At 44.8% G+C, this 72089-nt stretch overlaps 1 protein-coding gene and 1 pseudogene across 2 annotated transcripts; both read right to left on the reverse strand.

The window, feature by feature from the left end:
- Positions 1-6102: 6102 nt before the first annotated feature.
- LOC147636973 (Pseudouridine synthase family protein) lies at positions 6103-51931 on the reverse strand. 2 transcript variants are annotated; one of them, XM_086800573.1, is made up of 5 exons: positions 51636-51931; positions 15041-15180; positions 13837-14199; positions 13544-13606; positions 6103-6645 (listed from the first exon to the last, which is right to left on the reverse strand). In XM_086800573.1, the coding sequence occupies exons 1-5, from the start codon at positions 51874-51876 to the stop codon at positions 6397-6399; spliced, it is 1056 nt and encodes a 351-aa protein (XP_086656699.1). In that variant the 5' UTR covers positions 51877-51931; the 3' UTR covers positions 6103-6396. The 2 variants fall into 2 exon arrangements, with proteins under 2 accessions (XP_086656699.1, XP_086656700.1); XM_086800574.1 differs by having other exon boundaries at positions 6104-6645; positions 51644-51800.
- Positions 47497-49555, reverse strand: LOC147636974 (uncharacterized; annotated as a pseudogene).
- Positions 51932-72089: the final 20158 nt, after the last annotated feature.

The raw sequence follows: 72089 nt of genomic DNA on the forward strand, positions 1-72089 counted from the left end.
ATGCATCGTCCAACTGTTACATAACTTTAACTTCATGGAGACATCACTTAGCTTCTGAACTATAAGAAAAGGTCCAAAACTACGGAAAGAAAGCTTGGGAGAACGCTTGCCCACTTGTTTCAATCTCTGTTTCATGATACGCAAATACACCCAATCTCCTACCTTGAAGTGAACATCTCGTCTAGATTTATTGGCATGTCTACTCTGTAAGCTTCCTCGGCTCTAGTCAAGCAGTCTTTGACTGACTCAATGATTTCGGAGAATGATTCCATCGTCATGTTAGCCTCTAGAGATGGAGACACCATTCTTGTCAAAAGAGAAGAGAAACGGTGACCAAAAGTTGCCTCATACGGAGTTTGTCCGACACGAGATGAATGAGTATCGTTTAAGATGGCTTGGACCCATAGAAGATAATGTTCCCATTCGGACTGATGGTCATGACAGTATGACTTGAGAACATTGAAGGGCCAACTAGTTATAGATTTTTGTATGGCCGTCTGTCTGTGGATGTAATGCACTAGACAACTGCAACTTGGTCCCAAAGTTCTCGAATAATGTCCTCCAAAAATGCAAGGTGAAATTGGAATGTGATGGTGCTAGGCAAACCACAAATGGGATACCAATGTTTGAGAAAAAGGCGGAGTACGTCCTTGGCAATGGCCGTATGCTGGCATGGGATGAGCATGCAGAACTTACTAAAGCAATCCACAATGGTAAAACACTAAGTGTTGCGAGATACGGTTGATGCTGGTATAGGCCCTAAAAAGTCCATAGAAATGTCGATAAAAGGTCCATCGCTCGGGAATAGGAAAAGGTTGACGTAAACCAGCGTTTTTCGTATGTGGAACCTTGACTTTTTAATAAATCTTACAAGTTTGAATATGGGAATAAACATCACGCCTCATATTTGGCCAATAAAAGGATCTTTCCAATTTCTCTAGGGTATTGTGGACACCTCTATGATCTCCAACTAAGAAGTCATGGGCATCATGGAGAAGAGCTCTGTGCTTTTCTCGAAGGACACATACGATTCTTGTAGAACAACCAATTGTTCTACATTGAATATTGGCCAGGCTCAAAATTGAGGGCCAAATTGTATCTTGTACCAAAATTTGCAGGATCGACATACTGATCTTTCATGCTATCCAAGTCTTTTCAAGAGATCTTGAGGATGGTAGACTCCTGCATGGTCTGGATGTTGGCCTTTCTACTAAGAGCATCTGCAAGGGTTATGCTTACCAGGGATGTACTCGATTATTCCTCCATTCTGTTGGAGATCTGACTCCATCTAGCTTGCCGATCACTCCACTGGGCACTTGGCAACGTCTGGAGCCACTTAACTGCTTGGTGGTCTAAAACCCGTCCCATAAAGAAAAGGCTTCCAATGTTTGAGCGCTATGACCACACTCAAAATCTCTTTGTCATAAACCGAATAATTCCTTTCGGCAACATCCAATTTCCGATTGTAGTAGGCCATGGGTCTATTGTCCTACTAAAGAACAGCTCCAATCGCTACATTGCTAGCACCGGTAATGACCTCAAAAGGTTCATCCCAAGATGCTAACTTCAAAATAGGTGCTTTTGAGGCTGCTTTCTAGAGTGCACAGAATGCATCAAGCGCCTTGCCTGTAACTGTCACTTCTTGCTGACGGGTTTTCACCCCCTTGAGCAAGTCGGTGAGAGGTGCTGCAAGGTTGGAAAACTAGTCAACATGTGTATCGTAGGCCTTGCAAAGACCCATGAATAAAAGGATCTCTTGCTCTCGGACGGTCGTAGGAATGTCCCAATCCATGATCTCTTGAACCTTAGTGGGGTCGAATCGAATCCTGGAGGAACTGATGATGTAGCCCAAGCATTGAACCTCTGTAACGTCGAAGATAGACTTTTTGGTGTTGATGTAGAGCCCATTATCTCGCAAAAGTTGTAAGACTTTCTCCACATCTTTCTCATGCTGCTCCGGAGTGGCTGAAAATATAAGTATGTCATCAAGAAATATGAAAACACACTTACCAATATGTACTGCGAATATCCTCGACATCATTTTATTGAAGGTTGCCGGTGCGTTGGTAAGCCCAAATGGCATGACTACGAGATCGTAGTGACCACGCTCTGTCCGAAAGCTGTTTTTGGAATGTCAACTTCAAAAATGCGGACCTAATGGTAACCACTTTTGAGATCCACCTTAGTGAAAAACTGTGCACCATTTAAATGCTCCAAAATGTACTCAATCCTGGGCATAGGAAACTTATTCTTGATTTGGTGAGTTTGTTTAATGTCGTGTAATCTACACAACGAAGTGTAGACTTGTCCTTCTTTTGGACGAAGAGGATGGGTGCAGCAAATGGTGACGAAGATGGCCGAACGAATCCAGCTTAGAGAGGCTGAGATAACTACTTTCTAGCTCAACCTCTAAAGTCTTGGAAAGACCTTAAGGAAACTTGCTAGAAGGTTATGTCCCAAGGACCAAGTCAATATGATGATCCTTAGGGACGAGAGGATGGGAGATTAGGTGGGAGATCGTCCCTAAGCATAATGTCATGATGTCGAGAAAGAAGATCGCCCAACTGAGGAACTGAAGATGAAGATGAGACAAGTGCTATCGCGACGAGATAGAAGATAAACATAAATCAATGCTTCTTCCGTTCCCTTGCGGATAGCTCGTCGGGCCTAGAGATGAGAAATCAAAGAAATGCCAATAATGCTCCTCTCCTCACACTCCAAAAGAGGCGAGATGATGAATTCTCGTTGAAATGAGGCCTTTTTGAACCTAAAAAGAAAATGGTTGTGCCTTTTGAGATATGTAGGTGCGGAGACCAGATCTAAACCCATCCACATCCAAATGATAGGGCACTAAGGTACAACTCATTTTGATAGTCAACTGGGAGAGATGGCGTCCTCAAAACTACCCATGTCAAAAGGACTACAAACCGGCGACACAACCATAAGCTCGAATCGGGCTTTTCTTTGCAAGCTTACCCTCACCCTCCTGCTTAGCATCAAATACCATGGATGGCATGGGATGCATAGAAGATAAGAGTTGAACTACGTTGGTGGTAGTAGGCAGTCCCAAACAAAGGGGCGGGAGATGCTGTGGCAACAATGGAAGAAGATTGCTTGAAGGCTTGCTCTGCTTGCCATTTCTGACAATCCTTCTTACCATGCCCTAATATATGGCAAAAGAAACAACGGTTCTCTGATACCAATGTAACATGCAACGGAATTATACGTAGATGAAAGGATCTTGTCACACAAAGTCTCACACCGCCTTCTGTATCTCGAGTTTCATGAGTCTTTAGCAATCCACTTTATCACTTCAAACTTTAAGAGATAGAGATCGGTACACAATATTGGGTCCCAATTACCCATTGAAGGAGCCCCTCTTTGCTAGCAATATTTCCTTTATTTCTTTCAAGAGAATGACTACAGCATTGACTTTGAGACCATAGTTGACCCAAACGCAAGACCTTCAAAAGACCAAGAGTAGAGCTGACTGCACACTGCTGTAGAAGCACCAATGATGACCAATCTCGATGCCAATACACTCTTCCAAGGGGCTATAGGAGGATTGCAATCTATGGTTGAGATAAGGGCTGAATTGGGAATTGTTTCTATGGTTGTGAGGGACTGTATATGCATGTGTTTTCCTTCACCCAAGAGGATGGAAAAGAAACGATGAGATGTTGTATATGCAAGTTGAGATGTGCTGCGTTTTCTGTAAGAGATGAGCAAAGACGGAGATGCGCTTCAGCCTAGAGATGATCGCTTGATAATCTGATTGCTCAATGGTTGATCGATGATGATGATGATTGCTGAATGAACAAGTGCAAAGAATTTATATGCATGAGAGGCTGGTCGGTTTGCTGTTGGCTTCCTACTACAACATGACTTGTTAAATATGCAATATATGCTGTTTATAATATATGCTAAGCAAAGGTTATATGCACATTAGATGAATGCTATGCAATGCAAACCATGACCTAATGCAAACCCTAAGGCTTCCAGACTGACTTCTACATGCATGAATGATTCTCTTCAAGTGGGTTAAGGGATTGGACTGTGACTGACCAACCTTCTATGGCTGATGAAGACCTACGTAGCTCGTTCCTAGGGCTCACAATGGGGCCACGGAATAAGACAAAATCATATCCTAAAGGATCCTAGTGATGTACAATGATGCACTGATGATGAGCCATCTTGTTACCATGCACTACACTGCAAAGTGCATGTGACACCTAGCCAGGCACCCCTCTAACCTAGGATTAACCCACCCTAGGTTAGGTGCCTACTGTGGACGTAACAAGAGAATCCTCGAGCTGCCCAACACTCTTCGCTTCATCACCTCAGCCGCGATTTCTTGGACCACGAGGTGGGCGTGGGCCCACTTTATGAGGAGGATAGCACATGCCTCGCCCCATAGCTCCCTCTCTCCTATCCCAACCTCCTCGGTCTCAGTCCTCCAATGGACCCTAGATTCCGGAGCTCCTCAGCAGCATTTCTTCTTGTTGGCATATATGGCAGGCTAGATGCAGAGAGGCCATTGATGCAACCGCTGCTCCACCCATGGAGACAATCCGCTCCATCCAGGCGGACATCATCCACACTTTGTGGGCATGATGGGAGCACCTCCTCATAGGCAATTCTAAGCAGATGCAGTAGTGTTGTGCAGCCTTCTAGCCCAGGCCCCTTCCTCACCAAGGGGAGTGATAGATCAACTTGGTGCTACAGCCCCCACTGTGGCTCCTCCATACCTTGCCTAACTGGAGCAGGAGGTACATCCTGTGAATCTGCCACCTGAGCGTTCTTCTTTTTCTTTTTTGGCCCCTTTCTTTTTCTGGGGAAATCTGTGGCAAAGGGGTATCCTGCAAATCCTGCACTAGTAAGGTCATCCTCTGTCCAAAGAGGGAACCATCAGAGCTTTGCAGCATAATGTGATCATCCTTGATATTAGGGTCAAGAGATAATGACCCTAGCACAAAAAAACTCCATCTGCTTTGACTGCCTGTGCAGCTGAAGAAGGCAACCCAGGATGAGGCAAAACCTCAATAACACTGTCAAATGCAGTGCCTGTACTAAAAAGAAGGCTGTGATACAGCTGCAAGCCCTGGGAATCGGAAGAAGAGAAAAATATTTTCTTTTTCCAGTGGATCGAAACCCAGAGTGAGGGGAGATGAGAAAATTGTTTGGACCTCAGTGCAAGTGGGCAGGCTTCTTGCAAGAATAAGGGAAGCGATCTCTAACCACCTGGAAGAAACCTCTACCCAAGAGTTGGATATCTGTTATGTTGTGTGCCAAAGACTCAATAGAAGAGAAGCAACCATCCAAGCTCTTGCTTGGGATCTCGAAGGGTTCCCAAGCAATGAGCACTGTTTGGCTTTGAATGTCAGTGTCTTTCTGGAGGGGCAGCTTGTCTTTGGAGAAGATAATCGTTTTCCTAGCTGGTGGAAGAGGTGGAGAAGGCAGAGGCTGCCACAATGTCAATCTAATGCAAAAGGCCAAGGAGAATTTTGCTCAATTCAATTCTAAGAGCTGCTCACTCTCTACAAATTTGCTCTTTTCCACATAATTCGCTTGCAGATCCTATCCTTCCAGCTGCCTATCCCCCTCTCCAATATAGCTGGAGGGCATCCGGTTACCTTCTGTCGAAAAACAATTGATATGCCCCATCTCTCTGCACGTCTTCTTGCCAGTTGCTGGGGTTAGAGCTTCTTCTCCCCAGCTGCTAGCATTAGAGGGCTGCTCGCATGATGGTCACCTGTAGCGTGCATGTGTATGTCACGACCACCTGAAGACCTAATCTTCAAGACCTACAAGGGAAGACAGGTTCCCCTGGCTGAGTGAACAACCTTGCCAAGGAAACAGCAGATGCATTACTCCCTTGCAGAGTAACATCTACTATATCTTAAGTGTGAAGGAGAAACTCATGGAAAATTTCCACAGCAACAGCCCTCCTGGAGATGATCTATTTTAAAAATTATGTAGTAGTGATTTGATTTTTTGAATAAAATAATCTATTTATTGAATATATATGAAACAGGTTATAATTACGGATAGTATATTTATTTGTTTGTTATATTTAAATTCAAAGGCATAATGATATCATTGATATGACAAAGCTAATGAATACATTGTCATATCCTGTTCAATATCATCACAAAGGTAAATAATCTTACAAAGACAATGAATACACTTGTCATATCCTGTTCAATATTATCACAATGGTAAATAATACTACATGGCAAAAATGCTTACATGTAAAACCTGATCTCTATGATTTATCCCTCATTTTGTGACACGTTCTAAACTAGTACAACCAGAAGCACTAAAAAACCTTAGTCTGGTAACACCAGGTCCTTGGCATGACCAAAAATGAATAGAATGTTTTAAAAACTTTTTCACTCAGTGCACCAACTGTGGCAAAAACACCTTACACCTGCTATGAGTCTGCATGATGCCAAAACTGCTATGAGGAGACCCTGGAGGAGACTCTAAATCTGCTTCATCGTAGACTACACACATGAGATAGAGTCCATGAGGGGGTGCAGTTGGTGCATAATTTGCAAGTAATTTACGACACCGAGAAGCTAGAATTCCATGTGCAGCTGATGAAGGCACCAGCTCTTTTCCAATTTCAAGGAGCAAGCCTACCTGCATATAAGCCAGGAGTTATAAAATGCATCTCTTGTCTATATTCATTGTTCAACCCAAATGACTTGAAAATGTTTCATATTTCTCCTCAAATTTGATTTCAAAGTGATGGTCTGAAAAGAGGCAGTCAAAACTGTAATCTTCAAGATTTTCACACTTTGATGCATCCAACTTGTGCCATGCTGTCATTACATCCACCTCAAAAGTAGATGTGAGCCATACGGAAGAGAACACCTGTTTAAATTGTACCCAAGTAGATGGTGCTATGCCCTGCAAAAGAAGAGTAGACTACCACTGCAATGCATTGCCTTTGAGAAAAGTCGCAGCTTTTCTCACCTTAGAGGACTCCGTGTAATTACCACCAAAAAAAGCAGCATCGAACTGCTGTAAAAAGGTAAGTGCTTTTAACTTATCTTTGGCCCCACTGAATGTATCAAATTTCACAGCAGCTCCCCCTTCCTTATAATCCTTCGCCTTACCCATATGCGTTAGATTATCGTAAGGAAAAGGCTTCACAAGATTGCTACCCCCAGCATTCTGTCAGAATACGCAGCGGAGATGATGACCAGATCTAGGAACACGAGTAAAAAACGCAGGCAGAAAAACAGCACAAGAGAGAGAGAGAGAGAGAAGTAGGCGTGTAACTCTGCTCTGATATACACAAGAAAATCCCGATATGATACAATGAGTGGTATGGGAGTGGGGGCCTATTTATATGGCCCCACATGTGCAGTCGGCCTGCTGAAAAAGGCTCCACGACTGCATCTACAGTCGGCCAGCAACATGTAGCCAGTCGGCCAGCTCTGAGGATCCACGACTGCATCAAGTACAGTCGGCCAGCTCCAATACACACATCTGATGTAGTCGGCCAGCAAATGGATCCTCCTGCCAACTCAGGGCTGCCTCCCAAGTCACAGAAAAATGGGAAAAATAGGAAAAAAATGCGGAGAGTGGGAGAAAATGATAAAACACCTCATAAGGGCGGGCACACCCACAACAAAGGCCCTGGTGTATAAAACTAGACAGGAGATGACTTCTAACACCCCCTCTCAGCTCCTGGCTGTGAAACCAACCACTGGGAGCTGGGGTGCCGCCTGAGCAAATCCTGAGAGAGCGACTTCGTGAAAAGGTCCACCGTACTGTCCTCCGTCGAACAGAACTCTAGCAAGATGTCATCAACGACGATCTGTTCACGAACAAAGTGCCTCTGGATGACCATGGGTTCCTCCAGTGGAAGCCCAAACCTGCAATGCAACCTCTGCAACCGCACCACCTCACGAGCAGCATCACAAACAGCCCCGTACTCTGCCTCTGTACTCGACAAGGCAAAAGATGACTGTCTCTTACTGCTCCAAAAACCTGCTCCTGGGCCTGAAGTAGATCCCCTCGTGTCCGGATCTCCTCCCCAAACCGAGTCACTCCAATCGTGGAGTCGGACTCCATCCAACAATCCCCCTCCTGTGTACAAGAGTCCCTGATCCTTCGCATGCCGCAGAAACCACAGGAAATGCAATCCTGCCTCCCAAAGAGTCATCCGCAACCATGAGCTCAACTGCCTCATCAGGAAGCTCCCGTCCAATCTGGTGTCCATCAACCAGATCAATGAACCATACAGCTTCCGAGTCACAGAGACATCACACTGCTCACAAGGATCAACACCTGTTACAGTGCACAAACAAGTCCTGGAAACCTGATGAAACCTGTCAACCACCCCCTCTGAATCCGGAACCACAAAGCGTGGAGAAACCGCCTCCTTCTGCAAGTAATCACCGGCCACCTGCCTGGCTTTCCGAAAGGTCCCCGTGGAAAGAACTTCCTCATCTACTGGAGGTTCTTTGTCCCGAACACGACGAGACATCAGAGCATAAGTGACCTGTTCAGTTTCCTCTGACTCACGAACACAAGAACCACCAACATCAGTACTGGAAAGTTCCTGCCACCCAACTGCTGCCATCTACTGGTAAGCTATCCACCATCTGGTCCCGGAAAGCCTGTACCTGCAGCGTATCCACACACAAGTGGCCATTACCAGACTGCCACTCATCACAAACCTGAGGACCTGGGAGAGAGAGTGCTGAAAGCTTGTAAACTCCATTCTCCACTCCGCCTTCCCAAACCACTTGGCCTGTTGCTTTGTCTCGAAGAGCAACAAAATGCTCATCAAACTCCACCCGTACGCCAGTCTTGCAAACCTGATGCACTGACAACAGATGAAAACCAAGTGCCGGAACATACAACACCTGGGAGGAATGCTTCCCCCCTCTGCCATCGGGAACTATCTCCATCCTGCCCTCACTGTGAACTGGGATAGTGGACGTATCCCCAGTAAGAATATGACCAGAAAGACTGCAGAGATCCTGTAAACCGGAACGGGAAGGAGTCATGTGCCTGGAAGCACCACTATCGAGAATCCACTCCCGAGTATCCGTTGCGGAGAGTCCTCCAATCTCCTCCCTGCCTGAAGAAAATAAAACATCGGTGTCCATCACCTCCAGGTGCACAAAAGCCGGAGTCCTCATGATTGCTACTGACGGAATCTTCACCCTTCTCGGTCTTCCGCTTGGGACACTGCCTCCAATAGTGGCCTTTCTCACCACAATCATTACAAGTCCTCTTTGCCTTCAGTTTCTCGCGGTCAGCATCGGACTTCTTCTCAAAAGACTTCTCCGATGAAGCCTTCCCTTTGCCCGAGTTACGGCCTTTCGACCGTTGGCCAGTTAAGGCCTCCGGACCTCCACCCTGAGGAGGGTTCGTGAATCGTTCCTCCTGGTCCAGGACCATGGGCACAAGCTCCTCCCATGTGATGGTGCTGAGCCTGCCACTGGTAATCAACGACGAGTAAAATGCTGAGTACAAAGAGGGCAAGTGTGACAGCAACGTTATGGCCAGGTCCTCTGACGATATCTCCTTCCCAGCCTGAAGAACTTCCTGCTGAAGAGCTTGCAGCTTGTTAATATGCTCCCGCATCGTCGACGACTTTGCAGGGCTCATAACCCGCATCTGTACTTCCAAGGAAATCCTCTTCATGGGCGATACCCTGTTGTAAAGTGAGGCCAAATGCTGCCATATACCTCTGGCCAGCGTCATATGCTTTACATGATTGATTACCTGTGGTGTGCAGTTGAGGAAAATAAACGAACGGACCTTGGCGTTGACACGATCCCACATCTGTGTCTGGGCCTCCCGGTCCTTTCGGGTTGACGGTAACTCCCCTTCCTCTACTTCCGGCCATGGAACACCAACAACGACGAAATCAGCGAGGTCATAAGACTCCAGAACAGATTCCATCATAACCTTCCATATGCCGTAGTTGCTCCCGTCCAACTGACGGTCCACCGGGAACGTGGGGAGTGTCGGGATCTTCACATGTCTCTCGGCCATCTCAAACAGATCTGCCATTGCGGGGATGTACTCTGAATAGGGTGGGTGGGTGGGAACAAAGAAGAACTAAAACCTGCAAGTGGCTGTCCAGCAAATCAGCCCGCCTTCCTCTTGCTTCTCCTCTTCCCGATCAGTCCACCAATCAGCCACAAAACAGTCCCCCTCTTGCTCACACAAATCCCAAGAACTATCTAGAGCCTATGTCAGAATACGAAGCGGAGATGATGATCAGATCTGGGAACACACGAGCAAAAAACGCAGGCAGAAAAACAGCACAAGAGAGAGAGAGAGAAGTAGGCGTGTAACTCTGCTCTGATATACACAAGAAAATCCCGATATGATACAATGAGTGGTATGGGGGTGGGGGCCTATTTATATGCCCCCACATGTGCAGTCGGCTTGCTGAAAAAGGCTCCACGACTGCATCTACAGTCGGCCAGCAGCATGTAGCCAGTCGGCCAGCTCTGAGGGTCCACGACTGCATCAAGTACAGTCGGCCAGCTCCAATACACACATCTGATGTAGTCGGCCAGCAAATGGATCCTCCTGCCAACTCAGGGCTGCCTCCCAAGCCACAGAAAAATGGAAAAAATAGGGAAAAAATGCAGAGAGTGGGGAAAAATGATAAAACACCTCATAAGGGCGGGCACACCCACAACAAAGGCCCTGGTGTATAAAACTAGACAGGAGATGACTTCTAACACATTCATGCCCATCATAGAGTCAACATTACCAATTCCCACACCTGGCATGCCATACATTCCAGCCATGTTTCCAAACATACCATTATGCATACCGGGCTGCATGCCCCCATACATATTTGCTTGCTTTCCAGGTTGAATGCCTCCAAACATGTTTCCTTGCATTCCGGACTGCATACCACCATACATATTCCCTTGCATCCTAGGCTGAAAATTTGCTCCAAAAGTCCCTTGCATACCCATGCCTCCCTTAGGATAACCCCCAGTCATGGATTGGAACACAGAGCCACCACCAAAATAACCTGGATGCATAGACTGCTGAGGAATAGATGGCTGTCCGAAAAAGGAACTCTGAGAGTTAGCACCAAAAGCATGTTGCATGTTCGGAAACTGTCCAAAAGATGGATCCTGTGGGAAGGCACCACTATGACCCTGAGGAAGGTTCTTAGAACGCACCTTCTTCTTCTTCTTGTCAGGCTCAGAACAGGATCTCATAAATTCAGCAAACTTCTCACTTTGTGTGAGCTGCATAAACACATCCATCACACCGGCCAAACGATTTTTAAACTGAGCATCATCTTCCTCTTTACTAGGCATATCTTTTGGCTCTGTTACATCCTCATATTGCTCATCATCTGCAGCCTGTTCACCTGCAAGAATATCCTCAGATTCATTTCTCTCAGGAGAGGTCTCTTGCTCTTCCTCTTCATTATAAAAATATTCGTCTTCTGTATTAGACATGTTGCTGAATTTTTCAGCGATGATTTTCCTCGAGTCAACCACGAGCTCACCCCCTTAAGAAAGTTGATGATGGGTCCCGGCAACGGAACCTTGAAACCGGCCTCTGGTAGAAACCAAAGTGCCGTAGACTAGCAGTCACCCTTCCACTTGTAGTCCAAATAAGAAACAAAAATTAACTGGAGCTAGAGTCCCCCAAAACTGAAATGACATCGACACATGTTGGCCCCAAAACTTGGCGCCCCTTTTGGTATTTCTTTATTCAAATTCAAAGAGATGTGAAACGGAGTACAACAAAACCAGCCAGGAGAATACACCTATATGTCCAATCTGGCAGCCCACAAGACCTCTTAGCACAGAGGATTCACACACAGATTTGTGTCCCACAAAAGCAACACTCTGTGCTTCCCTCTGATCAGCCAAGACAATTCAGCAGGGCAGCCTTGAGCACACATCTGGCATATTCCATATACATGGTTCCACAACTCAGTTCACATATACCTCCACTGTCCAACCTCTGTTTCCACCCTTTCAATCTGCCATACCTCTCCTCTTACAAGGGGCCAGAAAAAACAACTCTACAGCAGACATAAGCCAATGGAAAGAAAGAAGTTCAGAGCTTACCAATTCAGTGCGTGGTACTGCACTCGTGAGGCCAATCGTACCAATCTGTACTTGCAAGAAACTATCTGTACTTTCCTCCCTGCAACCACTTGACTGATGCACCAACTAAGCTCTGGTAAAGCACTGCCTGCAACTAGAAATGCACCGCCCACTACTGTTCAGAATTGAAACCAGCTGTACATGTCCATACAGGTCAGTAAAACCCTACTGTACCTGTCCCGTACAATCTCTGCAGCCGCCTGTACCGTACAGATCAGTACCTGCACAGCAACCGCCTGCTGTCTGTTCCTGTCAACGCAGCCTGAATCTGTACTTGTCCGTACACCTGTACCTGCAATCGTACAGCAGCCACGTGGACTGTACCTGCAGTTGACGACTGTTCCTGCCTGCAAAACAGAACTGCAGCCGCCTGTACTCTGGTCGTCAGCGCCGCCTGCAACCACAGCCGTCACCTGTTCTGTACAGCCAGCAGTCTTTAGGTCTGTACGGCCAATACTGTACGGGCACTTCTGCATGCAGCCAAAAACCAGCAGCAACCAATCGACCCTCTTCTTCTCAACGCATGAAGCTTGCACGACTCTCAAAAAGCAAGAGAGAGAGAGAGAGAGATGAGGGAGGCGTGTACCAAAAGTGAAGTTTCCTCCCTCCAAAAATATCCTAAGGCCCAAACTTTAATGTTTATTAAAGTTTCCTAGGGGCCACCCATGGTTAGAACATTAAAAATATTAATGTTCTTGGTCCCCCTTCACACCTAGAGATGTCCACACATCATTCCCTTTGTCCGGGCACCCCAAATATGAATCATTTAATATTTATTTTGCTCAGCAACCACCATGCCCACACTTGTGCTGTTCCATTTTCACAGGGTCATGACAACTACTGTGAGGGGAAAGGTGGCTTAGAATTAAGGTAAGAAAAAGCGAAAGATAGAGGGGAGGAGGTGGGGCATGGGAAGCAAATGTGGGAGTATGGCTAGAGAGAGCGGTTCAGGCAAAAGCCATGTTAGCTATCAATTGTTTGGCACTCTCATTCATAACGAATTATTAGGCATCTGGTAACGGTAGCTCCCACAAGGGCTACTTGGGAAAGACAAGGATGGTCTCATAAGAATGTCAGCACCATGCATACTACAACTTCCAACCTTGAGATCTTTGTTTTCTAGAAAAAGAGGTATGAGAGATACTTCCTTGAAAGGGAAATTTTATATAACAAAGCTATAAATTTCTCTCACAGCTGCTCAGTTTTTAGTCTCGCTCAGTTTCGGTCACTCAGTGTTTTGACTGCCTCGTCTGAAAAGGAGAGCATTATGGCTCACCCAATATGCAAATACGGTCCCCATTTGCATGTAGCCTATTAGGCAGAGTACGCATGAGAGAGAGAGAGAGAGAGAGAGAGAGAGAGTAAAATGTGACTTTTCAAAATACAAAACAAGAGCTAAAGAAAGAGAGACCAACCATATTTCGCACTTGTTTGTTAAAAAATCCGCTCCCTTCAACTTCAAATAGCAAAGATGATTCCTGAAAGAAAAACTACCACCACCTTTAAGTGCTCCAAAACAATGGTTTCATTGTCTCATTTCCATGATCACAATTGTGTTACAAACTTATTTAGAAATGCTAGGGAGTAACTAAGGCTCAATACTGAATGAACCGTTCCCACTAAAGGTTGCCAGTCTACACTTGACAGGCAGTGGTCCCCTTTGATGGGCTAAGAGATGGTTCGGCATAACATATCATGCATAACATACCTTTTCAATAACTTCGAATCTGTAGATCTTCCTCACAAATCCCCCTTTGATGACCTGTTTAGAAGCATTGGCAAATGCTGTGAAGTCGTGCTCCCCTACGAAACATCTTGCTGCCTCTCTCATGGCATTGATGTTTAGACTCTGACGGACATGAAGAGCGTAGCGCAACTGAAACGGGTCCCTGATTTGATTGCAGTATGCTTTGTACTGATATATCTTCTTCTTGGCTAAGTGACGTGCATGGAACTGTTTCTGCACAGCAGCAACTTCCCTTACCCGTATATCACTTGGAAGCACACCATTAAGAGAAAAATGGAAGCTTTGCAGCTCTTTCAGTCGAAAAGGTGTGTGGAAATGAGCCACCTGCTGGGAAGACCACAAACTGTCTTGTCAGAACAACTTACCCACGTACAAGATGTATCTCTTTCTTGTACAGTAAAACAATGGCAATCACATCGTCTAGACAATATGAAAAATGACATATTCTAGAGCATGTGATGAAATTATCTAATAAAGTATTCCTAAGGCCTTGTGGCACCGCCCAGTCCTATGTAGATTGCCTTGTCATGTGACTGTAATGTGAGCAGCCCAAGGTGTAGCCAGTAGGGTGCCTGAGGCCAAGCAAGGGTGGGCACCTACGTGGAGACCGAATTCCGATATGCTGGTTCGTCCCTTGAGGGACACAACCAACGTGAGCAGCCCAGCCTAGCCAACAGGGTGCCCAAAGCCACAACCAAGGTGGGCACCTCCACGGCACCCAAGTTCACACTGGCTGTATGGACACAAGCAGCATGCTGCTGGCCTTCCATACTGGTTGGCCCAGCATGCAGCCTTGTGGGTCTGTTGCAAATGATGGGATGACCTAACACTTTCAAGTGGCTGCACTTGGAGGTTAATCAAAGCTCCTTGGCAGCTGACAGTTAGAAAGCATTCTAACATCTTTGCCTATATTCTGAATAGCTTAAGTAGGTGTGAATGTCTCCTGCCATACTCCTATGACCAACTGCCATACTCCTATTCTGAATAGCTTAAGTAGGCGTGAACGTCTCCTGCCATACTCCCATGGCTTAGCGAACACAGCATATGACATTTCACATTTTTGCAAAAACTAAGAATATTACGTGAAATTAACACACAAGGCACAAAACATAAGACAAGGGGTTTCATATATCTTTTACATTACATAGAAGTTCAATGTGCTTGCCTGGCCCAAGGCATGAACACCAGTGTCCGTACGACTTGCTCCCACCAATAGTGTGGTTTCTTTCGACAGCTTTGTGACCTTTGTTAAAGCTTTCTGAAGCATTAATTGCACAGTTGCAGGTTTCTGTTGTAACTGCCACCCTGCATCTCATTCATAAACGCAGACATTGAACACTCTCTCTCTCTCTCTCTCTCTCTCTCTCTCTCTCTCTCTCTCTCTCTTACACAGCAGATACGGGCTCGACATCAGCACCATATCCAGGAGCGGCTAGCTCACTTACACCCGGAGATCATGCTCCGAGGTATTTTTGCCTCGCCATCGCCTATGTATCACATATTACACCCCCATTATGGTACTGGTTGGAGCTACACAGATCTGCATTGCATTCTTGTATACCCTACCCTACGCATATAGGTTGCATACTGAGCCTCTAGCAGTGGTGCTCCATGCATCACACCCCCCCACTAGCTCAGTACTTTCATACTTTATTTCATATTCATTTTGTCCTTTTTTTTTTCTGGACATCCAGAAGACATTGACAGTTGTACATTGATTTGTCTCATAGGTTGAGTTCGGCCTCTAGTAGACGTTAATACAGCTTTCTCTCTCTCTCTCTCTCTCTCTCTCTCTCTCTCTCTCTCTCTCTCTCTCTCTCTCTCTCTGTGTCTGTGGATGATATGCGAGCCTTATGCTCTTTGTACATGGATCAGCTTAAGCATTTTAGCTTTTTCATTTTCTTTCATTTTAGTACCCATGATGATGTAATTCATGGACATGATGTAACCCTTTTGGTCTCATAGGTCATTTTGGCCTTTTGTAAACGTTAATATAACTCTCTCTCTCTCTCTCTCTCTCTCAGTTTTTCTAGATAAGGTTTTTGTCACATCCACAACATGTGGACACATGCTTAATCCCCAATTTTGGCTATGATTAGGAACCTTTTCAAGTATTGTCCAACCAAGATTAATGCTAGGGATTTTACCCAAGGCAGTTAGGGCACGAGGACATTTTGGCATTTAATATGTACCTCTGCTGGCCAACTGCAGGTAGGGGTATCTGGGAGCCCTATAAATAGGCAAGCTCATTCCCTTTTGTAACCATCTGATCCCACGTTTGTGGGACAAGTCATAGGCTTAGGTATTACCTTTTGGAGGCCATGTTGGCTAGGATCTATGTACATATTGATAAATATATACAGAAAACACTATTACAGCAACATCTCTTTCTCTTTTTGTTATTCATTTCAAGCCCTATTTCACTGGCAAATGAGGCATGGGCTAATTGAAGAATTGTCTGGATAGTCTATAATGGAGGTCCTAACAATAAAATGGATGGTAGAAAAGGATCTACTAGGAGCAGAGTCTCCACATACACATGACAATGACAATCTCTCTCAACTTGTTCAGATCACTTTTTCTTCAATCACCTAACTCTTTCCACGTCACCAGCCATCTATTCTATGAAATCGATAATTCAAGTATGTAGAACCTGGTGTGCTTCTCCCTCATTAACTATGATGACTAGTGTGATCATCGTCCTCCATGTTCAGGTATATTCTATTATTGTTATTATTATCCATGAATTGTGGTGATCTTGGAGGCACAATATTGTGCCAAGGGGCATGAGTTACAGGCGACAGTGTATCAGGGTTTTGTAGGTTCTGAACAACTGCTAGGGTTTGGCATAGCTACACTTGGGAGATTAATTCTCGCAGCACAAGATAGCACTTGTAAAAGGATCACTTCCTAATCTGGTCATATAGTTGAGTGAACATCAGTTGGTGCTGGGCTAGTATGCATATGCAATGAGAGCAAGTGGTTGATGCCTCAAGGTTTTTCTAGAGGGATCCATGCGTGACCCATACATCACTACCAAGAGGGGAGGTTTGACTGTCCCCTGTGGAGCATGGTGTCCTTACACAAACTGGATTCCATGGATTCATACGAGTTACCAGGAGAGTGATTGCCTTACGTGATCCTTGCAAACCCTTGCAGTAACTTGCCTTGATTGTAGTGGATGTTTAGCAGTAGTTATTGTTGCAGACGCAGTAATAAGTGTAAGCGAATAGTCCGTCTCGATAAAGTGAATGCATGTGGGCTATAAATGCCTACAAAGGGGGTGACAATCTTGCATGCATTGATCAAATAATTGTTGCAGTAAACTACTGTTTCTTGGACAATTTAGATGCATTAAGAACTTGGATACCATGTGCAGTAGTTGAATGCATTATGATCATTGCAATTTGCCTAGGAAAGTGCTCAAAAAGTTGCCTTGACCACACACAGTAAGAAAAACATTGAGGTCTAGGACCCAAATCATGGCCTCCACCTTAGGAACACCTATCAAAAGGAAGAAAGTGGGAGAAGGAGATCCGTATGCCATACAGGATCTTTATAAATCCAGAGAAAGTTTCATAGACAAAGAAATATTGCAAGTAATGGGAAGCAGCATCCTCGAGTTTCATTTTTGGGACCCTCTAACATAGACCAAGTATGCGTGTTCCCACACTTAACAAATTATTGAGCTGCCACCATGGGGCATCGATCTGCAAAGATGGTGTGTGGCAATTGTCACATTTGACCAGAGGACAAGTGAGGAAACGTTCAGTAAGTTAGGCAAAGAGAAAGATAAGAAAACCATTAGTTTGACCCCATAATTAATCAGGCAAGCTCTCAACTTACCAATAGTCTGCAAGGAATGGGATTTCAAAAGGATAAGCAGACATGCTAAGAAAAAGGAGTGCTTTAAGTCAGATAAGCCCCATTGGGAGGAAGTGTTGTAGGTCTAGCTAATTATGCCAAAGCCCCATTGGGAGGAAGTTTTGTAGCTCTAGCTAATTATGCCTTACAGGTCATATTATGCTTACTTTTCATTCTACAAGCCACATAGGACCACCTAGGTAGATGTGGGTGTGCTGACCAAGTCCCATAAATCCCTCAAGACTCCTAATGCAGAACATGCCAAGGAGAATTTCATAGAATTAATCATGTTTGAAATGACAAGAGTATACAAGATGAAGAAAAAAAAGGAGCCATACCTCGGCATAGCCCCCCTTCTAACCCAAGTTATCAAGGGCTGGATGTAGCGGATTAGCTACCTCGTCCCATGCTCAGACCATAGGCTACCATCACTGAAGAGAAGAGCCCAAGCTGTTAGAAGTCATCTCCTGTCTATTTGTATACACCAGGGCCTTTGTTGTGGGTGTGCCCGCCCTTATGAGGTGTTTTATCATTTTTCCACACTCCCCGTATTTTTTCCCATTTTTCCTAGTGGTGGGAGGGTTGCCAGAGGATGCCAGGTGCACTCCAGTGCTGGCCGACTGGATGTTCATCAGTCGTGGGCTACAGGGCTGCTGGCCGACTGCATTTATGCAGTCGTGGGACTTTTTCTTCAGTCGTGGGCACTCTTTCTGCTGGCCGACTGCCCTCTTTGGGATGTATATATAGCCCCTCAGCCCCCACCACTTTCTCATTCAGTTTTTCCGGGATCTTGTGTAAAGAGAAGAGTTTACACACCTATCTCTCTGTGTTTCTTGTGCTGTTTATTTTCTGCAGTCTACTTGCTCTTGTCTACCCAAGTTTGGTTATCATTTCCGCTGCATATTCTGACATGGTATCAGAGCCATAGGCTCTAGACAGATCTTGGGCGTTTTCTGAGCAAGAGGGGGAGCAACAGGTTGCTGATTGGTGGACTGTTTCGGGCTGAACGAGAAGAGAAGGTGCAAGAGGAAGGTGGGCAAAGGTGCTGGACAGCCACTTGCAGATTTTCAGATTTTTTTTTCCCACCCACCCACCCTTTCAGGTTACTCTCCGCAATGGCAGATTTACTAGAGATGGCTGAGAAGCACGTGAAGATTCCGACTCTCCCCACGTTCCCAGTGGATCGTCAGTTGGACGGGTCCAATTACGGCATCTGGAAGGTCATGATGGAGTCGGTTCTGGAGTCATATGACCTTGCTGATTTTATTATCATAGGGGTGCCACGGCCGGAAGCTGAGGAAGGGGAGTTATTATCGAGACGAGGAAGGACCGAGAGGCACAGGCACACATGTGGGATCGTGTCAACGCCAAGGTCCGGTCGTTTATTTTCCTCAATTGCACACCACAAGTGATCAATCATGTGAAGCACATGACGCTGGCGAGAGGCATATGGGAGCACTTGGCTTCTTTGTATAACAGGGTGTCACCCATGAAAAGGATATCCTTGGAAGTGCAGATGCGGGTTATGAACCCTGCAAAGTCTTCGACGATGCGGGAACACATCAACAGGCTGCAGGCCCTTCAACAGGAAGTCCTTCAAGCTGGAAAAGAGATATCATCCGAAGATATGGCCATCACTTTACTTTCCCACTTGCCTAGTCAGTATTCTGCTTTCTATTCCTCGTTGATCACGAGTGGCAGGCTCAGCACCATTACTTGGGAGGAGCTTGTGCCAATGGTCTTGGACCAGGAGGAACGTTTCACGAACCCTCCTCACGGCGGAGGTTCGGAGGCCTTAACTGGCCAACGGTCGAAAGGCCGCAATACCAACAAGGGCAAAGGGAAGGCTTCACCGGAGAAGTCTTCTGAGAAGAAGCCTGATCCAGAACGAGAGAAGCTGAAGGCCGAAAGATCTTGTAATGATTGTGGCGAGAAAGGCCACTACTGGAGGAAGTGCCCTAAGTGGACAGGGAAGAGTGCTGATTCCTCAGCCTCAGCTGCGAAGACTCCGGCATTTGTGCACTTAGAGATGGTGGACTCCGATGCTTCATCATCTTCAAGCGAGGAGGCAGTTGGCTTCACCGCGAAGGATACCCGGGAATGGATTCTCGACAGTGGTGCTTCCAGGCACATGACTCCATCCCGTGACTTCTTTCTGGATCTTAAACGGCAATCAGGTCGTATCTTTATTGGCGATAACTCCACTATTCCGATACATAGTGAGGGCCGGATGGAGATTATTCCCGACGGCAAGGGGGGCAAGCATGCTTCCCGTGTTCTTTATGTCCCTGCTCTGGGTTTTCATCTTCTGTCAGTGGATGAGGTATGCAAGACTGGCTTTCGGTGGAATTTAAGGAGCATTCAGTTGCTCTAAGGGACCGTGAGACAGGCAAAGTTGTTTGGGAAGGCGGTGTGGAGAATGGCATCTACAAGCTCTCTGCACTCTCCTCATTGACAGGCTCTCAGGTCGGAGATTTGTGGCACTTTCGTTTTGGCCACTTAAATGTGGATGCTTTGCGGCGCGCCTTCCGGGACCAGATGGTGGTTGGCTTGCCAGATGTTGGTAATAGGCAAGGACGCTGCAGTTCTTGCATACGTGGTAAGCAGCACAAGGAATCCTTTCCGAAGCAGGCTTCCAGGCGGGCTTCGAAACCATTGGAGTTGATTCACACTGACTTGTGTGGACCACACAACAGATACCATCCTTGGGAGGATCTCTCTACTTCATGCTGCTTGTTGATGATTGTACCAGATTCACATGGGTCTACGTTCTTTCCCAGAAGGACCACGCTTTTGCTCGGTTCAAGGATTGGCACGTGATGGTGGAGAAAGAGTCTGGATTTCAGGTCAAGACTCTCAGGGCTGACAAAGGAGGTGAATTCTCCTCGACTGTATTTTTCCGGTTTTGTGCAGATCATGGCATCAAGAGGGAATTGGCCAATACCGGATCGCCTTCGGAGAATGGAGTTGTTGAACGTAAGAACAGGACTGTGGTGGAGATGGCGAGGACCATGCTGGAGCATCGTGATCTTCCTCGTCCACTTTGGGGTGAGGCTGTGGCAACAGCTGTCCATACCATTAACCGCTCTCCGACGACTTCTGTACCCCATATGACTCCATTTGAGGCATATTTTGGCAGGAAACCCAATGTCTCGCACTTCCGTGTCTTTGGGAGTGACGCGTATGTACATATTCCAAAGAAGCAGAGGGGGAAGCTTGACTCCAAGTCCCGCAAGCTGGTATTTCTGGGGTATAACTCTCTTTCCAAGGGATACAGGTTGTATGATCCAGAAAGGAATGAGATTGTTGTCAGCCGGGATGTGGTCTTTGACGAGCATGTTCCAGCATCCACTGTCGAGGAGCCGCCACTTCTTGGAGATCTAGAGGAGTCTGATGATGATTCCCAGTCTACTACTCTAGTTGATCCACCTCAGTCATCACAGGAGGTTGAGCCCGCAGCTGCAGTTGAGCCCCCGCGACCACAGGAGGCTCCACGATCTGTTCGAGTACCTAGGTGGTTGTTAGACACCCTTCGGGAGTCAGGTGTCACAGAGCTACCCTCCGAGTGGACCACAGAGGACGGCCCTCGAAGATCACATTGAGTCCGAGATAAAAGCAACACGGCGGAGCTTCTTCAGGTGAACTATGCTTTGATGTCTCGTATCATGCGGGATAAAGAGCCCACTTCTATAAAGGAAGCCCTTTCACAAGATACTTGGAGGAAAGCCATGCAGGTGGAACTTGATGCCATCGAGAAGAACAACACTTGGGAGTTGGTACCGAGGCCGTCGAAGCGGTCAGTCATTGGTGTCAAATGGGTCTTTAAGACCAAATATGCGTCTGATGGGTCGGTGGACAAACACAAAGCCAGGCTTGTGGCTAAAGGTTATGCTCAGCGGCCAGGCATCGACTACGAGGATACCTTTGCACCGACAGCGCGGATGTCCACGATTCGGACCGTTCTTGCCCTTGCTTCTTCTCAGAGGTGGCCCGTGTACCAGATGGATGTAAGATCTGCGTTCCTTAATGGTGACCTGCAGGAGGAGGTGTACGTTGAGCAGCCTCCAGGCTTTATTGTTCCAGGATCGGAAGGGATGGTTTACAAGTTACGTAAGGCCTTGTATGGTCTTAAGCAGGCTCCCAGGGCTTGGAATCAGAAGATTGATTCCTTCTTTATTCGGACTGGATTTCAGAGATTGGTTGCAAATCCGAACCTGTATCTCTTTCGGGAACGCGGCATGGTCACACTTATCATCCTTTATGTGGATGATCTCATTCTCACCGGCGGTCATGTGGAGCACATTGGAGTGACGAAGGCTGCCTTGTCAAAGGAGTTTGAGATGACCGACTTAGGCTTACTCCACTTCTTCTTGGGATTGGAGATCTGGCAGACCCAGAGGGGGTTTTTCGTCTCTCAGCAGCGGTATGTTCATGAGTTGCTTGAGACCTTTGGGATGGAGAACTGCAAACCTATTACTTCGCCGATGGACCCGAACACAAAGTTAACCGTTACAGATCCTTGTGAGCTAGTTGATGCCTCGCAGTACCGGAAGTTGGTTGGTTCATTGATCTGGTTGCTGAACACCAGATTGGACTTGAGCTTCTCCGTGGGACTGTTGAGCTCTTTTATGTAGACGCCATTGAAGTCTCATTGGGACGCAGGATTGCGGATCTTGCAGTATCTGCAAAGTACGAAGGATCTGGGACTCTTTTACACAGGAGGGAATGGAGTCAAGCTCCAAGGATGGAGTGACTCAGATTGGGGAGGAGATCCAGAGACGAGGAGATCTACTTCAGGATACAGTTTTACCCTCGGCTCAGGAGCAGTTTCTTGGAGCAGCAAGAGGCAGCCAACTATTGCCCTTTCTTCGACAGAGGCAGAGTATCGGGCTGCTTGTGGGGCTGCTTGTGGTGCTGCTTGTATGGCTGCGGAGGCTGCTAGGCGAGATTGGGTTTCCACAGAGGGAGCCCACAATCATCCAGTGTGATAACCAGAGTTGTATAGCTATTGCTCGGAACCCAGTTTTCCATGCCCGGACCAAGCATATAGAGATACAGTATCACTTTGTACGTGAGAAGATCTTGGCGGGTGACATCTTGCTACTTTATTGTTCGACGGAGGACAATGCGGCGGACCTCTTCACGAAGTCTCTACCTCAGGCTACGCTCAGGCGGCACTCCAGCTCCCTTGGGTTGGTTTCACAGCTAGGAGCTGAGAGGGGGTGTTAGAAGTCATCTCCTGTCTATTTGTATACACCAGGGCCTTTGTTGTGGGTGTGCCCGCCCTTATGAGGTGTTTCATCATTTTTCCACACTCCCCGTATTTTTTCCCTGTTTTTTCCCATTTTTCCTAGTGGTGGGAGGGCTGCCAGAGGATGCCAGGTGCACTCCAGTGCTGGCCGACTGGATGTTCATCAGTCGTGGGCTACAGGGCTGTTGGCCGACTGGATTTCATCAGTCGTGGGCATCTGTATGCTGGCCGACTGCATTTATGCAGTCGTGGGACTTTTTCTTCAGTCGTGGGCACTCTTTCTGCTGGCCGACTGCCCTCTTTGGGATGTATATATAGCCCCTCAGCCCCCACCACTTTCTCATTCAGTTTTTCCGAGATCTTGTGTATAGAGAAGAGTTTACACACCTATCTCTTTGTGTTTCTTGTGCTGTTTATTTTCTGCAGTCTACTTGCTCTTGTCTACCCAAGTTTGGTTATCATTTCCGCTGCATATTCTGACACAAGCCTCCATCATCCGTTTAGAAAACCCTCCTTCCATGAAGAAGCCTCAAGAAGATCCCAACAAGGGAGAGGAGTCCAAGAAGAGGGATGCAGAGGACAAAGAAGATCTCATCAAGCCTAAAAAGAAGAGAAGAATATATATACAAACATAAGACAAAGGTGGCAACTCCACCGCCATCTCTATGTTAGAATCAGATTTAGAAATAGAGTCAGATAAGAAGGGGGAGGAGCCAACTAATTAACCCCAACCTAAGCCTCATGAGAATGGAAAGGCAATGCAGGACCCAGTAGTGGAATCACTGTTATAGGCTACATCATCCTTCCCTATATTCACATGCATCTACAATTTGGGCATGTATTAGAGGCCTATTCAGATGATAGTGAATCTATCAAGCTAGGTGTATACCAGCTTACATTAGGCTAAGGACCTTCGGTCGAAACCTAGTTTAGCATTGTATAAGGACTTGCAATAGGGGCAAGTGATACTTCATCTAATTTTGAGTCAGTGGAAGGATCCCCAGTCCCAAGAAGTAGGAACTCTAACCAAGTCTCAACAGCCAGGCTAGCTACCAGTCTTTTTGACCACGTAGCTAGCTACCTCAGAGGTTCGTCCTCAACCGCTACCTCTGAACCAAATCTTACTAAATACCGACTACATGATGAAAGAGTTGAGGTAAACTCCAAAGAGACACCTGGGATAGTTTCATCGTTACAACAAGGGAGTGTTCACGTTGATATCCGTGTCCATACAACTCCTATTGATGCACCTACTACAACTATGACTATCGAACCACCCCCTGCACAAGTGCTTATGCTTGATGGTAGAACATTAGAAAAAGTTTAGGTGGTAGAGGCACTAATATAGGCTCCTAGAGCAAAGAAATAAGAGACTTTGCAAGTGGCACAACAACCAACTAGCAGCCCAAATAGCTCAGTATGCCCAAAACGAGTCCTAAACTAGGACTACACAAGTACTGCCCGACAGTCTCAACACAAGCAATAACATTGCGTCTACCTCAAAGAAAGAGCTAGGCTTGCAAATATTAGATCAACGTCTTCTCACAAATGATTGGGAGTATGAGGCATCAATAGAGACTCTCGTGGATTTTCATACATGCCAAGCTTATGGTGTTAGTTGGGAAGGAATCGTCGAATCAATATCTAGGGCCACAATAGAGGAGGAACGATTGCAGGGTATTTGTGATTGCATATATAGGAACATTAAGCATGAAAGGATCCAAAGACCTATGGAACAATTTGGGAGAGAGAAAAGCTTGCTGCCTTGCCTAGTAAAGTTGTAAGTTGTCACTGTACTGTTGAACTTGATCACTCTGCCCAATGTAAAGTTGTGAACAGCACAGGAAGGTTGCACCGTTGCAGGCTGGTACCAAGTACAGTGTAGTAGTAGTGTACACGTGTGGCTGCAGCAGCTGGGCTAGACCGGTGGCTGGCAGCAGTATGGGCGTGCGATATGGTGACAGGCGACAGGCAAGTAGAGTACCTTTTCGCTTTTTTTAATTAAAAAAATACACGTCATCGTTCCCACGTGGGGAAACGGCAGCCCACTGTTCTGACTAGGCGTTCCCCCGTCGATATCCGCATTCCCCTTGCGTTCCACGGCCGTTCCGCCTCCTGTCGTTCTCGAGCCGCGTTCCCTTCATGCTAGCCATAGGGAAACGCGTTCCACCGTTCCCCATGGGGGAAACAGAGTTCCCCTGCTACTATGCCCGAGATGCATGCCCTGACTTCTCAGTTTGCTTGCCAATGCTTTTGCTGCCCTTAAGTCCAGTTGAAACCACAGTTGAGTAACGCATTTGCCGTCATGGCATTCTCTATCATCTGTGACATATTTGTTACTCGGGTCTTAATGCAATAGTCATGCACTTCCTTGGGCAACCCACAACAATACTTCTCCACTTGCTCAGATAGTGACACTGCACGATAAGAAGTAACTGGGAGTAAAGCTTCCCAAAACTTCTTGTTATAATTCTCAAGATTTTCACATTTCAATGCATCCAACTTATGCCACACTGTCATTACATCCACCTCAAACGTAGATGTGAGCCACGCAGAAGAGCACACCTGTTTAAACTATACCCAAGTAGATGGTACTATGCCCTGTAAGAGAAGAGTGGAACACCACTGTAAACGGAAGGGCAACTGTACACGGAAAATCTTATCAATCATGAAAACTGAAAATACATATAATCATGCCAGACAAAAAGAGATGACAAATCTGCACAATACACCACACTAGGAGCCAGAAGATGGACTGACCCCCCCCCCCCCCCTTTCCCTTTATGGTTAGATTACCAAAAAGGAGTCTGCTTCCAAAAAAGGAGTCTACTTCCAAATACAACTTCACGGGTGCCCAAGGATTCTCCACTGGCTAGCACCTGTCTCTTCCAGTACAATATGAAAGCAAAACAAATACATATGAAGAATTTTGTTGAAAATCCTCAGCATTAAAGGCACTTCCGACATCAAGCACATGCAGGACAACTATGGACAGCCCATAGCACTCCCGCATCACCCCGGAACAACCTTGTGTCTTCACTTTCCTCCTATCTGGCTCACAGGGCAAGTCGACCAGCCATGGAAGGCTGTTTACAGCAGTCAACCAGCCCTCAGCAGCCACAGAAAGATGTGACCAGCAGCAGCACACAAACCTACAAGCTCCAAATCGGAAGGAAACTTGTCCAGATCGTCCCGACCAGCTTCTCCTCCCTGTTTTTTCCCCTGTCCAGCCTCTGTTCAGGCTGTAAAACCAGCCAGCTAGCAGTAGAAGACACACAGAAAAAGTCGGCCAGCAATGAACTTCAGTCGCAATGGATGGCTGTAGAAGCTTGCCAACAGGCTGAAAACCAGCCGACCAGCCCTCATGCACCACTAAAAAGCATGCGCCCCCCCCTCCAATCTGGAGTTTTTCTCAATAATAGAGGCTCCCCGCCAGAAATAGCTCACTCGTGTGCTTTTTAGGTCCAGAAGGAGGCGCCTACTTGAAGAAGGTCCAAATATTGTCCAGTGCCCAGTTTTTGGCCGCCACGTGTATTAAATAAGTCTTGCTCAATGTGTACTCACTTATAAGTTGTCCGGTCACTTATAAGTGAGTGTGAACCTGCACCAATAATTATTAGCATGTGAACTCATAAAGCTATAAATTGAGTTTTTGGGGATACTTACCACCTGCAAAACACATGTAGACCACCTATCAGTCCCAAACAGGTGTGCACATACACGTCCACAGGGTGCCCATGCATCCCTGGCCCCATGGACAACGCGGGCAGAAATCTCAAGCATTGTCCAGGCAAACAAACAAGTCATCCAAAGATAAAATCAAAGTCATGCACACACATGAGTGCATCTAGACTGGAAGAAACACCCATATGCTCAGTTGTATCCGATAAAATGTCCAGGGCTCATGATCCTTCCGGAACCTTCGCAGAACATAAATACAAATAATCTCCAAGATAGCTAGTCCCAGAGAATTTCATCATGTCAGGCTCCATGGACATACATGTACACCATGTCAGGCCCCACAAGCCACACATGTACTATCATGTCAGGCTACACAAGCCATATATATACTGTCATGTCAGGCTCCATATGCCATAGACACACCATGTCAGGCTACACCAACCATACATGTATGTCATGTCAAGCTCCACATGCCACACATGAACAGTAGAAAAATAGAAGCTCTAAGGAATTTTGTGACATTCCCCCCGGCTTCTAAGCAGTTGACCGCAACTGAAAAGCTTCCAAGTAGGCCTTCAGAAGTTCCGGATAATCCGCAAAATAATCCTCGGCCATCCATTTTGCATCCATAGCCGAATAGTTTTTAAACTTCACAAGATACTTGCGCACTAGCTTGCCACCTGCATGCTTGCGCTCTTTATGAAAAACTATCTGCTCAGGTTGCAATACCTCCTCAAGTTCATCCACTACTGGTGGATCTTCCAAAACTGGTTCCATAGGAGGTGGTCCCACATAAGGCCTCAACAAACTAACATGAAAGGCATTGTGAATTTTCCAATGATCGGGCAATACTAATCTATATGCCACTTCATTTATTTCTTGCAAAATTTGGAATGGCCCGTAGTACCTATTTGAAAGCTTAGAAAACCGGCCTTCCTTACCTGGCCGCTTCCGAAGATGTGCTTTCTCAAACTTTAGTAATACCCAGTCACCTTCCTTGAAAACCACACCTCACCTGTGTTTGTCAGGTGCCTTTTTCTGCTTAGCTTGAGATCTTTCTATGGCTGTCCGAACCTATGCAAACGCAGGATCCAAATCACGGACATACTCATCTGCTGCAAAGATTTCATCTTTTGTTCGTAAGATAGGTGGAAGCACCACCTTGCCATGGACTATCTCAAATGGAGCCTTATTAGTTGAAGAATGCACTCTATTATTGTATGCAAACTCAACCAATGGCAAATACTTTTCCCAATCTGACTTCTGCTCAGATACATAACACTTGCCTTTGTCTGAGCAGGTTGAGTAGTATTGTTGTGGGCTGCCCAAGGAAGTGCGTGACTATTGCATAAAGACTTGAGTAACAAATATGTCGCAGATGATAGAGAATGCTATGACAGCAAATGCGTTACTCACTAGAGTCTCATCTGGATTTAAAGGAAGTAAAAGCTCAAGCAAGAAATCTGAAAAGTCAGGGCATGCTTCCCATGATGCAAAAGGGTCTACAGAGAAGCGGTATAAGAGGTTACCAATGCCCAAGAGAACTCCTGAGGAGAGACAGGCTTTGATGGATGCTCGGAAGTGCTTTTTTGTACAGAGGAGGGACATATGTCTTTTAATTGTTCCAAGCGAAAGTCCCAAAAGGACTCTGACACAAAAGGGGAGTCCAAGTCTAAGAAACCAAAGCCTTCTACATGATTAGTTCCTGATCTTGTTGGGGAACAGCCAAGCGGTGAAGAGACTCAGTTGTGCAGGGCATGGGGCAAAGTGAGAGATCAGAATGCCTTGATTTTCTTTGACACAGGTGCTAGAGCCAACTTTATCTCACCGGATTTGGCTGGCCGATTGGGGATCCGCGCAGAGGAGATGGGGCCTTTGTATGAGGCTAATATGGCTTGTCCTGGGTATGCAGAACCCGTTACCCCTATTATTGGGAAGCTCAGGCTTCATGTGCGGTAATGTGGACAGTGAGGAGTTCTTTATCATGCCACTTGATGGGTGTGATGTTTTGTTGGGTATGCCATGGTGCCATAGAGTACATGCGGTGGTGGATACGTACAACAGGAAGATTACTTTGACTCATAGAGGGAAAGAGCATATTTTGGATGTAAAGCTTAAAGGGGAATCTGTTCCTATTATATCAGCTTCGGCCATTTCATCAGTAATGAAAAAGCATCTTTTCGCATACTTGGTTTTTGTAAAGGATGCACAAAAGATGATGAGTCTAAATCTAATTTGTCTATGTTAGATAAAGACAGGACTTATTTCTTACGTGAGTTCCAGGATTGTTTTTCCGAGTCATTGCCAGGAGAACTTCCTCCGGAAAGGCCAGAAGATCATGCTATTGATCTAATTCTGGGGAGTACCCCACCAAATAGACCGCCGTACCGTGTTAGTGCAGCCCAACAAGAAGAAATTATGAGCCAGGTACAGGAGTTGTTAATCCAGCCTAGCTCATCACCCTTTAGCTCACCTGTGCTCTTAGTGCAAAAGAAAGATGGTTCTTGGCGCTAAACAAGAACACCATCAAGAATCGATTCCCTATTCTGAGGATCGATGACATATTGGACCGCTTACAGGGCTCCACAGTCTTTAGTCGGATAGTCTTGAAAAGCGGGTATCATCAGATACGCATTAGACCCGAGGATGTGCATAAGACAACATTTCGAACCACTTTTGGGCTATATGAGTTCTTGGTTATGCCCTTTGGTTTGACAAATGCTCCTGCCACATTTAACAGGATGATGGACAGGATTTTCCGGCCTCATAGAGCGTTTGTGGGCACATTCTTTGATGATATGATTGTGCATTCACGCACAGAGGAGGAGCATAGGAAGCATTTGGCCATTGTGTTTGAAGAACTCCGGAAGCATAGGTTGGTCATTAATAGCAAGAAGAGTGAGTTCATCTTGGAAGAGATACACTTCTTGGGGCATATCGTGTCTAAACATGGAGTCCGTACGGATCCTTTGAAAGTGGAAGCAAATTCTCAATTGGCCAGATTTGAGGACCGTGCATAATGTACACAGCTTTTTGGGATTGTGTTCCTATTACAGGCGGTACATACAGTATTTTGCTGAGATTGCTTCGCCCCTTCATGCTTTAACTAAGAAGGGAACTCCGTTTCGATGGGCTGATCGGGAAATTGCATCCTTTAAAAAGCTTAAAGAAAAGCTTACTTCGGATCCCGTATTGGTATTATCGGATCTCAAAAAGGCTTTTGTTGTCCAATGCGATGCATGTGGGAACAGCATTGGGACAGTTCTCATGCAGGAAGGACATGTGATAGCCTATGAGAGTCGTATATTACAGAATGCCGAGAAGCATTTACAGGTTTATGAGAAAGAGATGTTGACTGTAATTCATGCTCTTTCTACATGGAAACACTATTTGCTTGGGGCTGATTTCACTGTACAGACAGATCATCAGATCTTGCGTTATTTCCTCACGCAAACTAAACTTTCTGAGAAGCATATGAGATGGGCCAACTTTATGTCTATGTTCCACTTTCAAATTGTACATGTGGAAGGCAAAAAGAATGTTGTGGCAGATGCTTTGTCACGCAGATGCTTTGTCCATACCTCAACAGGCAAGGCGCCTTTTGAGATTGTGGAAGGAGGGAAGAAGGTACCACCTATTTTGCACACAAAGGATAAGATTTTTGAGGCTGACCAGTATGTGGAGAACATGGATGAAGCTTATCGGAGAGTTAAGTTGGCACTCCAAAAAACTCAGCAAAAGCAAAAGAAAGCAGCAGTCCATCACAACCGTGCATTAGAGTTTGCATTGGGTGATTGGGTTCTTTTGCGATTTGAGAAAGCTAGGCTCAAAAAGATGAAGGGTAAAGAGCGCTTATTCCCTAAGTTGAGCATGCGCTATTATGGACCTTTTCAGGTATTGGAAAAGATTGGTGAGGTGGCCTATCGTTTGAAGCTACCAGATCACTAGAGGATTCACAATGCATTTCATGTGAGTCTACTTAGACCTTTCAGTGGGGATGTGCCTGAGGATGTATCACATGAGGCTCAGCCGGAAAGTTGAGGAACTTGATGATGTTCTTATTCCAGAGTGAAGGGAGAGAGTTAGGGTTTCATGTGGGAGACACACACAGAGAAGAAGGGAGAGAGAGAGAGACGTGTGGGGATAAGTCAACTCACAAAGTATGAGTGTGTGACTCCCCTATCACACATGTATATTTGCTCTAGTACACATAGTGCACTTAGTACATTAAAAGTACTAAGTGTACTATGTACTATAAAACTTATGGGCTTGTACACACTACAAGGGTGGGCATAATGCCTTTACCCCAACAACCTCCCACTTAAAGGCAATGTGCCCTTGAGTGAAGGAAAAAAAAAATCAGCATGTACATGATAATATACAAGGCCATATCAAGGCTGAAACTGGCCTCATCCAATGCCCATCAAGTGTCTGCAATGAGCAAACCGCTCTGGAGGCAAACTCTTTGTCAACAGATCAGCCGGGTTGTCATCCGTATGAATCTTGACAAGCTGAATCAGCTTGTTCTCTATCACCTCTCTGATGAAGTGATACTTCACATCCACATGCTTCGTCTTTGCATGAAAGACAGGGTTCTTTGCCAACTGGATGGCACTCTGACTGTCACAATGCAACAATGGAATATCCCCTGTATAACCCAAATCAACCACTAACCGAGATAGCCATAATGCCTCCTTGCAAGCCTCTGTGGCTGCAATATACTCGGCCTCTGTAGTAGATAAGGCAGTGCACTTCTGCATCCTGGATATCCATGACACAGCACCTCCTGTGAATGTAAACACATAACCGGTAGTAGACTTCCAGTTATCTGGATGACCCGCATAATCCGAATCCGTGTAACCATGCAATAATGCATCCTGTTTGCCAAAGCAGATGCCATATCCTGTGTGCCCTTCAAGTTCTCATGACACCTTTCACTGCTTCCCAATGCTTCTTGCCAGGGTTGGCCATGTATCTAGTAACCACTCCCACTGCAAATGCAATGTCCGACCTGGTAGCAACCATGGCATACATGAGACTGCCACAAGCTGAAGCATACGGAATCTTGGCCATATCAGCCCTGTCACTATCCGACTGTGGGCTGTCCATAGCACTGAGTTTCACATATGGAGGCAAAGGAGTACTAGTCTTCTTCCCCCCGTCCATATTGAACCTCTACAAAACTTTGCCAATGTATTCCTTCTGAGACAAATACAACACCAGCTGATTTCTGTCCCGAAGTATCCGCATACCCAAAATGTGATTTGCATCACCCAAATCCTTCATATCAAAGGTCTGATGCAGCCTCTTCTTCAAGGCATCCATCTCTTTACGAGATTTCCCGGCAATCAACATATCATCAACATACAAGATGAGGATCAATAGACTGCCATCCAAAGCTTTCTTGGTGTATAAGCAGTGATCTATGTCACTCCTCCTGAAATCTTGGGATTTCATGAATGTATCAAATTTATGATACCATTCCCTTGGTGCCTGTTTGAGCCCATAGACTCTTTTTCAGCTTGCATACAAGCTTCTCCTTTCCATTCACTACATAACCCTCTGGCTGTTGTATATATATCTCCTCATGGAGATCACCGTGAAGAAAAGCAGTCTTCACATCCATCTGAATCAAATCCAGATCATCATGAGCAACCAAAGCTAATACAGCTCTAAGTGTGGTCATTTTGACCACTGGAGAGAAGATCTCATCAAAGTCCACACCATATTCCTGCTTGAAGCCCTTAGCCACTAACCTGGCTTTGTATCTTGGCTTTGCATCAGGTGCAACTTTGAGCCTATAAACCCACTTGCATAGCAAAACCTTCTTGCCTGTAGGCAAATGCACCAACTTCCATGTTCCATTTTTGTGCAGAGAATCCATCTCTGACTTCATAGCACGCTCCCACCAAAGAGCCTTGTCTGCCCTCTGTAAAGCCTCCTTATAACATGAGGGCTCTCCACAGTCAATGAGCATCAAGTAGTCAACCCCTGGAACAAACCTGTCAGGGGTCTGGAGGGTCTTGTGGACCTCCGTACCCAATGACCATCATTTGCAGGTTGCTGTCCAGCCTGCATATCACCTATTGGTGGCTCCTGTTCCATGCCATAAGGTTGAAAGATCATGCCCGGTATCTCCAGGATGAAGTCCTATTCATGTCTTCACTTGATGCCCATTCACTCCATGCAGGAGATGGTCATGGTATGCACTCATGGATCATTGATTCAGGTGCCTCCATTCATGTCACAGAGACTTGTTTGTCAGGTATACTGCTGGCAATGAAGGAGTAGTTTATTTGGGTGACAATCATGCATGCCAGATTCTTGGCAGAGATGATGTGAGGCTTGTGTTTTCAGATGGCTCACAGCTTATGCTCCATGATGTCAGGCATGTGCCTGAGATCAAGAAGAACCTGTTTTCTACTGGACAGCTTGATGATGCTGGTTATGTTACCACATTTGGTGGTGGAAAGTGGAAGATTAGTAAGGGCTCACTGGTTGTTGCCAGAGGCTCTAAGGTGGACACTCTTTACTTCATGCATGCTAATGTTTGTCACCATGCTAATGTAAATGCAACCGAGCTGCAGGAAATCTCTATGTGGCATAGCCGGTTGGGACACATGAGTGTCAAAGGAATGGAGCAATTGTCTCGTTTTGGTTACTTGCCTTCTCTAAAGTTCTCAAGTTTTCAGTTTTGTGAGCATTGTATATATGGCAGGCAACTCCAGTGCCCCCACAAGAAAGCTCTTGGACAGAAAGATGCTCAGTTAGAGCTTGTGCATAGATTATACGCAGCAATGATGTCATTTTTGATGAAACATGCATGTATAAGGAGCCTGCAAGGCAACAGGAGCCTGGCAGAGTCATCTTTAATGATGATGGACATCATGGACAACAACCAAGGGCTGTAAATCAGCCATTACAGCAACAAAACCAGCCCTTAAATGGTGCTGGAAATGGTCCAAATGGACAGCCAGAGATGGCAGAAGATATCCCTATGGATATCCCACAGCTAGATCCTCACTGTCACCTCATGTGACACATTGACTTCTTCAATCTTGACTCCACTTTTGCCCTTTGGCTTTGCATCTTTGGCTTCATCTTTGTCTTTGTCTTTGCCTTTGCCCTTTTCTTTTTGATCATTCTTCCATTTGTAGCATTGCTTTTTGAAATGTCCCTTCTTGCCACAATAATGGCATTCCAAGTCCTTTTTGGAGCGAGACTTGCTCCTTCCCCGTTCTTGGCTTTTAAACCTTTGCTGGGATCTCCCACATGCATTCATTGCATTGGACTTTCCAACAGAGTTGTTCTTCCTGTTCATCTCCTCTTGAAGGAGAGCACCCTCCACATCTGCATATGACAGCATAGCATTTGAATTGCTAGTAGCTGTCCTGAATGTATTCCAACTCTCTACCAAAGTGCATAAGAGAAAGGTGGCTTTGAACTCATCGTCCATTGCCAACTTTTGATTGATGACCTGGCTGACAACACCATTAAACTCATTTAGATGGACTGTCATAGACGCCCCTTCCTTCATTTGAAGACCTATGAGTTTCTTCAACCAATGCACGTTGCTTGAGGCACTTTGCTGGGCATACAAGTCCTGCAATCTTTGCCACATTCCCCAAGCTGTCTTCTCTTCACGTATGCTGAAAAGTAAAGTGTCTGACACAGACAACATGATGGTGGATCTTGCCAGTTCATCCATATCTTCCCATTCTTCAGCAGTAAGAGAAGCGGGCATTACACCCCTTTCTTTGATGGGCTTGTGCTGCTTCTTCTGGAGCAACACATTATAGCACTGGGTTTGCCAAATGTCATAATTATGTGAGCCTTCAAGCTTCTTGATGTGAAGCAATGAAGAGCTCTCACCTGTGGTTGCCATAGCAATATGCAACCTTTGACACAATCAATGCCTAACTCCCTGCAAGATGTGCAAACACTGCACTAAAGCACACAAAGTGCTCACAGTTGTTCTCCCAAAGTTTATCTCCCACTGCGGAAGCACGAATGCAACTCTCCTCCCACTGAATGTGATAAAGTGACCAAAATCTGGTTGCTGCAGATTTATGACAGCACCTTAGATGTGCTCTGTTCCCCTTTCAAAATACTGTACAACAGTACGAAGTGCTCACCAATGATGTACCAAATCTGTACCGGCAAGTACAGCAGCTGAAAATGAGCCTTTTCCTCATTCAAATCAATGTACAGCCATGCCAAAACTTGTAGAAAGTTGTACCAAATCTGTACCAGCAAGTACAATAGCAATAAATGCTCTCCTGGCTGTCCAAATGAGTGAAAATCAGACCTTGATAGTCCTCACCACTGCATACAACAGTCCCGGACAGAAATTGGGCAAAAGCCCCTTGACTGCAAGTGGATTACTGAGGGTTCAAGGCATAAAAGTCTTCCCTGCTGCTTTGCCAAGCTCAACAAGCACAAAATCTTGAAAAGCCCCTTGATTCAAGATCGATTTCTGATCATGAATGGTACATTAATGCACATGAAAGGCATCCAGAGTCTTCACAATGCTTCCCCCTGGCCACATATACATCCAATACATAAAAGCCCCTTGATTTACTGGCACATTGAGTGCTTGACAGGCATCAACACATTGCCCAAAACATCAAATGCCAGTGCCTGCATGCAAATCAACCCAATTGGCACAAAAGCCCTTTGATTTACACTCCAATTTCCTGCAATTTAGCCCCGAATGTGAAATCGCTCACATCATACAGCATGTATGAATGCCCAATGGCACAATTACATCAAAAGCCCCAAATGTTAACACCCAATTTCTTGCCAATTGACCCGGAATGTGACCAATGTCACCCAATGTTGCCAATTGTACTCAAATCTGAGCCATTAGGACCTGTACCTGCTCAATTGATGATAATGGACATGCAAATCCCAAAAATTGAAGCAAATATCTCTGAAATTTTTGATTTCTGTTGCAGGAAGGGGGGACGTCATATTTGCTGACTCGTGTGCTAATGTTCACAGGCTGAAGATATCAAACCGGTCCAATCGCCTCAGGCCAGCTAGACACGCTCTCGGCAGTCCCACTATGCGGATTGCAGATCCAGGCTCTAGCAAACTGCAAACAACTACACCTGTCTATGTTGACCTCTGTAACATCTTTTGCCTGCTTTCAACACACCTCGCGACTCTACCTTGTACACACACAGGACACCAAAATTTTGACGCTTATGCAGGGTGGCGAATCAGACCCACACACGGCAACACTCGTGGGCGGGGTATCCTGGCGATGGACGAGTCCAACGCTACCTGTGGCAAGAGACTTGCATCTATTGGACTTGACAACACAGAGGCGGATGAGGAGGAGTTGCGCTATCAAGGTCGGCGACGATGGAACGGAGCCTCTCCCGCACGGCGCCCGACTCCTCAAGCTACGCGCGTAAATGTGGCCTTTGCCACGTAAGCCTCAAAGTGGGCTGAGCGCCGCCCGTTGTGGTTGCAGCACCAACTACTGGCTGGGCAGCGGTGGCTCTCCCCACACTAGTGCTGCCCGATGAGGTGGCTGATCACTGGGGCTGAGCAGACGAGCGGCAGGATTTCACAAGCAAACACAAGCAAGTCCGTCCAGAGCAGATTTCGAAGGTGCACACAGGTCCATCCACAGTAGCTCGAAGGCAGGCAGGTCCAGGCAGTCCAGCAGGCAATTCCCTCTAGGAGAGACCAGCTCTGATACCAGTTGAAGGGAGAGAGTTAGGGTTTCATGTGGGAGACCCACACAGAGAAGAAGGGAGAGAGAGAGAGAGAGAGAGAGAGAGAGACGTGTGGGGATAAGTCAACTCACAAAGTATGAGTGTGTGACTCTCCTATCACACATGTATATTTGCTCTAGTACACATAGTGCACTTAGTACATTAAAAGTACTAAGTGTACTATGTACTATAAAACTTATGGACTTGTACACACTACAAGGGTGGGCATAATGCCTTTACCCCAACACAGAGCAGAAACTAGCACAAAAGGAAAGAAAGGTACGAGGTAAAGTTTTCCGTCGCTATCTTGTGAAGTTCAAGAACTATTCACCGATGGATGCGAAGTGGATGGAGGAAGGTGACTTAGCAGATTCACCTCAGGTTTTGCAGCTTTATCTCGATGCCTTTGAGTTGGAGCCGACTCTTGTTACGGCTCATTTAGGTTCAGCAGAGCATGGGTCTGGAGCATTGCCTGATGCTCAAGACGGGGGTAGCACCTCCACTCCCTTGATACAGACAGGCTCAGATGACATCTAGAGGTCGCTTGGTGCAGCTTTTGTCTCACCCAAAGGTACTGATGGCTGACAGTACATCTGTTTATGGGACTTCTATGATATATGTGTACTAGTCACATTGGATGTTGTGGTTGTGTATGGTTCACAGTGGTATACAACTTGGATTATTACTACACCATTGGTTTGCAGTGAATGTTGCTACATATGCATGGCTTAGAGAGATTGGGACGCTGATCTTGCCATATTGTACTTTTCACTTTGGATGTCTTGCTGTATCACTAGATTGCAATCGAGGACGCTTGCCATTTTCAAGAGGGGGGTATGTCATGACCCTGTGAAATTGGAACAGCACAAGTGTGGGCATGGTGGTCGGTGAGCAAGATAAATTTTTAAAGATTCATTCTTGGGTGTCCGGACAAAAAGGTAACATGTGTGGACAACCCCAAGTGTGAAGGGAGACCAAGGGATTAAACTTTATAAGGTTTATGACCTTGGGTGGCCCTTAGAAAGTTTTAAAAACTTTAAGGGCCACTAGGATAATTATGGAGGGGGGGCTACTCCACTTTTAGAGTACACTCCTCCCTCTCCATCTCTCTCTCTCTTGCTTTTGGAAAAGGAAGGCGGCTGGCTGCGTGGAGAGGAGGTTGGTACAAGTCGCCTGGAAGGAGAGCCGGACAGTACAATAGCTGCAGGGCGACTGGTACGGGCTGGTACAAGTACTGCAGGTCAGCTGGTGCAGGCGGCGTCTCATACAGGCGGCTGCTGCAGGTTTTCTGACACAGGCGGCTGCAGGGCGATTGGTACAGGCAGGTACAGGCGGTGCAGGCCAGCAGGTACAAGCGGCTGCTGGTCAGTTGGCGCAGGTCGGCTGGTGCAGAACTGTACAAGGCAGCTGGTGCAAATTGAATCCTTCTTTTTCTCTCTCTCTTCTTCTCTTCCCCTCGTGTGAGCTCTGGAGGACAAAGGTGGGTGGCTGCAGTTTCAAGACAGCATACTCTATACTCTCAGGGCTAGTGTTTTATAAGGAAGATTGGACTGAGGGACAGCAATGAATCTGCTGAATATCTTTCTCTCTCTTTCCACTGGCTTACGACTGTGTAATATGCGGAAGCTTCGGAGAAGGATCGGTACTTCAAAACTCAGAAAACAGCACTCTTTTCGCGACGGAATTAACGCACAAACTGAAAGACGATGTGCAGAAAATAGAGAGAGAAGGGGGAGATGGAGAGGACACAGTATTGGGTCCCAATTACCCTCTGTAGGGCCCCCACCACGGATGGTGTATTTGCTTTATTAGAATGATGTAAATCTGAAACAAAAACAAAGTACTTGACCTTTTCTTGGCTGGAAAACCTGCCCTTGACCTTCAGTCCTTCACCCCTTAGCTTTAGCAAACCCTTGGCTGTCCTGGCCCTTGAATGCTTGAGGCTCTTGGTGAATTGTGAGATGGATGAAATGAATTATGACTTGGGCTTTTATACCCCTCATATCATGCAGTCGGCTGTCTTTATGAAGTCCCACGACTGAGTCTTGTAATTAAATGTGTTAACACTTTAATAAAGTGTTTTCACACCTGTCTGATGGCTGTCCAGCCTGCGCCTGACTCTGGGACAGCCTCCTGGCTGCTGGACAGGCTGCGCATAGGTGTGGGGACTGCCCCTACACCTGGCTGCCTACTGTCTAGGGCTTTTACCCTCTGTCGGCTGCCTGTCCAGAGACTCTGGAGCTGGCCGACTGCCCCTCCAGCCCTTGCCTTGGCTGGTGGGCAAAGTCTTGGGCCCTCCTGGCCCCTTGGGGGTGGTTCTACACCTCCCCCATGCCCATCTAAGTATGCACACGCAAACACCTACACTGGGGTAGCCCTATGGGCTGGCCCCATCTCTACATGCAAACTACATGCCTACAGAGGCCTGGCATCCAGTTGCAAACCAGATACACAGCACATCTGACATCATTCCAGAGGGAGACTCACAGCGCGGACTGGCACTGCCTCATGTGCAGGACAATGCACACCTGACCTTGGACTCATGTGCAGGACAATGCACACCTGACCTCGGACGACTGAGATGGATCCCTGGCTGACTCGTCCCGGACTGGGCTCACATGGGACCAGTTCACCATCCCAGGTCCTGCACCTTCTGTACAGAATGTCCACGTGGCATCCAAGTGCGGGATGCACGTGACATCCCCTTCTGCTTAACTTGACGGAAGCTGCATAGCCTCCAAATAATCCGTCAATAAAGCCGGATAGTCTTCGAAGAATTCCTTGTCGAGCCATACCGCTTCATGAGTTCCTCGGTCCTGAAACTTCGTGAGGAACTGTCGTAGTCTTCGGCCTGAGCCATGCTTGAAACGGTGCAGAAGGATCTGTTCTGGAACCATTACCTCTGCTTCATCGATAATGTCTGGTTCCGCTTCGTCTTTGACCTCTGAAGGGGGTGGACCTGCATATGGCTTTAACCAACTGACATGAAATACATCGTGCATAGTCCAACTCGGAGGTAGCTTTAACTGCATAGACACCTCATTAATCTTTTTCCGGATGGGGAATGGTCCGAAGCTCCTGAAAGACAACTTTGGGCATCGCTTGCCCACTTGCTTTAATCTTTGCTTCATAATCCGAAGATATACCCAATCTCCTTCCGAAAACTTCATGTCCCTTCGGTCTTTATTGGCCTGTCGAGTGTAGGCATCTTGCGCTTTAGCCAATCTGTCTTTGACGGACTCTAGGATCTCCTGGTAAGACTCCGTCACTCTGTTCGCCTCCGGTACTGAAGACGACGTCCTGGTTAACAACGACTGGAAAGGTCTTCCAAACGCTGCCTCATATGGAGTCCTGCCAATAGCTGAAGAAAAAGAGTCATTCAAAACAGCTTGAACTAAAGGCAAAAACGATTCCCACTTACCGTGCTGATCGTGGACATAACACTTCAGCACATCAAAGGCCAACTGGTTGTATATCTCTGTCTGGCCATCTGTCTGTGGGTGGAATGCACTGGAAAAATTCAACTTAGTACCAAAATTATCAAACAATGCCCTCCAAAAATGACTGGTAAACTTGGCATCTCGGTCTGACACTATGGTCCTAGGAATCCCACCAATCGGGTACCAATGCCGAATGAATAGCTGGGCAACATCCTCGGCGGTCACATTGGCCCTGCAAGGAATAAGCATCACAAATTTGCTGAACCTGTCAACAATAGTCAAACACTGTGTATTACGCTTACTCGGACTGGGAGGCAGATTTGTGACAAAGTCCATCGAAATGTCTTGGAAAGGACCCTCAGGAATTGGCAAAGGCTGTAACAACCCTATCTTCTTTCCACGAGGAGCTTTCACCTTTTGACAAATGTCACAGCGTTGTACATAAGTAAACACATCACGCCTCATCTTTGGCCAATAGTATTGCCGTTCTAACTTCTCCAGAGTCGAATTCATGCCCCTATGACCACCTGTAATGGCATCATGGGCATCATGGAGAAGAGCTGCCCGGAATGATTTCATGACACACAGTCGGCCTTTGTAGTAAAGCCAACCATCGCGTATCAGAAAATGGCATGGTCCTGTGGCATCCAATGCCTGTTCCCACTGTGTACCGAATTCCTCGGAATCCGCGTACGTGTGCTTCATGTCTTCTAGTCCTGTACCAACAAGGTCCAGTCTAGTGGTCTGAATCGCAGATACCTGTCCCTTCCTGCTCAAAGCATCGGCCACTGGATTGGCCTTTCCTGGAAGGTACTCAATCATGCCACCAAACTGCTGGAATATTTGACTCCAGCGGTGCTGTCGATCACTCCACTGTGCACTGGGCATCGTCTGAATCCAGCGCAACGCCTGATGGTCAGTGCGAACCTCGAAGTCACGGCCATACAAGAAATGTTTCCAATGTTTCAAGGCCTGAATGACTGCTAGGAGTTCACGATCGTAGACTGAGTAATTCTTTTCGGCGGGCAGTAACTTACGAGACATGTAAGCTACTGGATGACCATTCTGTTGCAATACACCTCCAATTGCGATGTTACTCGCATCGGTGATCACCTGAAATGGTTCGTCCCATGAGGCAAGGGCTAAACAAGGCGCTTCAGACAAAGCCACCTTGAGGTTCTGGAATGCCTCCAACGCTCGTGGAGTCATTCGAATCTTTTGCCTCCTTGTTTTCACTCCCTTTAGCAGATCGGTGAGGTCTGCCGAGAGATCAGAAAACTTGTCAATGTGGGTGGAATATGCCTGGCATATACCCACAAAGGATCTAATGTCATAAGCAGTCTGAGGTACTTCCCAGTTAACAATCTCGGCCACTTTAGCCGGATCAAGTCGAATGCCTTCGGCACTGATTATATATCCCAAGTAATGCACCTGGAACAGATAAAATTCTGACTTCTTTTCATTGACATAGAGCTCGTTGCTTTCCAGCAACCTAAGGACTTTCTCCACATCAATGTCATGCTGCTCAACTGTAGCTGAAAATATGAGTATGTCGTCCAGAAATATGAACACACACACTCCAATCAACTCCCGGAAAATACGCATCATCATGCGGTTAAATGTAGCTGGGGCGTTCGTCAAACCGAATGGCATGACCACAAATTCATAGTGGGCCCGTTCTGTACGGAAAGCCGTCTTGGGGATGTCCCCCTCAACAATCCGAACCTGGTGGTACCCACTCTTTAAATCCAATTTAGAGAACACCTTAGCTCCATTCAGCCTCTCGAGAATATAGTCAATTCGAGGCATCGAGAATCTGCTTTTGATAGTCAGCTTGTTGAGTGCACGATAATCGACACACAACCGAGAAGACCCATCTTTCTTCTTGACAAATAAGATCGGTGCTGCAAATGGCGACACGCTGGGGCGGATGAAGCCAGCTTGCAACAATTCTTGGAGTTGGCGGTCCAACTCCGATTCCATTGCCTTAGAAAGGCGATACGGAAACTTGCTCGGGGGTTCCGAGCCTGGGAGGAGGTCAATCTTGTGATCCTCCGGTCTGGACGGGGGAAGCTGGGGAGGGAGACTGTCCCCAAGAAAAATCTTCTGGAACTTTTCATGGAGAACCGAGTACTTCTCGGAAGCACTGGCCACCGTCTGGGCTGTCTGGACGTAAATCATCGCACACTGTGTGCCTTTCCTGACTGCTCGCTTAGCCTGCAAGTGGCTTATGAGCGGAAAGTTTGGAATACCTGGCTCACACTTAATGGTCACAGGGGTGTTTGACACATTCCGATCGATCTGGAACGTGTGCTTGTCCCACTTGACATCAGGAAGGAACTTGTGAAACCACTGGATACCCAAAATTATGTCTGCTCCTACAAGAGGGGCAACCATAAAATCACGCACAAACTCTATGCCCTGAATGACTAATTTAGCACCTAGAGCTTCATACTTGACGCTCGTAGTCATACCTGTGCTAAAACCCTCAACTTGTTTGTCCACCGGAGTGAGCTCGAAACGGGCACGCCTAGCGGCCTCTTCCGTGATCACATCCTCCGTACTGCCGCTGTCAAACAAGACAACGACTCTCTGGCCACCTATGTAGCCAAAGGACTTGAGCAATTCGTTGCGCTCATACTCCTGGTCATGGGCGCCCTTCTGCTTATCTTCGAGCTCCCGGCTAATAATTGCTCCAATTGAAGCACCGGGGGTTGAAGAACTAGGGGTAGCCGCTGGGATCTGTGGTGGAGCTGTGCTCACCACGGAAGCTGTGGAGGCGGCGGCGGGCTTTGGAGGCTTCTTCGGACAATCCCGAGAAGTATGTCCTTTTGTGTGACAAAAGTAACATCTACCCTCCTTCCTGTACTGAGCAAGCTCCTCAGTACTCAACTTGCCACCTGTCTTGCCTGCCTCCGCTTTCTGGTCTGGAGTAAGCTTAGACGCATTGTTCGAGTTCTTGGAGCCAGAGGCTCCCGGGCTCTGTCCTGGGGAAGACCCCGTCTGGTTCTGGCTTTTGCCCCCCGAGGTGTTAGCCTTGGGAGAAGCCGGCTGGGAAGTCTTGGGCTTGCCACCATTGTGTTTCATTTCTGCACTCTGCGCAAGCGAGAGTGCGTCCTCAAAGGTGGCTGGTCTAAACATACGCACCTCCCATTGGATGTGCGTGTCCAAGCCATACAAAAACTGCCCTTTTTTGTCCGCATCAGATAAGCCTAATTGTAGACACAAGGTCGAAATTCTATTGGCAAACTGAAGGACTGGTTGCGCATTCTGACGCGCACCCCTGAACTCGTCTTCGAGTCGCTCAAGGTAGTGGGGCGGTAAAAACCGCTGCTTAAGGTCACGGACGAACTCGTCCCACCCATAAGCTGCCATACCTGATCTGGTGTGGGCATGAGCCCACTGAGTCCACCAAGGAATGGCCTCACCTTCCAAATACCAACTGGCTAAGATCACTTTGTCAATATCTGATTTCCTAACTGCGGCAAAGTAAGCTTCAAATTGATGTAACCATGAATACAGAGTAGTGGGATCGAGTTTACCATTATACTTACTGAAGTTCATTTTCTCGGGAAAATGATTCGAGGGCGCCGCCGGTGTCAATCTGGCGTCCAAAACTCGGAGGTAACGCTCGTGTTCCACTCGTCGCATGGCTTCGTCTTCTCGTTGTCGAATCTCCAATGCCCGTATCTGCATCTCAAGCAAGGAGCTTGACTGCGGCTGTGACCCCTCAAGAGGGTCCCTGTGACGAGGATCTGGTATCTGGGGTACGGAAGGAGAGGGAGGAGGAGATGGAAAACGCGACGCTGGAGAGCGAGAACGCTCCTCCAGAGCCAAAATCCGCGCCTTCTGCTCGTCCAACTTGGTTGTCTGGTCTGCGATTGCTCGCATCATCTGCTGGAACATGTCTTGTACACTCAAGCCGGGTGCCCTAGCTGGGCTGCCTGGTGCACTCTGGTCCCATGGTTCTGGATCTCTCTCGTCGCCGAAGTTTGCCATAGCGGGAAAATGCAGTTCCTTTCCGGAACGCAATCTGACCATCCACTATCTGTGTGGGAGACTTCCGGAGGCTTCCGGAGGCTAAAAACCAACTGTCCTTCGAGGGACAGGAGTTACTCCGAAAGGGGTAGTCCACCGGCGTCTAAAAACCAACCACACGAGCGAAAAATTTTCTGGTTTTCTTTGCTGAATCTTCGTCCTTGAAGTAGGCTCTGATACCACTGTAATATGCGGAAGCTTCGGAGAAGGATCGGTACTTCAAAACTCAGAAAACAGCACTCTTTTCGCGACGGAATTAACGCACAAACTGAAAGACGATGTGCAGAAAATAGAGAGAGAAGGGGGAGATGGAGAGGACACAGTATTGGGTCCCAATTACCCTCTGTAGGGCCCCCACCACGGATGGTGTATTTGCTTTATTAGAATGATGTAAATCTGAAACAAAAACAAAGTACTTGACCTTTTCTTGGCTGGAAAACCTGCCCTTGACCTTCAGTCCTTCACCCCTTAGCTTTAGCAAACCCTTGGCTGTCCTGGCCCTTGAATGCTTGAGGCTCTTGGTGAATTGTGAGATGGATGAAATGAATTATGACTTGGGCTTTTATACCCCTCATATCATGCAGTCGGCTGTCTTTATGAAGTCCCACGACTGAGTCTTGTAATTAAATGTGTTAACACTTTAATAAAGTGTTTTCACACCTGTCTGATGGCTGTCCAGCCTGCGCCTGACTCTGGGACAGCCTCCTGGCTGCTGGACAGGCTGCGCATAGGTGTGGGGACTGCCCCTACACCTGGCTGCCTACTGTCTAGGGCTTTTACCCTCTGTCGGCTGCCTGTCCAGAGACTCTGGAGCTGGCCGACTGCCCCTCCAGCCCTTGCCTTGGCTGGTGGGCAAAGTCTTGGGCCCTCCTGGCCCCTTGGGGGTGGTTCTACACCTCCCCCATGCCCATCTAAGTATGCACATGCAAACACCTACACTGGGGTAGCCCTATGGGCTGGCCCCATCTCTACATGCAAACTACATGCCTACAGAGGCCTGGCATCCAGTTGCAAACCAGATACACAGCACATCTGACATCATTCCAGAGGGAGACTCACAGCGCGGACTGGCACTGCCTCATGTGCAGGACAATGCACACCTGACCTTGGACTCATGTGCAGGACAATGCACACCTGACCTCGGACGACTGAGATGGATCCCTGGCTGACTCGTCCCGGACTGGGCTCACATGGGACCAGTTCACCATCCCAGGTCCTGCACCTTCTGTACAGAATGTCCACGTGGCATCCAAGTGCGGGATGCACGTGACAGACTGCTTCAGAGTGGTTTCTTCTGGCCCGTTGTGAGAGGAGGGGTGTGGCAGTTTGAAGGGTGGAAACAGAGTTAGATGGTGGATTTGTTCTTTGGCTGAGTTTGAAGCTATGATCATGGAACAGCCAGATGCGTGCTCAAGGCTTCCCTGTTGCATTGTCTTGGTTGATTAGAGGAGACAACAGTGTGTTGCTTTTGTGGGACACAGATCTGTATGTGTATCCTCTACACTAAGAGGTCTTGAGGGTTGCCAGATTGAACATGCAAGTTTCTTTTCCTTGACTGGCTTTGTTATACTCAATTAAGCTTTTCCATTGAAATTGAATAAAGAAATATCGAAAGGGGTGCCAAGCTTTGGGGCCAACAAGTGTCGTTCTCCTTTTTGTTTTGGAGCATTCTAGCTCTTGTTTATTTGTTAATTGTCTCGACTACAATTGTATAGGTGACTGCTACTCTACCACACTTTGGTTTCTACCAGAGGCCGGTTTCAGTGCACATGATAGCAGGGTCATCAAAAAAAGATGCATGTCCTTGGGTGTTGGGGGGGGGGGGGGGTGGGGGGGGAGGATTCATTAGCCTTTACTAAACGGTCTATGAGACCAAAAAGTCCCATGTGTAAACTAGGGATCATAAACATGGAAACAAAAAGTGCCAAAATAAAATAGCACTGCATACTACATGAACCCTACCATACAATGAATAGTGATGTTAATGGAGTCAATGTCCACCACCCGGGGCAACACGAGAATGGAAAATGTGGAGTGAGAATAAAATGTACAAGTATGACAACACGACCATAGGGGACTCAATAGTGGTGTACAAACGAGAGGGTGTGGATGGAGTACTAGGGCTACTAATGCATCTCTATATGCTGAAGGGGTGATACAAGTATGATATGTTATCTACTCCTAACTCCATCCAGTCCCATAGTCTGGGTACAATATGTCATACATCCAATCTGAGGATGCCCTAAATGTCTGGAACATGCGTCCTGGATTAGAGCGAAAATGTGCCAGCTGCTCCTGGACCTCCTGCTGGTGTCGAGACCGGATGGCCGCAATCTCTCTGTGGTGTAGCCGTCGTGTCTGGTAGTCAGCTAGTCTGGGTCATCGCCTAGCTCGAATCTCCTCCGCTCGCTGAGATGTCACTCCCAATGTGTGTGGCTGGGCTACTGGTGCCAATCTCTGGAAGAAGTCAATCAACTGGGACTGTCTTCCTCCGCTATGATGTGCGGGTGTTTGAAGTAAGGTCTCCCTTTGTCTCTATAGTGCTAGTAGTAGTCTGCCTAGCTGTCTCTAGTCCGATCTCTCCCAGAACTGTCTAAGTGATGTGGTCCCTCTAAAAACCTCAGGATAGCATGCCCTGATCTCCTGCAAAGCACCACACTAGCAAACAAAATGATCCTCTGTCTCTACCCCCGTCTGGCATAATCTGCAAATGCGCTCTGCTCGAGGGATGCGTGCTGCTCTCCCAGTCTCGATCTCTAGTTGGTGTGATGAGACCCTTAGTCGCCCAATGGCTACTCTGGCTCCATGTGATAAGCGGACCTCCAAGTATCGTGGTCGCTGGATGAAGCCGTCTATGGAAGTGCTCAAGAAGTGGTCTCTGTAGTAGAGCATCTTCGTCGGGAGTGGCTGACTGGGAGATAGCCAAGTCTCCTGTATGTGGCCCTGCCAAATGTCATGTCTCATGACTCTGTTCCTCTTTGTCTGAGAGAGGCGTCTGTGTGGTGCAGCTAGGTCATACTGTAAGGGTGGTAATCTGTCAATATCAATCCTGTGTGATGATATCCACTGTACCACCTGGGAGTACCATGACCAGGTATGTCCCTCCTCAGCAAGCTGTCTGGATGCCTCAAAAGCAGCCCGAGATACCCGATTTAGTGGGAGCTCCCGCATCCTGTGTATAAAAGATCTAGTCTGGAACATGGCCTCTACTAACATAGGTGGTACAGCAAACTCCGCTCGAAGGATATCATGTGGCACTGAAGGTTTGCTGCGGATCATCCGTGAGAGCATCAAAATCTGAGGGCGCTCTATCTGTGTCCATGAGGATGTAGCCAAACCTGGTGCCCATACTGCTACTGCATACATCAATGCTGGAGTAACTAGTGTATCAAATAGCCACCCCTTAGTACGGGGCTCTTGGAAGTGTGCCTGGTGACACTGGCGTTCGCTAGTGCTGCGTACCCTCGTGTCACTCTGTCTCTGGCTGCCTGTGCCATAGAGAATCTCCCTGATGAGAGTAAATGTGACCCCAAGGTATACATATGAGCCCACCACCTCTACTTGTCCCTGGGCTAGTGTAAGGATAGTCTGGCATCTGACTGCTGATGTGTGAAAGACCGTAACCTTGGTTTTCCCAAGGTTCGCTCCACACAGAAAGTATCCAGGGCCTGTAGATGCCTTTGTAGCCCTGTCCGAGTATCCGACACAAGAATGATATAATCAGCATATAATAGAATGTGTACAGTCGTACCTGAGATGTCAATCCCAGAGCCTCCTCCGTGTATGATGTAGTCTGCTACCTCGTCGATGTATAAGCCAAAGAGTGTCGGGGAGAGAGGGCAGCCCTGCTTCACACCAATGGTGCTGGCAATCATATCTGATAGACCCCTGGGCATCTAACTCGTCCAAACACTTGCTCATATAATCTGTAAATCCCCCACATCATGTCGAGGGGTATGCCCAATGTCTGTAAGCGGTGGAAGAGGCGCTCTCTCGGGACTGTGTCGAAGGCTTTGCAGAAGTCCACAAAACAGCAATAGAGTCTCTGTCTCCGTGCTCGAGTTTGGTCAATCACGCATCTCAGGGTGAAAATGTGATCAATAGTACAGAAGGCTCGCCGAAAACCTGCCTGACCAAGGGCACGAAGCCCCTCCCTCTCAGCGTGTGTGCTCAATTCTGCCTCCAGGATAGCCCCATAGAGTTTGGCCAAGGTATGACCAATCATGATAGTCCTGTAATTACCGGGGTCCAACATGTCCCAGCTTTGTGGATCGGTACAATAGTGTGCATCGTCCACTCAGCCGCGAAAGCTTCTACCAGAGCCCTGTTAAAGAGGTAAGCAATAAAAGGAGAGAGTGTGTCAGCTGCATAAATGAAATGCTCACCCTGTAAGCCAGTGTGATCCTCAGCTCTCCCATGTTGGAATCTATGTATAGCTCGAGATACCATATCAGTAGTAAAGAAAACCGATGAGGTCGGTGGAGTCTTGGTGGGGCGAGGGATGAGTGGCTGGTGCAGAACATCATAAAGCCCTTCTGCATAACTCTGCCAGCGTTGAGGATCAGTAATCGGGGTGGGGGGGCGTGGCTCTCTGAGTCGTCGCCAAGCAGTGGTTGCATCTTTGCTCATGAGCATGTGGTAGATGTCCCAGTATTGAGCCTCCTCATATGTGCGTCGCTTACAGCGTGTAAGAGACCGCATCTGTCTACTGGCCTGCTGCTGTGTTATTTCCCCTTTCGCTATCTAGGCTCGGAGATGTCGATGCAGCTCTCTGCACTCATTATCATACCATCTATTCTGGGGCATGTCCCCCGATCTAGGTGGCTTCCTTGTCTGGAGATGGTGTGGAAAGCTGTGGTTAGCTGCTGTGTGCAGTATGTGTGAAAGCTGGGCCGTCAATACATCGATGGGTGCTGTAGGGTCCATACCAAAGAGGCCATCATGTACCTTTGAATCATAAACGTCTGCAAGCTCCCGGGTAAAGTGGAAGATGGTACGAGATGCCTGAGTGGTCGGGGGTGGCAGATCAAGAGAGCTCCTAAGAGAAAAAGCCAAATAAGTATGGTCCGCACCAATGGGGCATGTAGGGATAGTGAAAGAGTCTATCAGGTCCGTGCTATCCCGCGAGCCCAATATGTAGTCCACAGTGCTGCTGCCTCCTGATGATGGGAAACATGTGAGTCTTCCCGATTCTGGCCATTGTGACATCCCGTAATAAATAACGAGATGGTGTCTAGCTCCCAGGTCCAAAAGGTGTTGCCCATAACCTATACTGTCTGGCCCACTGTCCTCTGACATCCTCGTGGTCCCTGTGTCTACATCGTCTAGTGCCTGTAGGATGAGGGGATCTGTGAAGTCGAATGATTCACATTGTCAATTCTGTGTGCGTGCATTGAAGTCCCCCATCAGGAGAACCTCCCCTCAGAAACATGATGTCCCAGTTCTCCATAACCTCCTCTAGTCTGCCTGGATGTGTCCATAGAGCCCCATTGCAGTTCCAAACTGCTGCATATATCTCCTTGTGCTTCTTGATAATTTCCTGTGTCCCATAGGCCATATGGCGCTATGCCACCATCTTGCCCTCTATGTATACATGGCCGTCTCTGTAATGTGCCTTTTTCCCTTCAGCACGTGCTGCTTTAATTTGTGGCATGCATGATTTCCTATGTTGCAGTAATCTCTCTCTCTCTCTCTCTCCTGCGCATCTCTCTCTCCCCTCCCTCCCACCTGTGCACCCTCTTGCCCGCCTGCACCCCGCCCTTTGTCCCGTCCATCTCTCTCTCTCTCTCTCCTGAAGGTCAGCACCATGTTGAGACCATCCCTGGTCTGCTGAAGTAACAGTCACAGCCCACAAGGATTAACGACAAAAGAAACATCATGGAGGCACGTATGGAAAAGCTCGAAAAGATGCTGAAGGATTTGAAGAAAACCACGGACAGCAACCTCAACACTGTCCAGAAGAACCTCCTCGATCGCATTGCTAAGCTGGAGACCGAGGCAGAAACATGGAAGAAAGAAAAGGACACAATGCAGGAGGAGATTGCCCAACTTAAAGGCGAAGTAGCTTCACTGCGTGAACGCCCAGAAGAAGGGGAAATCCTCGAGGCAGACAAAGAAGCCATGAAGGAGGAGCTCACCCAGACGATTACCAAAACCCTGGAGGGCAAGATGGAAGCAGTAAGAGAAGGATGGGTGGAAGTGGTCAAGAAAAACATTAAGAAACAAGTACAAGAGGACACACACATGGTCCAATCCACACTAGATGAACAGAAGATGAGGAGAATCCGTCGCCTGAACATACGCGTGACAGGTATTCCAAAGACAGAGGGGTGCACCCCTGAGGCGGACGGCCGAAACTTATGCACAAAATTAGGCCATGCGGAGGATGCACCACTTCCATTCACCAAGATATGGAGGACAGCCCCACCCAAGGACCCCACCCAAAGTAAAGCCCTAATGCTACAGTTCACAGACAAAGTGAGCAGGCAAACCTTCATGAGACAGAGAGTTATTCTGAGAAACCTACAAGGGGACCCCATCTACTTTGATGATGACCTAACTTGGATGCAGAGACATCTCTACAATGGTGGATACCAAGCAAACCCTCCTACCTCTTTGAAGTTTAAGTTAGGGCAACTCAGGGAACGCAAAATGGACAACACCAATTCCCAAGTCTGCCATTTCAAAGATAGACAAGCATCGTAGGGGACCAACATCAAGATCTTAGAGAGTTGCGGCAGCATGGAGACCAAGAAGGCACTGTTCTACATCCACCAAGATACACAGAAAACCTCATAAATGGAGTTCACCAAGGTAAAAATGATCTTAGACCTGTTTAGCTAATAAAGAGGAGATTCCATATTTGGACCCCACGAAAGGAGATCATCAGCCCTTATGTAAACCTGTTGTCTTGAATGAGCAGCTCTTGCTGAGGGGCATCCGTACAAACATTTGTGCTTCTGCAGGTGGAGACCAGAAAGTGGTGCTGATTGTATCTATCCATGTTTAGGGACAATAGGACAGAGAGTTACCCTATGAAAAGGATATGATCTAATTCTGGAGATGCCAGGGCACACCAAGATAATGCCTGTGAAGAATTATGTTGTCATAAAGGCAAGACATTGTCGTGAATGCAGGACTTTTCAATGATGCTACCATGGTGATTTGCCATGTACAAAATTCTAGAGATTTATTTGCCGGTACTTGTTTTCTATCTAGGAGAGTTGGGAGGAAACTGCTCATGATTGCTCCTCGTCTGATGGAGTATTAGCATGTGGTTCTAACTATAGCACAAGTGTCCCCCCTTCCAAGAGCAGAAATAGACATTATGAATGTGACATACAGGAACGCAAAGTACGAATCCCTTGTGCTGAGAGAGGTCAGAAAAACAGTCAACTAAGATCACAAAAGCATAGCATGAGGGATGGAAGTAGAATTGTCAGCTCTCCGTCAAGCCGTATCATCCAACGTTGCAAGACAGAATATTAGGCTATAAACCTACCCATGCATGTCTGTAGGTGTGTGTATGCATGAAATTATGTATGTATGTATGTACGTACGTATGCATGCATACATTGTAAGTATATATGCATACATACATTGTAAGTATATATGCATGCATGCCGAGCTCACAAATTTGAATTGCTAGCCCCATAGTCCCATCTTCTACATCCACATACAAGCATTTCTATTCAAGAGCTGAACTTTCTTAACCGGATTCCAAGGTACCGAAAGACATGAAAGAAGAAACAGTAAAACCTGCGTACTTAGTGCCGTCATAAGATATCACCAATCTCCACTTATAGTAGGAAGGCTCCTCCTCCTGAGCAGCCCCCTCGCAGTCTCCATCAACGGATCCCACCTCGCCCGTGCAAAACCAAGCTTGCGATCTTTTCCTAACAGGGTGATGAAGCAGCTTGGGCTCGCCTCCACACGTGTGAGGGACCAGCACGGGTGGTACCGGGAGCACCCTCCATGAGGCCATGAGAAAGCACCACATGAGCGCGAAAAGCCTCCATGTTTCATACTCGTGGTGACCACGTAGGGCATTGTGTATATTGAATTATTGAATTTAGATGCTACTAGGGTAGATTCCAACCCTAAGCTATAGTTGTAGCACCTCTCCTTCACCCTAGTTTGCCTCTAGTATGCACCACAAAACTCCCTAACTTTAGGCACACATGGTGTCTCTAGCAGTTCCCACTTATACACACCACTCAATTTCCCAAGTCGATGCCTAATTTAACAACAATTTCCCAAGTCGACACAAACCACACCTTTCCCCTAGTCAACACCTAACATGCACAACAATGTGTAAGCCTAACATGCACAACACAAACCACACATTTCACCTGGTCAACACTTAATGTGTATCACATGTAACAATCATTGGTACATGTTTTTGTGTTATTATCATGAAGATTGGTCCACATGTGGTCTAATATAGAACTATGCATAGTCCACTCAAGGTAATTGTTATAGGTTGTGTGTTTTGCGCCTCCAAGTTAGTTATGTTGTTTTGTTTCAAGATTCGTGCTCTAAAACTCATCGACCAATATTATTGGTTTTGCTATAAAATGAATGATGCAATGTACCAGCATAGAGAGCTCAAAAACAAACCTAGAAAGAATTGCTAAGCGGTGTTTAGTTTGCATTAAGAAATAACGTGTGAAGCTTAACCAAGCCATGGGATTGGAAATGAGTTAATATAGACCTTGATGTAATGCATAATACAAATGTGGTTCCATTGATAGGAAAGGAAGTATTGCCAGTCTTGTAAAGGTGGATAAGTTGAAAGGTGACATGGCCTAAGACGAGGGTCCAAGCCATAGATAAGACCTTTAAGTCACCTAATCCATCACTTAATGTCGATTGAATTTGTCCCTCCATACGATATATGGAGAAGAGTTTGCACGGATGAAGTTGAAAGTTGGCATGAGGATCCAAGCTATAGATAAAACCTTCAAGTCAAATAATCCATGACTTAATGTTGATTGGATTCGTCCCTATGGAGAAGAGTTTGCACAGTATATTTAAACCCCAAAAAGTGGGTCAATCCAAGATCATCGACTGTTGAGATATCGAGCTCGTCTAGTGAGCCACTGATGACCCGTCTAGCGGATAGGCCCCACACTTACACCACTGGCATGGTTGGTGAGATCTTGGGTGATATGCGGCCAGTGGGATGACAGGCTGTGTGACAGCCATTCTAGAGACTGGCATAGTTATAGCGCCAGCTCATTTAGTCGGGTTCACACTATAGAGAACCCGTGTATGTATTGGTTGAGTACCTTTCATATTATGTGTACTCTTATTCTTGTATATGGTGTGTTGAGTGTTGAGTAGAGAAGAAGAAGATTTTCAGCCTCTCACCTTGTGTGTTCTCTATTAGGGTTTTGTGTGTGTGTGTGTGTGTGTGCTTGCAAGAGCTCAAGCTCTCTTCCCCCCTGCATCTTTTCATGGTATCAGAGCCTGGTTCGTGCTAAAGGCTGAGCTGCAAGCAAGAGAACCACAAGAAGCGGTACGAGGGTAAGAGCTTCAACTACTCTTCCCTATTGTGTTGGTGACTACACCCTTGTCGGGAGCTCTACGGGAGGCACCGACAAACGGTCTCTGATTGAGGAGCTTTCTTCGCGGGAGTAAAGCTATAGGGCAACTATATTGTCTTATCGGACGCCGTTTTCTGGCCGAAAACGCGTTTCGGGCGCGTCTGGACCTCCGTTTTTCAGAAAGCAGGCGATTTCGAGCACTGCGAGTAAGTCATCAATTCTCTGTAGAACTCTGTTTTAAGAACTGCAGGAAGACAGATTGACTGTGCAGACACTGTGGGTGCTGCAAAGAGGTCTACAGTTGCCATTGGGTGTATGTATGCACATTGAAGTCACTGGTTGTGACATTTGAGAGTACTACAGTACTGCTGTGCAGAAAATACAGCAGTTTGTGCAGAAAAACCAGAGTGCAGTTTCTGGTAAAATTGTGTGTTTGGCAAGATGTCTAATGATGGCATAACACAGATTGTGGCTGAGAAGCTGGATAAGAATAACTTCCATGCTTGGAGGTTCAGGTTGACGAATTTCCTGATGGGAAAAGGCTATTGGGACTACATAGAAGGTGAGCATGAAGAGGCACCGGAGATACCAGATATAAATCCGACTGCTCTGCAGATGTGAAAGAGTTTAAAGACTGGAACCAAGGAGCCAGGAAAGTAATGTATTGGCTTTCCATCAGTATACAGGACACCATGATTGAGCACATTCAGGATGCCAAGTCCCCCAAGGAGGCGTGTGACACCTTGGTAAAGCTTTATGAAACAAATACCAAGGCACGTAAGATACAGTTGAAGAATGAACTTCATACTGTGGAGAAAAAGAGCATGTCTGTGAATGACTATGCGTTGAAGATAAAGGGTATTGTGGAATCCCTTGCATCTATTGGTGTGTCAGTAGATGATGATGACAAGGTGGAAGTCTGTCTACGTGGTCTCGGGCCACAATACAAGGCGTTCAAGACGTCTATTCAGACTCGGGAAAACATTCCCAACTTTACAGATTTGGTGTCTATGCTGATTATCGAAGAGAAGAGCTTGGGTGAAGACCAACAGTCTTCACAAAGCAAAAACAGTTCAGAGCAACAGGCCTTCTACACGAGTTCAGGAAGAGGACGAGGTAGAGGAGGCCGTGGACGCGGTCAAGGAGGTGGCCGAACAGGGAATCAGAATTATGGCCAGCAGCAGCAACAACAACAACAGTCCCAGAATCAACAACAACAACAACACGCAGGTGGAAGAGGCAAATTCAGAGGCAGGGGGAGTCAAAGAGGCCGTGGAAATTGGCAAAGACAATACAATGATGCACGTGAATGCTATTATTGTGGTAAGCCTGGACATGTGCAGGCAGAATGTTATAAGAAGCAGGCTGACATGCAAAATGGAAAAGTGCAGCAAAACAACTATACATCCTCAAGCAGAAATAATGAGGATAATGAAAGGTTGTTTGTTATGCAGCATGTCGTGAATGCCATGTCTGAAAATGTTGATGCAGCACAAAAAGATAATGTATGGTATGTGGATTCACGCGCTTCGAACCACATGACGAGTCATGGGGAGTGGTTCAAGGAGATGAAGAACCCGGAAAGACCAGGTTTTGTGGAAACAGGGGATGACACTGCTCATCCAATTGCCCACGTTGGAGATGTGCCATTGTCTATGCAGGATGGCAAAGTGAAGTACCTTGCAGATGTATTTCATGTACCAAACATAACAGAGAATCTGGTTTCAGTTGGCCAGATGATTGAGCAGGGTTTGCAGATCCGGTTTAACCCCGATGGGTGTTATGTTGAAGATTTCAAAGACAAGTGCAGGTTGGTTGCACAAGGCAACAGAGTGGGCAGAATGTTTACGTTGAATGTAGACATGCCTGAAATGAGTGCTGCGATGTTTGCAAATGGTTCAGGAGTTGTTGCAGACACAGACATATGGCATAAAAGGATTGGACATGTAAATGTGCAGAGATTGAAGTCTATGCAGACAAAAGGAATTGTGACAGGGCTGCCCAAATTTAAAGTGGAAGGTATGCAGAAAATATGTGAAGCATGCCAATTTGGGAAGCAAACAAAGCATGTGTTTCCACGTAACAGATATGTGAGCAGAAATGCACTAGATGTTGTGCATTCAGATGTATGGGGTCCTACGAAGACCATATCTATGGGAGGCTGCAGGTATTATGTGACTTTCATTGATGACCACACAAGGAAAGTGTGGGTATATTTCATGAAGGAGAAAAGTGAGGTGTTCACTCACTTTCAGAATTTCAGAGTTTTGGTTGAAAAGCAAACAGGGAAATATGTAAAGTGCCTAAGGTCAGATGGAGGGGGAGAGTACTTCTCCAATGAGTTCTCTGAATTTTTGAAGAAGAATGGTATTCGGAGACAGTTTACATGTAGATACACTCCGCAGCAAAATGGAGTTACTGAGCGGAAAAACAGGCACATTGCTGAGATTGCGCGAGCATTGATGGAAGAGAAGAATATGCCGCATTGCTATTGGGCTGAGGCTGTTTCTACAGCAGTATACATCATGAACAGGACTCCAACTGCAGCCATACATGATGTAACTCTAGAGGAGAGGTTTACTGGCAGAAAACCAGATTTGTCTCATCTGAAAGTCTTTGGATGCATTGCATATGTGCATGTGCCAGATGAGCTGAGAACTAAGCTGGACCCGAAAGCTGAAAAATGTGTGTTTATTGGATATTCCCTTGAGCAAAAGGGATACAGGTGTTATAACCCTACTACACGTGAGTTGAGGGTAAGCAGGGATGTTGTCTTTGATGAGATGAGCAGCTGGTATGCTGCTGAAAAAGAAGCTGTTAGGGCTGATGTGAGTGGAAGTGTGGTTGCACAGAATGCAGGTCAGCAATCACAGTCTTTGAGTGGACCAGGAGAGTCCTCATCTAGTGGGTCTATTGATAGACCATGGAGTGGCAGGCTGCGTCATAATACCAGTCATGCAAATGTGATTAGTACATCACGTAAAGGAAAAGAGAAAGTGGTTGAGCCCCTTGGTATGCCTAACATTTCTGCAGGGCATTCTCATGTTGATGGAGAGTCTAGTGGCTCAGATATGAGCCTTGATGAGGAGCTTGGGATCCCAGCTATGAGAACACCTGGTGTAAAGAAGGCTATGGAAGCCATGAATGAAAAGCTACGAAGATCAGGGAGAGTGAAGAACCCTGTGTAGAGATTTACATATGATGGTTATGTGGCACATCACTATGCATATATGGCAAAGGTTGTGCAGGTTGTAGAGCCCACATGCATTGATGAGGCTGTTGGAAATGTGTGTTGGGAGAAAGCTATGGATGAGGAGATGGATGCATTATATGGAAATGAAACTTGGGATTTAGTGCAATTGCCTGAAGGCAAGAAAGCCATTGGATGCAAGTGGGTGTACAAAGTTAAACATAACAGTGATGGAAGCATAAACAGGTACAAGGCTAGATTGGTAGCCAAAGGATATGCGCAGACATATGGCATTGATTATAAGGAAACTTTCAGCCCAGTTGCCAAGATGGTAATGGTGAGAGTTCTGATAGCAGTGGCTGCGTCAAAGCAATGGTCTTTACATCAAATGGATGTAAAGAATGCATTCTTGCATGGGGATTTGCAAGAAGAGGTGTATATGTTACAGCCACCTAGATATGAGGATGTGGGTCACCCCGAGCATGTTTGCAGGTTGAAGAAAGCCTTGTATGGCTTAAAGCAAGCACCAAGAGCATGGTCTGACAAGATTTCTGAATATCTTGTCACTATTGGCTTTCATGTAGCCAATGCAGATTTCTCGCTGTATGTGAGACATGGTGATAGAGGAGTTGTGCTTGTTGTCATCTATGTAGATGACTTGATCATTACGGGGGACCATGATGCAGAGATCTTTGATGTAAAGATCCTGCTTAGACAAAAGTTCGAGATGAAGGATCTGGGGGAGCTCAGATATTTCTTGGGCATTGAGGTGATTAGGTCACCACATGGTATTGGATTACTGCAGAGACAGTATGGCTTGGACATGTTGTCCAAGTATGGTATGACAGGCTGTAAGCCTATTTCTGTGCCATTAGATCAGAATGGCAAGTTGAGTGCAGATTCAGGAGAGATCTTGGAGGACCCTACTATGTACAGAAGCATAGTAGGAAGTTTGATTTACATGACGATCACCAGACCAGATTTGAGCTATGCTGTTGGGTTGGTGAGTCAGTTTATGCAGGTTCCACGGAAACCGCATTTGGATGCAGTGAGACGCATACTGAGGTATGTGAAGTCTACTTTGCATTGTGGACTGTTCTATGAGACTGGGACAGAGATATGTGTACATGGGTACACAGATGCTGATTGGGCTGGTAGTATCTCGGATAAAACCAATGGATTCATGTTTTCGTTGGGGAGTGTTGCTGTGACTTGGAGCAGCAAGAAGCAGTCTACGGTTGCTCTATCGAGTACAGAGGCCGAGTACAGAGGAGCTGCTATGGCAGCATGTGAGGTAGCTTGGTTGAGAAAGCTACTTGCAGATTTGGGTCTATCAGTGGATAGACAAGTTGTCATTTTCTGTGACAACATTAGCAGTATACAGTTGGCTAGGAACCCAGTCTTTCATGCTCGTACGAAGCACATAGAGGTCCACTACCACTTTGTCAGAGAGAAGGTCTTGGCAAGAGATCTTGACCTTGTTTATGTCAGCACAAAGGATCAGGTAGCTGACATCTTCACCAAAGCATTGGGTACAGAGAAGCTCCGCAGATTCAGGGCTTCGCTTGGTGTACATGAGATAGAGTTGAGCTCGAGGGGGAGTGTTGAGATATCGAGCTCGTCTAGTGAGGCGGTGGCCACTGATGACCCGCCTGGGGGATAGGCCCCACACTTACACCACTGGCATGGTTGGTGAGATCTTGGGTGATATGCGGCCAATGGGATGACAGGCTGTGTGACAGCCATTCTAGAGACTGGCATAGTTATAGCGCCAGCTCATTTAGTCGGGTTCACACTATAGAGAACCCGTGTATGTATTGGTTGAGTACCTTTCATATTGTGTGTACTCTTATAATTCTTGTATATGGTGTGTTGAGTGTTGAGTAGAGAAGAAGAAGATTTTCAGCCTCTCACCTTGTGTGTTCTCTATTAGGGTTTTGTGTGTGTGTGTGTGTGCTTACAAGAGCTCAAGCTCTCTTCCCCCCTGCATCTTTTCATCGACCACCATACCAAGGCAAATGGAGAGAATCACGATTATTTATCCCTCATGTACGATGTTAGTAGTTGGGCCATAATTTTACCCCCAAAATTGAGCTCAAGGAAGCAATTTGTAGTGGAAAAGGCAAGTTAATATGAAAGAGGAGGATAGCTCTATGGATGTCTGGTGATCAAGGTATGTCAAGGTGATGGAGATCATCAAACAAGTCCAAATCACCATCATCAACCCCAGTGTGAATAGGAGTATTGTGTGTGTGCAGATAATTTGCAATAGGTGGCATTTATAAAGCAATATTGTATTAAAGAGTATTGAGGTGTCCAAGGCCAGGCCACCATCATCAACCTAGGTGTAAATAGGAGTATGTGTGTGTGCTGGTAATTTGCAATAGTAGGTGGCATTTGTAAAGTGATATTCTCAAGGTGATAGAGATTATCAACCAAGGCCAAGCCATTACCATCAACCCAAGGTATGAATAGGAGAATGTGTGTGTGCCAATAATTTGCAATATGTCATGGGACCTCATGTACTTCTTGAAGAAATAATCAAACTCTCATATACATCAAGAATTAAACCATAGACTTGAATCAAATTGGCAAGATTGAGCATAAAATAAAAACATGATATAGAGTAAACATCACCATCAACACACTATTGGGTGCAATCTCCCCTCACCCCATGCGTGTAGCTCTCACTTCCACAACATGAGTATTTTGAGAATTATTTATAGCCGAAGGAGCTAATAATAGTTGTGCATACAAAATAGGGCTTACTTTTTCACTTTTATAAAAATAGCTCAAGCACTAGAGCTTGTTCACACACTAAGTGTTAATAACCAAAACTCTTCTAACATATGTGCTAGTAATATAGTAACGCCACGCACAAGCGTGCATAAATAATATGTGCAATCATTTGGCACGTGGCCAACAAAATCATAATAATCTTAGATGATATTGACAAGATCCTCCATGTGCGACACGTGCACTGCTCATCACCTATCTCATAAACGTAAACATATTATTTGTTCCAATTGATTGCCATATCCACAATTAATCCCAATATGAAACAGTGATAGGCACAAACACAATGTACACTCACCACTTGTTTCACTACGATGAGAGTATCAGTATACACATCATCTAGCATGGCGTGTATTACCACTTGTTACACTTCAATTAGCATGGCTTACCACTTGTTACACTTCAATTAGCATGGCACATCAACTGCATAAACCACTTGTTACACTTCAATTGTGTACAATTGTCTAGCGTAGTCCACTTGTTTCAATTCGACCACATATAGTCATCAAGCATGGCACTACTTGTTACAGCTCAACAACATACACCCGTCAAGCATGGTCTCAAGCTATATCAATAATATTAGGTAACTAGTATTTAATGCAGGATCATGCGCATGATACCAATTTATTAGGATGGCACACTAGCATCGAGGTGTCCCCGTTCAACTAAAGGGTGGGCATTATGTAACATCCCTCCTTCTTGGATAAGCAACTGACCTCAGTTGTGTGTTTTCTTATTACGAGCAAAGGAGATCATTGTCTTACAATATATAAATTCGAGTATCTTCTCTAATTATATGATAGATAGGCACTGTATCAAGGACTTCTATATGTAATAAATTCTAATGTCCCATACCACCACAAATTATCCCACATAAATCTAGAGATAAGTATGTATCGGAATCCTTTGCACACGATTAATTTTTGTGTCCCATACCACAAGACTAATACGTAGTGAAAATTTCATAAAGTATAGTTCAGGATGGAAGGGGTAGTTCCTCTAAGAAGTTCTACTTTTGATGCATAAAAACTCTCCTTGAAAATTTACAAAAAGTCTTAAATAAAATTTATTGTAAAAATAATCAAATGAAATGAGTATGTTACCTTAAGAGTTAGAATACCCATCGTAGTAGAAGTCTTCATCTTTGTTGTTGAATTTTAGTACCTTTTAAAAAAATTTTGAGAAGCAGTAATTTAAAAATTGAAAAAATAACAAGCTTATCTGATTCTCGTTTGTTGGAAAGAATGTTGGCTTTTTTTCTTGTGGCTAAAGAGGGTTTGAGCTTAAGGAAATATAAGCTTATATGAAACCAAAGCTTTTAAAAGTTATAAGCTTTTAGTTATAGTAAACATTAAGGCTTTCAAAGCTTAGAGCTTAAGCTTTGAAATGGAAAAAAAAATGTTTGCTACAAGGCTAAAAACCTGCATGCCACCCAACTATGTGAGGGAAGAAATCGCCTGCTTATTCGCAAATCGCCATCACCACCAGTGGTGGATGGAGAGAAAGAAAATTAATTTGAAGCTTTGATTCTCTCTCTTAAAAGAGATTGAATTTTTGAGCCATGCCTTGATTTGCCCTTGATTTAGCTTTAATCCAAAAATAATTTATTGTAAAAGCCAATAAATGCTTTTTCTTCAAATTGATTTATGTCTCCTTCTTCCATTATGGATTTTAAGCAGACATTTTTCCACATATTCTTCTCATGGTCTTGATTTCACTTTGTTTGAAACATCTACCATTGCCTCCTTTAAGGCTCCACGTTTAGAAGATCTGACTCTACACAACCATTTGGCTTATAATGTGAAACTATGTTCCACATCTATGTTAAATACCACCTTTACGAAGGTGTTTGTTGATGATTTTAGTGCGTTTAGAAAGAGGACATGAGCATAATCCCTAGATTGACTATGATACCCATACCATGTGGTTAATTAAAGGTGACCAAGAAATTTGTATTCAATGTCAAACCAAAGGTGAATTAGGCCCATTTTTAACTCATACTCAAGAAAAAAGAGCTGTATGAAAAAAGGAGAAGACATTTTTTATTTTTGTCAACCAGCTTACTGCTCAGGATGACTCCAAATCAAATGTGTCTCATGACCCTTTCATCTCTAAGTTCTCTAGTTGCTTTATAGATGATTTATCACCTGGCTTACCAAGACCTCGTCCAGAAGACCATAGAATTGAGATAATTCCTGGTAGCCCACCGTCATGTAAAGCTCCTTATAGAGTCAACATGTTTGAGCAAAAGGAGATCCAAAGGCAAATCAAAGAATTATTAGATAAATAATTGATTAGACCCAATAGTTCTCCATTTGGTGCTCCAGTTCTTCTTGCTAAAAGAAGAATGGAATATATCGATTGTGTATCGATTATTATGCAGTAAACAAGATTACTGTTAAGAATCGATATCCGATACCTCGAGTGGATGACTTGCTAGATAAGCTTAAGGGAGCCCAAGTCTTTAGTAAGATTGACCTAAAGTCCGGTTATTATCAGATTCGAATGGACGAAGGAGATATCTTCAAGACTGCCTTTAGAACCTAAATTGGTCATTATGAGTTTTTAGTTATGCTATTTGGTTTGACTAATGCTCCGGCTACTTTCAACAGAATGATGAATAAAATATTCTTGAAATATCAAAACTTTGTTGTAGTGTCTTTTGATGATATCTTAGTTTTCAGTAAGAATCATCAAGAGCACCAAAAAGATCAAAAGCATTGCCAATTGGCCTAGACCACGTGATATTCACGAACTCTGATCTTTTCTTGGATTATGTAGTTATTATAGGAAGTTCTTTATAAATTTTGCATACATTGCACATCCTTTGACTGAACTTCGTAAGAAAGCTAGACATTTTGATTGGACTAGCAGACATGATCATTCCTTCGCTGAACTTAAGAAAGCATTGACCCATGCACCAATTCTTACACTACCAGATTTTCAACAACCATTCTTTGTTGTAGTTTACTGATGCAAGTGGGCAAGGCTTTGGTACTGTTCTTATGCAAGATGGACATCCCATTGCTTATGAAAGTCGTAATCTTAAACTACCATAAAGAAATTATAGTATATATGACAAAGAGTTAGTTGCGGTTATTCATGCTTTAAGACTTTGGAAACATTATTTAATGGGATCTGAATTCTTAATCAAGACAAACCAGCAAAGCATTCGTCATTTGTTGACCCAACCATTGATCTTTGATTGACATATCAAATGGGCTTCATTTATCCAAAGTTTTCAACCCATGATTCAATATCAATCAGACAAAGAAAATGTTGTATGGCAGATGCTTTAAGTAGACATCCTAGTGTTCACAACATTTCTATTATTCAAAGTGAACCATTAAGTCCTATGAGAGAATCCTATGATACAAACCCAAATTTTATTGAAGTTTAGACTAAGCTTAGAGACAATAATTGGAACCCTATTGGTCATTATTCATACCATGATGGTTACCTTTTCTTCTAAAAGAGCTTGTGTATTACATAACCTTTTAGACAATTTATACTGGAGGAAATGCATCAACCACCATATGTGGATCACCGAGGTGTTTTAGCTACTCTACAATTTGTCTCTAGAGAATTCTTTTAGCCTCATATTTATGTTGCAAAATTTGTGGCCGAATGTTCTGTTTGCCAGAAAATTAAAAGCTAAGACCCAAGGACTTCTTACTCCTTTACCAATTCCTAATGATACTTGGGAACAAATATCTATGGGCTTCACTATAGGTTTCGAGTCATAATGATATGATTTGGACAATAGTTGACCGCTTGAGCAAAGAAGCATATTTCTTACCTTGTAAGAAAACTTCGACTTCTCAAAACAAATCTTTGTACATCATGAATTGCCAAAAGTCATTGGTTTTTATAGAGACTCAAGATTTTATAGTAACTTTTGGATCACGCTATTCTCCAACTTAGGCACTAAAGTAGATTTTTCCACAGTGGAAGAAGTACATTCATCTTCTCTAGTTTGCTTACAACAATAATACTCCTCATTCGGCTACTCGTCGAGCACCTTTCGAAACTGTGTATGGAAAACCTTTGCCTATTCCGACAACTAGACTTTCCCATAAAATCGAAGCTGCTGATCAATTCACTATCGATTTTAGTAGCATTCTCAATGATGTAAAATATTATATTGCTCATGCTTAAGAAAAATATGTTAAGAAAGAGTGTAAAGCCATATCTTTTGAACTTGGAGATTATGTACTTTTGAGAATTGAAAAGCGTCGACTTAAGAGTGTTGAAAAATTCTCAACTGTTAAGCTTGCCCCAAGATTTTATAGACCTTTTAAGGTGCTTCACAAAATTAATCATGTTGTGTATAAACTTGAATTACCTTCTCATTGGCAATTTCATAATTCATTTCATGTTAGCTTGTTAAAACCTTTCAAAGGATCACTTCCCACTTATCCAGTATATGAAGAACCACCTCTTATTGAAGGTGAGAAAGAAGTTTCACTCCTAGACACTATCATTAATCAATCAGATTACATTAACTTTAATGAAAAATCAATATAGCAAATATTTAGTGACTTTCCAAAATCATCCGCATGAAGATGCAAAATGGGTACCTGAGAAATACTTTCGTGCCTTCCCTGAGATCCTCTGTTCTTCTCAACAAACTAGTAATTGAGGGCAATTGCAAACTCAAGCAAGAGGGAATGTTATGGGAATATATTTTAAGCCCTCTTCAAAATGTTATTCTACCCTCTTAGATAATTTGGGGACGCTTGGATTATCTTTGTGTCAAGCCAAATTATGTTAATATCATGGGTGATGCCATTATAAATATTAATACATTTGGTGGATATTGACGTATGTTTGGGGTCTCCAATGTTTGTTTCAGTTGGTTTGTATGGAGGGGTGATTCCCAGGTTACTTATGCCTGGTAGACATGTGTGTGGTTATGGTTTGTATGCTTATGGAATATTTGTTTCACCAATTTATTGTTGGTTATTTTAAAGGTGAAGAGGATTTCAAAGATTGAGGAGAAGTTGCACAAATTTATTACTTGGCACACCATTTTTGTAAACAAGCTTTGTATATACATGTGCTAGCTTGTGCACATTTTGATTTAATTGGAAAGCCTTAGTTATTAAGCATAGACTTGATCTTTAATATTTTTGTAAAGCATGATATGCTTTAAATCCTAGCCTCAATTTATGGGCACTCTATTTTTGAAGATAAGAGAGTGTTGTGCAAGAAAAGCACCTTTTTGTATTTTTGGAGGCTATGGCCTAAATTGGAATAGAGTATCTCATAAATACTCATGTGTGGGGGGAAATAGGCCATACACACATGAGGGGGGATGATGGCACCCAATCTTGGAGTCACGTGTTGTGAGCTAACTATTTTTATTTTGTTTTCTCTCAATCATTGATTATGTTGAGTATGTGGTATATGATGAGTTATTTGAATTAAATCAATTCTTGCAAGTTTCTTTTAAATTCTATCTTCCTAGAAAAATTAGATTCGTGACAGGTGTGACCTATTTTGAGGCCTTGATTGCTTTGTTTTCATCCTTTTATTCGTTGTTCCCTATAGCAAGAACAAAGAAAGAATTGAAGCATGATCATGAGGCATAGGGAAAAATTAAATGTGGAACAAACTTGCTTGTGGATGGGATGGTTACCACTATGCTTGCCTTCACCATGATTATGACTACCATGCTTAACCACCATGACCACAAACTACTATGCCTACCCTCCCTTTGCCTATAAAAGCTATGCAAGCTAATGCTTTTCCTAGAAATAGTGTTTATAAATTTATAACATCGAGAACTTTTTCTCATTGTTGGTACCATTAGCTCTCCTTCATGAGGTATATATCTTAGTTCTAAGAAATAATGGTTTTGTGACATAAGCTTTGAGGTAGCTTGTTTACATGGATGATTAATTCCTTGTCTTGCAAATGGATGCTCTTAATGAGGTACATATCTTAGTTCCAAGAAATAATGATATTGTGACATAAGCTTTGAGGTAGCTTGTTTACATGGATGTTAAGAACAATGGATGTCAGAAACAAGAAGTACAAGCATAGAGAATGGGGGATTATCTAGTACAAATAGGGGTTTGGCACCTCTAGTTTTTTTGGCAAAGTCTAGAAAGAATACAAAGGACTTGATAGTGTTAATGAATAATAGAATTAGAGAATAGACTAAGGTTTGGTCGCTAAAAGTATGTGTAAAGTACCCTTATCATTTTTTAAAAGTTTATTGCTTTGCACTTTTAAGGTTTGGTCACTAAGGATGTGTAAAGTACCCTTGTCTTATCAAAATTTTTGAGTTAATTTCTTTGCATTTTTAAGGACTTTACATGCTTAAATTTACATTGAGAACATATCTCCTTTTTGCCCTCTTATTGTCTATCTAGTGGTTCTCTTTATTGTGGCATTATCTTCTTACTTTGCATGTTCTAGGGATTCTTCTCTAACTCTTATGTAAGCCCTTGGTTGTTGATTTTGTGAGAGTTTTAGTAGGGATTGAATCACTACGGGCATGTGTGGGAAGCGCACACATATTTTTTCTTGACTAGTAGAGAAATCCAAGCCTCTAACATAAATAGACTGGATCTTGGAAATAGGAAATGAGTGAATCTAGTGAGTAGTGTTGAGAAATGTGATCTCATAATCCAATTATGAATGGAGGGGAAGCATGTCTTCTTTATATTTATGTGTGCCATTTGGTTCCTCAAAGTTGATCCGCATCATGGATTGACAAGGACGTGTTACATACACAAAGGGTAAAGACTTATTTAATGTGTTGATGCTTCACCCCTCTAACGTGAATGAGTCATTCCATCCCATGGGATCCTCTCTTTAATGTGAATCAAATCTTATTGCAAAATCTTTTCCAATGTGGGTTGAATTTTTAAACCTCCCTACACGAGGCTTTGGCCAACAATTGGAATTATGGCAAAGAAACTAGGTCCTAAACTTTATGTCCCATAGATCCCCCCCCCCCAAGGTAAGGCTTCTAACAAGGTTTGCATATCCTAGAATACTTTTAAGGAGTTTCCAAAGTTAGCACTAATTGAATTAGTCATGGTAAGGAAACTGGAAGTGAAGTTAAGCCTTTGGTTCTTTTTTGGTGCATGTTTTCAATGTGGGAGGTTTGGGAATTTTGTTAAATAGTGTCTAGTTGCAAAAGGAGGTCTCTTCAACATTATGGGAGAGGTAAGGGGGATAGTGAAAGAAAAGGGGGGAAGAAGATAAAGCTTGAACCAAGATGGGGATGATTAGAAAGCTAAAGCCTTGGTTGAATAGGTTTATAGGAAGGAGGTAGCTTCCTAATTAGAGGGGGGCTAGATCAGGAAAGGAAAGGGGAAGAAGGGCCTTACTCGGGAGGGGGGGTGTGTGTGTGGGGAGAGAGAGAGAGAGAGAGAGAGAGAGAGAGAGAGAGAGAGAGAGAGAGAGAGAGAGAGAACTCTACTGCCAAATGGGAGTCTTTTTTATCTCCTATAACCTTCTTGAAAAACACCTTTGAGTTGTTATAAGAAGAAGAGAGTAACTCCTCTTCTTAGTAAATATTTTACTAAATCACTCACCTAGCCCAGGTACGATTTCAAAAGGACATGCAGGATGGACACAACACATGCTTCTTCTTCTAGCTCTATAGAAATTATGAGTTCACAAGTTGAAGAGGTGGAAACGGTTCCTTGCATAGTGATCCAATAATGAAAATGGGGGGTGTCCTAAAATGTGGAAGGCCTTAAAGACAAAGGAAGGCAGAAGCACAATCTGTATGGTAAAGGGGCTAAGAGAAAAAATAGGTTCAAGAAATGGCTATTCTTCTAAGGGGAAAACAACTCCAGTGGAATAATGATGATGATGAATAGGACCTTGAAACGAGAAGTCATAACCAATCACCCAAATGGTATGGCTCTAGTGTTATAAATACAATCAATGTGAACAATGAGTATGGGTGGTGAATATATATGGTTAGCATATGGCTAAGTAGAGCGGATGGTCATAGTTGAGTAGGTTAAATAGTTCTCACTCTTGGATACTCATGGGAGATTTCAACATGGTGGAGGAACATGTATATAGGCAAGAAGGGAGCTCTATTCTAATGGGTACAAAAAGAAAATGGAGTTATTAACAAGAAAGGGTTGGTGGATGGGTGGAAACTTAAAGATTGGTGCCTAGACAAGGGGCACACTAATTACTTCAACCTTGAAGTAATTAGGGAGCTTAGGTTATGAGAAAAGATGATGGGATGAGACAATGGGATGATTTGGTGAACAAAAAAGGGTTGGTGGACGGGTGGAAACTTGGAGATTGGTGCTCAAATAGGGGGCACACTTATTTCAGCCTTGAATATACCAATAAGTCTTCTAAAATTGATAGGGTATATTTTGAAGACAAAATATACCAACAACTCTTCTAGACTTGATAGGGTATATTTTGGAGACAAAATGTACCAACAACTCTTTTAGACTTGATAGGGTATATTTTGGAGACAAAACCAGTTGGATTTCTCACACACTCAAGGCCTGGGTGGTAGCTCTACTTTATCAAATCATTTCCTTCTGAGGTTGTTTAGTGCAGCAATGGCTATATTAAAGTTTCCAAAATAAAGTTAATGGTTAATAACTCTCCTGCTAAGGACAATGTGTTCATTGAATTAGCCTTTAACAACTCTCTTCTTAAGGACACTTTGTTCACTAGCTCTATTAGGTTTCCAAAAATAAAGTTAATGGTTAACAATTCTCTTCTTAAGGACCCTTTGTTCACTGAATTAGCAGATTTGGAAAGCAAGAGTAATGACCTCCAAAATAAAGTTAATGGTTAACAACTCTCTTCTAAGAAACCTTTGTTCATTTAGTCTATTCATGCTTATGTATGGAATTCAACCTAGAGCATCAATTGTTCTTGGATTAGGTAATATCCAAAATCAACAAGCTTATGATTTTCTGCAAGAGATGCAAGAGATGCTTCAACTTGCAAGGGAAAGTGTTTGAATGGCTCAGGATTGAGCTCAAAATTATCCTAACATAGATCTCCTAAAGTGCTAGACGTTGGTTCTACATACCTAATGCTAATCCTTGGGATTAATGACCTAATTTGATAGGGTTAGGGGAGCCCTTGAATTAGGAGAAGGTAGGCTAATACAGATGGCTAAGGTTATTATTAATAAATCTAAGTGTACTAGAATTAGGAGAAGGTAGGCTAATACAAATGGCTAAGGTTATTATTATTAATAAATCCAAGTGTATTGGCTATTTATACTAGGATGGTTATTTATAATGATAGTGGGCACTATATAAGTGAGTGTTGTCATAACCTCACTATTGGGGTTAGATTGACCAAGACTCCGGTCACATGTGTGGTAGAGCTTAGATCAGCATGTTGAAGGACTGGCATGGAGTTAGACCTTAGCCCCTGGGGCTCAGGGGTAGTTCAAAGCATAGAACCTACGGTTGGGAGGTGAGCTAGCCTACAAGAGGTGATCTAGCCTGCACCCCTCTTAGGGAGTTTGTACTAATTAGTCATGTTTTGAGTTTAGGAGATCCATGGGGTTGTAATACTTGGTACTAGAGTGACCTAAACGTGGAAGGTATTACAATGCATGGGTGAAGGTTTCAATAAGATTTTCCATTTTTACGTTGCATGGATACACAAGATCTAGGTATTCTCTACACTTTTGTGCTAAGGTTGATTAAATGCTATTAGTCATGAACTCTATGGTCAAGCAAGGATGCACATGCGATCATTGCTTTCACATAGGAATGTGGGTGATGCCATTATTTTAATTCCATATGTGAATGTATGTAAATCGGGTCATTATTTATGTATGGGATGCACCTTTTATTTATATCATTTTCAAGGATTAATGTGTTGTGTGCGCTGGTATGATATAGTCAAGATTAATGTGTTTAATCAATTATGTGCCGCTAATTAATATTATTTTGGTGTAGGGGATGATCGAGTGGCGGACTATGAGTTAGACGCAGGTGGAACATGCGTTAGACCACAATGAGATATCTTGGAAGACATGTTAGTATCTCTTAGGTTTTAGTATTTGGCATCTATATTTTTGGAAGGCCTTAGCCTTAAACCTTTGTACATACCAAATAGTATTTTGATGCTTTTGGTAGGCCCACGACTCTATAAATAGGCTTGCTATATTTTTGGAAGGAGCTTGTATGCTCAAAGACTTAAAAATCTATTAGGCTTTATTTTTGGAGTATCTTTTTGTGAATAGCAAGCATCAATATATTTAAATATGGGTGAGTGGTATGATGGGCCACACTCACCCAGGGGAGGTTGAAGCCAACCATGTGTCGATGGTGACTTCTTCTCTATTTTCAAGCTTTCATGGTTTATGCTTTTTTGTTGAATTGTTTACGTAAGATTTTGGTCTTCAATTTGTGCAAAGTCTATGTTATATTAATTTTTGTGCTTGAGTTTGAGTAATTCTTCTCCAAGGTGTCATAAGATCCTGACAGTGGTATTAGAGCTTGGTGGCCGCTCAAGGAGAAGAATTCTTGCACAAAAAAAAATGAAGGTAAACTTTTATTTGAAGCTTTTTGGAGGAAGGAAGGTTAGTCAAATTATTTTTGGAAAATTATAAAGCTTCATCAAATCAAAAGGATGTATTATTGGAAAAAGAAAGGCCTACAAAAGCTTGCAAGCAAAGGTACAAGGGATTTGAACAAAGACAAGGATTCATTCAAAAATCCAAAGGGAAAAGGAGGCAAAAGCAAAGAGACATTTGGACAAATATTTAGTGGTTTATCAAGAGGTAGGGTTTTAAGCCACCTTTATGCATAAAATCCATTTTCTTGAAGTGAAACCACCCTTCTTCTCCCAAAACCACCTTCGTGAACTCTAATCCTCTCCATAATCCATCTATATGAATGAAATTAGCTCATTGAGGAGATCACTGGCCTAATATCAGAATTGCTAAGCTCTTCCTCTACTCAAATTATGGAAGGCTCACAAATTTCCTGAAAATCCATGTTTTTTCAAAATAGCCTCACGGGAAATTTTGTGCCACTTTTATGCTTAAGTAGTAGCTTAAGCAAAGCTTCATAAAGCGTAGCTTATAGCTTGTCTACCTAGCAAGGCTAAAAGCTATTAAAAATAGCTTCTTTAAAGATCTTTTCCCTCAACTTTCAACCATTCAACTCACCAAAAATTCAAGCTTCAAAAACCATGCCTTCTCAAGTGAATTAAAGGCAACAAATTTCCCTTTTTGCTAAAATTTCAGATTCTGCACCAATAAATAGAGAGCTCTGAAATTTAAATTTTTGCTTTGGTCAAAGATGGAGATAGAGGGAGTTTCCATGCCATAAATTTTTCTTTGTCCTCGACTCTCCTATTTCTGAAATTTGGGATAGAAATAAGTGTTCGGGGCTTCCACTTACATAGAACAAAGTTTGCCTTATTGTCGAACCAATTGTTGAAGGGGCTTCTTCAACAATTTTTTCGAGATTCCTCCAAGCCACTCATGGATTTATTTGACACTTGGAGATTGATTCTCGCTCGCTTAAGAATTGGTTTAACATTTGACTTCCAACAAATTGAAGTAAGGTCATAAGTATTATTCCGCACATATATTGTTTTCTTTGCTTATCTTAAATACTATAAACTTTTTGCAATTCTGTTTTGTTTTCTCAATTCTGCATCATGAATAACCCCTAACTCCCAATAATATGGAGAAAATTCAATCTATTTAAGTTCACCTCAACCAAGTAAGAGCTAAAAGAATGGAATTGGAGCAAATAGTCAGCAACAAGAAACATTGTTATGGCTCACCCTAACCCTCTTTGAAACACATCCAAAAAGAGATTACCTAGTGAACTGCAACTGTCGTGAGGATCTTTCCAATGGACGAGATCATAACCCTTGAGGTCTTCAAGCTCTACAACTCCTTGAGAAGAAATTCCACCACGTCTACTAACGCCACGAGCGTTGTCACACCACCGCGTTGCACTATGGGTACTCGTCCCTCCTGTCACCTCACTTCACTCATACACACTCACTAGCATGCATTAGGTAGAGATTAGCAAGAGGATTAGCAAGAGCAAGACTCAATTGCACAATGGGAGAGTATGTTGTATTATAAGAGAAATTCACTTATATACATGGCCATAAGTGTTCACACTCACTTAAACTATGGCCGACCGGGGACTTTAGGCTCATAAGAGACCTAATGTTATTACAATGACTACTCTCATAATATATCAATGAAGTACATCACTTAGGGCTTCATCCTATCTTGCTGCCACATGCTCTTGAAGTGGGAATCGCCATAAATACTCCGTGACACCATTACGGGTGCCCGTACAAGTTGTAGTTTTGGACACTATTGCTTCATATCTTGAATGTATGACCCTCTGGTGTATCTACCTCCTTGATGTAAGATAATGGTGGTAGCTCTTTTTAATCCTAGAATTGGATTAACATTCCCCCCTTCCTGATGGTGATCGTGTTCTCGTGATTGCGTTGAAGACCTTTGTGTGGGGAGAATGAACAAGCTTTGTCGATGGCGTTGATGATGAGTGACGTTCAATGGTCTTTGTTCCTCTGAAAGGAATAAGAAAGGCTAGTTAATGAACGAATAGGTTAGTGGTGTATTGGGAATTTCTAACAGGGTGGGGGGTGGGGTTTTGTGTGAATGATTGTATTTTTATATTTGTGTGAGCCCCTTTTTTTTGGGACTCA

Source organism: Cibotium barometz, chromosome 7 (assembly GCF_041138505.1).
Source record: "Cibotium barometz isolate CiBa-2024 chromosome 7, ASM4113850v1, whole genome shotgun sequence".
Classification (NCBI taxonomy): domain Eukaryota; kingdom Viridiplantae; phylum Streptophyta; class Polypodiopsida; order Cyatheales; family Cibotiaceae; genus Cibotium; species Cibotium barometz.

Coding starts and splice junctions, on each gene's coding strand:
- LOC147636973 (XM_086800573.1), bottom strand. CDS start 51,876: ATGTGGTGCTTTCTCATGGCCTCATGGAGGGTGCTCCCGGTACCACCC. Junction 15,181..51,635: donor TGACGGCACTAAGTACGCAG/GTTTTACTGTTT, acceptor AATGAGATGCAG/GGTGGCAGTTACAACAGAAA. Junction 14,200..15,040: donor GTGTTCATGCCTTGGGCCAG/GCAAGCACATTG, acceptor TCTTCCCAGCAG/GTGGCTCATTTCCACACACC.